This window comes from Diabrotica virgifera, chromosome 7 (assembly GCF_917563875.1).
Source record: "Diabrotica virgifera virgifera chromosome 7, PGI_DIABVI_V3a".
NCBI lineage: Eukaryota > Metazoa > Arthropoda > Insecta > Coleoptera > Chrysomelidae > Diabrotica > Diabrotica virgifera.
Genome location: NC_065449.1, coordinates 163,359,413 through 163,420,360, shown reverse-complemented (window position 1 = coordinate 163,420,360; position 60,948 = coordinate 163,359,413). Strand labels below are relative to the sequence as shown.

The following is a 60,948-nucleotide window of genomic DNA, read 5'->3' as shown; positions in this document are numbered from 1 at the left end:
CTACATTTTTGAAAGAACACCTGCGCGCTAAATAAATCGTCCCTCGTATAACAAATCGTTCACAAATCCAAACTGATTGGGCGAAATTTGTTCCTCGCATTTCCGGTAAATTCTTTTGTGGATGACTTTTAAAAACAGCTTTAGCAGATGGCTCATTAGGCTTATGGTTCTATAGTCTTCACAAACTTTTGCTCCTGGTTTTTTGGGCAATGGTACGAACTCAGATTTCAGCCACTCTGCTGGTATTTTTCCTGCCTTGTATATGTCATTAAATATTTCAGCTAGGACTAGACAACGAAAATCTAAAAATAGTAAAATAAAACACAGTTCGACTTTACTTTATATTATATCTATCGACATAGTGTAAATTATCACAGTTAGTTTATTGTTTTCGACTCTAATTGCTTAATATCCGAACGCCTATTCAAAAACTCTAATGTAATTGATAAAAACTCTGCTGGCTTTTCGCTATGTAACCAATGACCTGCGCCTTCAATATACTTAAGTTCAGCATTTGGAAATAACTTTAATATTTTCGGGAAGTCACTTTTCCTAAAACATACACATTATTATTAGATAGATATACAATTTTCTCTAAAATAAGGAGTACTGAAATCAAGATTGTTATGAAATTACGCACAATATGCATTTGAAGGGTACAGGAGGAGAACGGCAATAGTCCATTTGGATTTATGTATCTGAAATCTCTTGGAAATTCAAATTTAAAAAAATAGTTAGTCAAAATTAAAGAACTTGTGAAGCGGTAACGATTAATTTCATTTGGCACGCTAACTAGGGGATGATTTTCACGATTTTTTTTCACTAAAAAAAAAGCGTTTATTTTAAGCGTAACTTGCTTACTTTTGATGCTAGAAACTTTTTTAAAAAGCTTTTTTAACACTAAACAAGTTGTGATGAGTTTTCCCCTAAAAGTGATTTATATTTTGGTTACTTCACGTTGAAATATTCTATTTGGATTATGACGAATAAGAACATACTATTCATGAGCTACAACTCTGCTTCTACTAGTTATACAGACTTCAGACTTCTATATCTTTGCTAAGAATATTTTTTCGATAAAATACTTCTTTTTTGAGTTATTTGCGAAAGACAAAATTTTGTTGAAAAATTAACAAATTCACTCGCAAATAACTCGAAAAATATTGACTTAGTAAAAAAACTCTATAGAACAAAAGTTGCTTACAATTAGTCAGTTTATCCACTTTCTGGCTTATTTTGAACATATATTTTTCAGTCAAAGTTTTCAACGTAATAGAAATATTAAAAATATTGAAAAATATTAAAAATATGCCTAAAAGATATTGGAGGTAACACCTCCATGGCTTCTAAAAATTGCAAGCCAGATGGATGCTGAAGCGAAGAAGAGAAGAGGGAATTCAAAAACTTACAATTCACGACCCCGTCTGTTCAGCTGGTAAATTCCAACGGAAAATGGACCTAGTTACTCAAAGGAGTAAAACTAATATAAAATAAAATAAAAATGATTACCATTTTTATTCAGTTGCAATGCGAAGGCAAAACTGTCTTATTGTTCACTTAGAACAGAGAGCGCAAACCAGCACTATAAATCGACGATTTTCGACTCGAGTTGGAGTCATCATCAGAGAGGCGTAGTTTTGCTGCTCTCTGTCCCAAATGACGAAACTCCGAGAGCTTATCCCCGCAAACCTACGTCTCTCTGATGATGACTCCAACTAGAGTCGAAAATCGTCGATTTAGAGTGCTGGTTTGCGCTCTCTGTTCTAAGTGAAAAATAAGACAGTTTTGCCTTCGCATTGCAACTGAATAAAAATGGTATACATTTTTATTTTATTATATATTTTTCACCCTCGAGCAGGGGTGAGACCACCAAAGCAAAAGAACACATCTTCACAATATCACTTTTTTTCTTTGACGTATAGGGCTTTTCATCGACTCTCGTTTGTTTCGAGCTTCTGTCATATGTTGTATAATCTGTGTATAATATTCATATATACAGATTATACAACATATTATGACAGACGGTCGAAACAAATGAGAGTCGATGAAAAGTCCTATTAGCTAGTATGTGTATACCAAATTTCATGTCAATGTAAGCGGTGCTTTACAATAGAGCTTTTCATCGATTGTCATTTGTTTCGAGCTTCTGTCTTACGTTGTATAGTCTGTGTATAATATTAATATACACGAATTATACGACATACGACAAAAGCTCGAAACAAGTGACTGTGAATGAAAAGCCCTATTCGGAGCATAAACCGTGATTAAATGGACTATAATATTAATTACAGAAAATATTATCCTTAACAAATACATATTATGGTTCGTATAGTATAAATACCGTTGCACGTCATCCGCGTTATTGCAAGTGACGTCACATGATACCAACACAAAAAGTCGTAGATCTGTTCCTTCTTAGAATCATTTAGTCAAACACAAAATATTTAAGTCGTAAATCTGCTCCTTTTTAGAATCTTTTAGTCAAATAAATTACAGTCACTAGACATATTTTTTATAATTATACGCGTAGAGATAGTATTTGAAGATTTCTATTAATGTAAAATTAAAGAATTATACCACAACTTTTTTCATTTAATTTCTATAAATGGATTATAAAGCCTCTTTATGAAGCACATTTGTCCGCATCCGGATTTAATTGTGATCGAACGAATGTGACATTTTGGCATACATTGATAACACTTGTGACAGTCGCGGTGTTAACACTTCAGATTTATTTTTATCATTTACAATATTTTTATGACACTTCAAATTTGTTTTCATTTACTATATGGAATATTTCATATATTGTTTTATAGTTTATTGTTTTTATTTACATTCAATATTAATTTGTTTTGTCGTATGCACACTTCTGTGTGTATTTGATAAGTATTTGATTTAAAATGGATTCAGAAATTTTTTTGTAATTTGGCAACAATGTCAACTTAGATCTCTGACGTAGATAATGACGTGAAACTGTGTTTATACTGTACCAAACCTATATAAAAATGAACTAATCCAAAATAATTTAAACTTTACATAGATTAAATCACGTGAATCTAAATTGAGATGCATACCTAAATATAGTGAAAGTAAAAAATAATTTTGGTAAACTTACTGAATGTGATCCGAGTTTCCACCTCCTAGAAACATTGTACGTCCTTCAAAAGAAACGTTAAAAATATTTGGAAAACTTGTCATCTGCTCAAAATTTTCCAAAAGAGTTTTGGTATTAAATCTCCAACCGTAGCTAAATAGTATCAATGTAATTTTATTAACAACGAACTCTTATTTTTGTTTATTTATATTTGTATCAAAAATAAAAAAATAAACTAAGCGGTTCAATGGAAAGCAAATAAAATAACAAGCAGAGTAAAAAAATGTAAAATAAAAAAAAAACGTTCCCTAAAAAGGTTCCTTAAAACACAAGGACAGAAATGAACATAATTTATAACAAATATAAAAAAGAACAGGATCTAAAAAAGATCAAATAAATTCAAATCATGGTCAGTATACACTATGGGCCATTCCACGAACCTACGCCTGTTTTGGATTACTTCGACAACGAATATTTTACTGTGCAACATAAGAAGTACGAAAGTAAATGGCGCTAATAATTATTCCAATAAACAACAATGTAATTTGCAATTTACTTTCGTTCTTCTTATTTTGCACAGTAAAATATTTGTTGTCGAAGTAATCCAAGACAGGCGTATGTTCGTGGAATAGGGTATACAGGTAAATGCAATTAAATGGTCTTCGCAAGCAGTTAACTCCACGTGTCATATCCCAGTAACTGCAATATGGTACTGCAGTAACTCCCACGTGTGAATTTGAGGTTGCCCACGAGGGCAAGCAGATATGGACGAACTGGTAAGTAGTAGGGCACTCTTGTCCTGGTATTGTGGATCCGACTTCGAAGACGGATGAACAATATAAAAGGACAACAACATGAGGATTGACAAGGAAGTGGAAATCACAAATCACTGCATTAAAAGCTCGCAATGTGCATATATACCGACAATTTGAAAATAGGCACTTTAAATATACACATTAGGTTCCAAACAGGAAAAACAACCACTATTACCTAAGAAGTGAATCAATGAAAATATTGACCTCAGGGCGTGATCTTTGATTTCGCTGCGTGATTTCTCTTTCAAAAACAAGAATAGAATCAACGACCGATATTGCTCTCTTTTCATTTTTCTAAAATCCCCCCACACACTCGCTTCCTCATCATCATCCAGCCTCAAAAGTCCACTGCTGAACATAGGCCTCCTCCCCTCGTTTCCAACCCCATCTATCTTGCGCCGCTCTCATCCAGTTTTTATTTACCTTTCTTAAGTCGTCAGTCCATCTTGTAGGCGGTCGACCGACGCTTCTCTTGTCTTCTCTTGGCCTTCATTCCAATAACCTCTTCGTCCATCGCCCATCCGTCACTCTGGCTATGTGTCCTGCCCATCTCCACTTCAGCCTGGCTATCCTCTCGATGACGTCAGTCACCTTTGTTCTTCTTCTGATTTCTTCGTTTCTGATTTTGTCTCGCAGAGTTATTCCTAACACTGACCGCTCCATTCTTCTCTGCGTGACTCTTAGTTTGGTAGCCGAGGCTTTTGCCACTCGCTTCCAATCGCGGTCAAAACAAAACTATGAATCCGATTTGGCTAAGATTTTGACACAGGCTATTTATAAGAATGTATTATACGATAGTACATTTTTCTTGCGATAGTAGCGCTATCGGGAGGAGAGGTCTTATCGGAACCGCCCACGTACGATAATGAGAGACTAGCCAGAATTGCAAAAATTTAAGAACAGGCAGCAGACCACCAGGAAGACCATTTAAAAGATGGCGAGATGGGCAGTCAAAATCAGAAATTATACGACTGCATCTTTAAGATCGGATATGAACAGGCCTAAGGTCTAATATACGCATGAAGAATCTGGAGAGCACCAAATACAGGAATTTAGCTATACCATTGTCTTACTACAGACAAAAAGAAAGATCTTAAAAATACAAAATTATAACGAATTTAATAAAAGATTTGAACGAAAAGATCAAGAAAAGAAGAGGACAACATTAGAAAACTTGTGTCTTGAAATCCATAACCGCAGAGGGGAAATTTGTAAAGAAATAAAATTTGCAATCATAAATGGACTACTGTCTCGAAGACTATACAGTGAGCACGTAAAGGTTGGAATTAATTCATTTTCTCGAGAATGGACGATTTTGGAAAAAAATCCCGAATCAGGTCAATTTTTATTTTTAAATTACGACTTTTTGGCTTATATATCATACTAGTGACGTCATCAATCTGGGCGCGATGATTTTTTAAATGAGAATAGGGGTCGTGTGATAGCTCATTTGAAAGGTAATTCAATTCTCTATTTAGTAGTATAAACGTTAACATAATTATTTATACAGGGCGTCCAAAAAAATTTTTTTGAATTAAATTTATTGACATAAAAAGAAGAATGTATGTAATTTATTTAATCCAAAATACATTTTACTGCTCTCAGAAAACAGAAAAAAATATTTATTTGAAAAATAATCATCGCTTTTCGGTTAAATTTAATGTTCAAACTGTCAAGAGTCAAGAGGCAGGTGGGTGGCTGCATTTAATTGAATTTAAGCAAAAAACAATATTTATTTGTTAAATAAACATTTTTTCTTTTTTCTGAGAGCAGTATAATGTATTCTGAATTAAATAAATTACATACATTCTTCTTTTTATGCCAATAAATTTAATTCAAAAATTCAGCTATCACACGACCCCTATTCTCATTTAAAAAAATCATCGATGATGTCATCACGCCCAGATGGGTGACGTCACTAGTATGATAGATATGCCAAAAAGTCGTAATTTAAAAATAAAAGTTGACCTGTTTCGGTAATTCTCGAGAAAATGAATTTATTCCAACCTTTACGTGCTTACTGTATATGTAGAGCACTCCAACTGATAGCATTGGAAATACCGTATGAAACCAAATTGACTTCATCACCAATAAACGATTTATAAATTCAATGAAATTGATAAAGACTAATTTGAGTGCAGAAGTTTAAAATGTCGATTAGTCTCAAGAATTCCTAATAAAAAGTTATTTAGTGAAAAATTTTAGATGGATTATTGAATTTATACGAAAATAACATCATCAAAAATTAATAACGCATCATAATACAATACCTTCCATCATTCTTTTGTACTAGATTAGTAAGCAGATACGCAAACATTAATCTGTTCTTTATCAGAGAGTACAATCTTGGGCCGATAATTTTCTTGGCCTCATATAAGGATTTGTTTGGCGGAATTTGGATCTGCTTTAAACTATTCATTAATCCAGGAAGCATTTTAACAGAAGAACTTGACGAAATTGGGGAAACGTCCGTGATTATGAGTTTTTCCACTAGCTCTGGGTACTTTAGGGCAAAAAGCATTGCCGTTCGTCCACCCATCGAGTGTCCCAATAGACTAACTTTCTTGAAGTTCATATTCTCCAGAAAATTCTTCAAATCTGTAGCTAGACAATCGTATGTATGTTTCTTACAGTGTGGAGAATCGCCATGATTTCTTGCATCAACAGCAACGACTTTTGCCTTCGAATTTTTATGTAGATTCTTGCATATACTGTCCCAATTGTTTTTTGACTCTAAAAGCGTAATATTTAATAAGAACAAGGTTTGTACTCGAAATTGAAATATACTCAGTGACATTAGAAGCGTTACACCCCGAGGGAATAATTATTTGGCAATAGAATGACTTTTTTGTGAAGAGACCGATTTATGACGAACGGCCGGCACAGAAATTTGTAGGTATTATTCCTCAGTCTAATTGAATCGTTGAGATCAGAAAGGGCATGAGTCATTTGTTGGACATTTCGATAAAATTGACGAAAACTGTTCCGATCAAGCAAACCTTATTTATTTCAACTACAATATAGCATAAATATATTGTAGTTGCAATAAATAAGGTTTGCTTGATCGGAACAGTTTTCGTCAATTTTATCGAAAAGTCCAACAAATGACTCATTCCACTTCTAATCTCACTGATTCAATTATATTCAGTGTAAGAAAATGCCTCGAGTTCGAAGACACCAAAATCACCACCATTTAGCGATTTTGACAGGGGTAGAATTGGTGCCTTCGACAGGCACCACATGAAATTATCATGAAAAGACAGAGTCAGAAAGAAGAAAGTATTAAGGAGAGTAGGCCTTCAGGATAGGGAACTTTTTGATTTAAGGAACGATAAATTTTTTACTATATGGAGCTGTATTGCGAAAACACAATAAATACCCGAAATACCTTGGGGTTACTCTAGACAGAACGCTCACATTCAGAGCACACCTGACGAAAACAGCAGCAAAATTGAAAACACGCAACAATATAATACAGAAACTCTGCGGCACTACATGGGGGTCCACAGCATCAACTTTAAGATCCTCTGCTCTTGGCCTGATATATCCGGTGGCAGAATACTGTGCAAAAGTGTGGCTAAATAGCAGGCACACCCACCTGGTCGACACCCAACTAAACCGTGCTATGCGTATGATAACAGGCACAATTAAGCCCACCCCTACAATGTGGCTACCTACCCTTAGTAATATAGCACCACCCAACCTACGCCGCGAACATACATTGGTTAAAGAATATAACAAAATAATGGACAGTCGCCAGCTTCTAGTCGATAACGACATCCCCGATATTCTTGGAAACCGTCTCCGATCCAGGTTACCCCCTCTACAATCTACTCAAGCGCTGCAGCAATCCAACTTTGACTTAAATACCCGATGGAGAGAAGATTGGGAAAGTAAGACAGATCCGCATTACCATAGTCTACCGGACATCATAGGAAAACCTAGCGAATTTGAACTTCCCCGTAAGATTTGGGCAGCCCTTAATCGAATTCGAACAAACTGTGGAAGATACGCCGACTCCCTCTACAGATGGGATAAACTTCCCTCGCCTGCTTGTGTTTGCGGCGCTGCAAGACAGACGATCAGGCACATTGTTCAGGACTGCCCTCGCAGAGCATACATAGGCGACCCTATAGACTTTGTAATGGCAACCGAAGGGTCAATCGAATATATAAAAAAACTGGACATATGTTTGTGATGCATTGTATAATGATAATGCATAAATCTAAATATATTCTGTGATGTACTTAAGCCATACGCTAAATAAAATATTATAATATAATATTTGTGACCATCGAAGGCCGACATAAGCAACCAAAAAAGAACATGTATTTGGTGACTTTTCTTTCTGAACTTTCTTGGGTATGAATCTGTCTCTTTCTCTTAGTTTAAAAACAAACCATAATAATAAATAAGTATAATAAAAATTCGTTATTACAATTACTGTGTATCAATTTTACTATATTAACATTATTTCTTAAGTTGGCGCAAATGGCATTTTCAGTTATTTTTGTAAGATTATAGGTACCTTTTATATGTAGAGGAAATTCTTTCCTATCTATTTCTAAAGATTCTTTATATTATTATTGCAAAAACTGAAAAAGAACTTCAAAATAATTTGGAAAAATGGAAAGAGGTACTCACTGAAAATGGAATAAAGATAAATATTAATAAAAAAAGTTATGCAGATAGGACAAACAAGAGAAGAACTTAATATAGAAATTGAAAAAACATAAATAGAACAAGTTAAAACTTTTACATACAGTCGGAAAAATGAAAGAATACCCATGAACGAACATATATAAAACACGCTGTATTTTCCTGTCACCGTGTCACAAAGAAAATTGCCCAGCGCAAGTACATGTAATAATAATTATTATTACAGCAAAAAAATTCACATAAGCACGAAAACTAGCGGAATATAGACCGAGGAAGGCAACCCGCATATTGGTCAGAAGATGTTATTAAAGATTCTTCTATGAATTGGCAACATACACGGAAAACTAAATAGCCTAATAAAATAAAAAAAAGTCAAAATGTAAATTCGTACAGGTTAAAACAAATTTTATATCAAAGTTTAGGTGGGTACAAAATATATTTTCAAGAAAGTAGCCAAATCATACAAGGGGATCATTGTTTAAATAATTAAAAAGGGGTCATTTTTGCAAAAAAAATACTTTTTTAACTGCTGAGGTAATTCACTTACTAATGAAGGTCTATGGGATTCTTTTCTGCAAAGTTGAAGGGTAAATCTTTCACATAAGACTTACTATATTAAATTTGACCCCCTATTTATTTAAATAATTGTACATAAAACTTTAAAAACAAATTTGCAAAAAATTATTTTTAGCGTTTTAGATAAGCACTATAAAATATCTTGTTTTACATATTAAGTTGCACTATATTACCAGTATTAAGCAAAAAAAAGATTGGTCGGAAAATATTTAATATTTTTTAAGATATTAAATTTGTTTATTAAATGTTACTATATTTTCAATTGCAAAAACGCGGTTGTTGCCAAAGAAATATTCACCTGGTTAAGATCTCATTATTTTTATTTTTATGTATATTTTCGATAAATGTATTGATAAATTTAAATTTCAGTTAAACTCCCCCCTAAAATGGCATTTGAAAATTATTCAAATTTGTTTATAATTTGTTTTTTTAATAACGTCGCGGGGATTAAGTATTTTGAAATTCCGTTTTGATAATTGGGTTCCTGGGAATTTTTTACTAATTAACAAAATTTTTTTGTCGTTTTTTCTTCTTCTTTTTTTTCTTGTAGTTATATTATTACGGACCCTTTTAGGGCTAAATTTTATTAAGAATATCGAATCTCTAAGTTGTAGATTGTAGACCTAAAAATATTAAGATTTAACTAAAATCTCTTAAATAAAATGTGGCTACTTACTGAGTTACAGGGTGTTTTATTTAAAAATTTAAAAATTATTGTTGCCAAGTACTTTAAAACTATTTGACGTATCCTTATCATATTTGGCAGAAAGTGTGGCTATTATACACCCTACTAAATTGTAATTAATAAACGTTTCTAGCCAGTTCCAGAGGCGTACGACAGGGGATAGTGAATGATTGACCCTTCCCAAATTCTACGCCACTGAGTGAATTACTATTTTAGCGAAATTTTTCGATTCTCCAATACTTTGTATGTAAGTAGCTCTATTGGTATCGATAAAGTCATCAGTTTGAGAGATATTGGAAGTTTAAAATGAATGAATGAATGAATCAAAATAATTATGCCGTTTCATTTTTAACGTCCAATATCTCGAAAACTAATGACTTAAGCGTTACCAGTAAAGAGTATATTATTTACTTAGAAAGTATTGGAGAATCGAAAAATTTCGCTAAAATAGTAATTACCTCAGTGGCGTAGAACTTGGGAAGGGTTAACCGTTAACTATCCCATGTCGTACGCCTCTGGTAGTAGCTAGAAACTTTTATATATCACAATTTAGTAGACTCTATAGTACCCACACTCTCTGCCAAGTATGATAAGGATACGTCAAATAGTTTGAAAGTACTTGGTAAAAATAATTTTTAAATTTTTAAATAAAACACCCTGTAACTCAGTAAGTAGTCACATTTTATTTAAGAGATTTTAGTTAAATCTTAATATTTTTAGGTATAGAATCTACAACTTAGAGATTCGACATTTTTAATGAAACTTAACCCTAAAAGGGCCCATAGTAATATAACTCCAAGAAAGAAAAAAAGAAGAGGAAAAAAAGACAAAAATATTTGTTATTTAGTGAAAAATTACCAGGAATCCAATTATCGAAACGGCATTTCAAAATATTTAATACCCGTGACGTTATTAAAAAAACAAATTATAAACAAATTTGAATAATTTTCAAATGCCATTTTAGGGGGAAGTTTAATTAAAATGTGAATTTATCAATACATTTATCGAAATTATACATAAGAATAAAAATAATAAAATTTAATACAGGTAAATATTTCTTTGGCAACAACCGCGTTTTTGCGATTGAAAATAGAGTAACATTTGATAAACAAATTCCATATCTTAAAAAATATTAAATATTTTTGGACCAATTTTTTTTTGATTAATACTGGTATCATAGCGCAACTTTTCCTGTAAAATAAGATATTTTATAGTGCTTATTTAAAACGAGAAAAATATTTTTTTGCAAATTTGTTTTTAAAGTTTTATGTATAATTATTTAAATAAATAGGGGGTCAAATTTAATTTAGTAAGTCTTATGTGACAGATTTACCCCTTCAACTTTGCAGAAAATATTACTATAGACCTTCATTAGTAATTGAATGACCTCAGCAGTTAAAAAAGTAATTTTTTGCAAAAATGACCCCTTTTTAATTATTTAAACAATGATCCCCTTGTATGATTTGGATACTTTTTTGAAAATATCTTTTGTACCCACCTAAACTTTGATATAAAATTTGTTTCAACCTGTACGAATTTACATTTTGATTTACATGTAGTGTAATTTTATTTTACTAGACTAAAAATGAATGTAAACGATTGGGAACGATATATTTCAGCACTGGGCGTGAATGGGTTGGATTTGGATAATATTTATGATGAGTTTTTGTACTTTGGTATGGATGAGAGCGTATTCTTTACACTTTATACTGTAATTGTTGGATTATTTTAGGTGATATATACGTGAATTACTGATATACACGTGATATATATCTGGGTCAAATTATAAAACTTAACAAGGAAAACCAAACAGCACAGATCAAAAGACGAGTTAGACTGGCATGGGCGGCATTTGGCAAACTAAGCTACATCCTTAAAAACAAAAGATATCCACAACATTTAATACTAGGGTATACAATCAATGCGTATTCCCTGTTCTCACTTACAGTTCCCAAACGTGGACGTTTACAAAAGTAAACATGGACAAAGTCATAAAAACACAAAGTGTAATGGAAAGACAAATGTTGCACACAAGACTAATGGATAAAAAGAGAAATGAGTGGTTAAGAAAGAAACGGATGTTAGACAAGAAGTTGCAAAATTGAAATGGAGATTTGCCGGACACAATATACATAGGACAAAAAGAAGACCGATGGAACAAAATTCTTATAAACTGGAGACCGTGGGAATATAAACGAAGCAGAGGAAGGTCCGAAATGAGATGGACAGATGATATCAAGAAGCACGTGGGCTCTAAGTGGATAACTATAACGACATACAGAGAAGAATGGAAAAGGAATGGGGAGGCCTATGTCCAAAGATGGGCCGAAGAAGGCTAATTAGGTAGATAGATACATGAATTACTACGTGTTTATTCGAGATTTCTCAGAGAGTTTACAATCGAAATTGACTCTTATATTTTATATTATTCTCCCATTTGAGGATTAAAGAAAAGTTGGTAAGGAAAAACAAAATACCCAAAGTGTAAATACTGCAAGGCGATTGATGAAGTGGTTAACATTTTTAAAATGATCTTCCTTTAAAACTTGAACATAGTATGTATTAAGGGAAGCATATAGCAGCGAAAGAGTAAATATAAATGATAAAAATACCTAAAAATCCATGCAAAACAATTAAAGGAGTAGGTTCAGGAGCTTTTTTTGTGTAACTTAATGTCGACTCGTACGAACTATAGGCCAAATCCATACGTTTGTTAGATTCCGTGAAAGATTTTGGTTGAAAAGCACAATGTATAGATGAATATTTGATAGTTCTCTTTGCGGTGTTAAAAATACTATTTACATGATGGTGAAGATACATGGCTTATGAAAATGCACAAAAAATTTGACAGTAACTGACTAATTGTCTTATTTGACAAATACATAAAACATTTATTTTATACAGGCTGTCAAAGTACAACTAAAAATAAGCCGTTAGCTGTTTCGTGCATCAGCAAAGAAATTGCATTAAGTTCTGTCACAAAAAAGTAGAATAGACATGTCAAATATTTTATTAGGTATAACTTTAGTTTAGTTAACCTGTATTACCTTATATATAGACGAATTTCCTTGTATACAAATGGAATTGGATGTCTTTCTCAAAAATCGTATTTTATTAAAAGCGGTGAAGAAATATTACTGCATAGTGAAAAAAGACGTGCGTAGTTTATGGAAGACGGATTATAAATATTACTATTACATAGTAATAAGGATTGGGGTCATAAAGACCCTTAAGCCCATTTACAAGAAAAATGAAATAGTACATTCGAAAATAATTAGTTGCGCAAATAAGCTATACACTATTCGATTGTACACAATACTGTTCAATTGAAAACACATAACAGTCTAGTTGCTCTTTTAACAGCATTTATAGGTGGAGAGTTTATAATTTCCGTTAGCAGACTGTTCCATGTACTTACTAAAAATACGATTACACAGAAAATGTTGGCGCCTTATCAATGAAAAGGATTCCTTCTTTACTTTCAAACTGTGTCCACGTAGTCTGCTATCATAATCTGAAATAAAAAAGGGTTGCAAATTTCCATATCAACACTTCAAAATTCGGAAGGTGATAATTAAGTCACCACGAGTCGACGAGCTTCAAAAGTTGATAACTCTGCTAAAGATAATCTGTGTTGGTAATCTAGCCTTCTTCGATTGAAAGATAATCTGGTGACTTTATTTCGGATATTTTCGAGAAAAGTTCTATTGTGCATTAATTCTGGGCACCAAACTGTTCCACAGTACTCCAGTAGGGGTCGGAAATAACTTTTATACAAACGAATAGAACCCAAAAAGGATAGTTGTGTAGAAGCCTTATAGTAGGTATAATTTACTATCCGCTTTTTTTAGTGATGTTTGAAATATGCTCAGACCAACTCAAATTTTCAGTAATTCTTACACTATTTATGATCCCACAGTATCCAGCAAATGCCCGTCTATTGAATAAGACATGCGCGGGATATTTTTCCCAAATGTAAAACTACACACCTATTTAGAGGTAACATTCAATCCGAACACCACTTGAAGATCGAATCTAAGTCACTTTGTTAGTCTTGTCCATTCAAGAATGGATCAGAAAATATTTTTGTATACTCTGCGTAGAAAGATTTCTTTTAGACAATATTTATTTGTGGGAAATGTCCAGTAACTATCAATCACGAGCGCTATATTACTCAATTTCTCATTATGTTGTACATGACCTACTGATGATGTCTTCTAGAGGAAACTGTCTTCTAGGGGCAGGTAAAAGGTCTTAACTCTTAAACTAAATGAATTATATACGGGACAGTTGAAGGGATTTTCAAAAATAGTATCTAAATACAGCGTTCGTCTTTTTCACGTCTTGATGGACGCTGCTTGCTTCATACGCAAGATAGACTATGAAGCAATACATGGAGGACCAGGGTTTGGAACTAGAAATGAAGCTAGAGATCATGTGCTTGAATAAGCAACATCATTGGTGATTGTTAACACATTCTTTCAAAAGAGAGAAACCCAACTTCTATTGCCCTTCATTTGTCCAAAGTTGAACGTAGGCCTCCCCCTTATTTTTCCACTCTTCTCGGTTCAGTGCTGATCCTGTCCACCTGGTCCTTGCGTATCTTTTTAGGTCATCTGACCATCTCATCTGTGATCTGCCCTTTCCTCTTTTATGGCCCCAAGGTCTCCAGTGGGTTATCGCTGTAAAGCCATAACCCAACCCAACCCAACTTATTACGTATAAAAGTGGACAAAATCACTCACAAATAGATTATTTCAGGACAAGAAAATACGATATAAAAAAATGTAAAGACTGCAAGGTAATATTTAGTGAGACAGTAAGACAACATAAATAGCTTGTGGTGGATATCGAAGTAAAAAAGCGAAACTAAAACAAAATATCGGAGAGGGCCACAAAAAATCAAGTCGTGGATGTTAAATGATTAGAAATAAGGTATATTCAGGGTAAGAATAGGTACTAGAAAAAATGTGTTTGAACATGAAAGGAATTCCTAATAAGTATAATTAAGAGGAAAACGACCAGTATAATTTATTAGAGATACCGCTATTTAAATACTTTGAAAAACGTCAGGAAATAAGTTTAAGAATAAAAAGACTTGGTGATGGTCAAACGGAGTTCAAGAAAAACTAAAAGAGAAGAGAAAATTATACAAAACAGTGGCAAGAAAATAGGTCGGACACAGATCTTAAAAACTATACGATCGCCAAAAAGGAATCGAAAGTAGCAGTATCAAAAGCTAAAGCGTATACAGATCAATACTATCAACTTGCTACTAGGTAAGGAGGAAAAAAGATATATAAAATAGCCAAACATAGAGCACAGAAAGGGATCATCCATAAACTACGTCGTAAAATTTTTGGACTTTTTAATACCCTCCCCCCCCCCTTCCGTCGTAAATCATCGTTTAGAGTTGACCCCCCCCCCCCCCTCATAAAGACGTCGCAATTGCAACTCATGACCTCCCTTTTTAGTGATTTTTTTTTTTAAATTCCATGTTATTTCTGGATTTTTTAAAGTTAGCTATCAAAGTTACGAATTGTATCCGACAATTTACGAATGTATCCAAATTAGAATTACTATGTAGCTCATTAATATCCGCGTATTTAAGTATAAATACAATGTACTAACTAAATATTTTATTTCTATAGAATATTTTATTTCTATTCATTCTTGTACAATTGTTTCACACAGAGTATTCAGTAAATAAATGAACAGTTTAATATTTATTGCTTCCAGACGTTGTTCTGTATAGAAGCGTTTGTTTATATTCATAGAACAATGTTTTATTGTTTGGTATTCTGTACAAAACTGCTAGCAATATTATTAAAGCTGTGAGTGATAAAAACGAAATAAAAGTAATGCGATAAAAGTAATATACCTACTAATTCTTTTTAATTCTAAAATAGGGTATATTTTTTACATTTGTGAACATCAAACGACGTCGGATGTGCACTTATGGCCCCCTCCCCCCTGTCGTATACCGTCGTAATAAGCAAAGACCCCCTCCCCCTTTTCAACGACGTAGTTTATGGATGTCCCCAAAGCAAAAGATTTTAATCAGATGAGATGTATGAGGTAGTAAGAACTACTGTTAGGACACGTGTAGGAGAGACTGATAAATTTCCTGTGAAAGTACGATTGCACCAAGAATCGATGCTTAATCCTTATTTAAGAATTGCTGATCTTTGGGTTGGGAATTGATACTCACCATTTGTTTGTGGATTTTAGATGTGCCTATGACAGTGTAGACAGAAACGCATTATACAAAGCCATGGTAGAATTTAATATCCCAACACACTTACTGATACTGAGGTTGGTGAAAGCAACTCTCTCAACAGTCGAGTGTAAGGTTAGAGTGCAGAATTTAATATCAATAATTTTCCAGACACAAACAGGACTTCGACAGGGAGCTAGTCTATCGTGCCTTCTATTCAACATTGCCCTAGAGAAAGCTATTAGAGAATCTGGAAGAACAACAAGAGGGACCATTATTAATAGGAGTGTACAAATACTAGCGTATGTAGAGGACATTGATATCAAAGCAAGAAGAAAGGCGGACCTGGTTTAATCGTTCACAGCATTGGAAACAGCTGCAAAAAGAATGGGGATACACGTTAACACTAATAAATCTAAGTATATGAATGTCACAAATAATAATCAAGTAGTCAAACCTGAAGATCTAACGGTTGGAACATATACTTTCGAAGGAGTAAGAGAGTTCGTACATCTAGGCTCACAAATCAACTAGAGCAGCGGTTCTCAATATTTTTGTGTCATGTACCACCAAATACTTTTTATTATTTTTGGTACCACTTAACTGAAATACATATCTAACTAGGTGATCTAATTAACTATAATAGTGGTGCTAATTTTGGCTGTGTTTGCGTTTTGTGTACCACCTCAAAAAATGAAATGTACCACCAGTGGTACATGTACCACAGATTGAGAACCGCTGAACTAAAGTAATACAGTAATAGATCAATCAAGTTAGTAAAAAATAAGCCGTTTTTCGACGTAATTGAAAAGACGAGGTTTGACAGTTGAAATGTGTAGTATGAGATATTGCAAAAAGGCTACCATCTTGGGATTCATCAATTTTTTAGTGGAACAATTTTTAAATAAACAATCAAAACGTCAAACTTAGTTTTGTGTTCATAACTTAAAAACTTGTTTATTTAGAGATTTGACGTCTACAGGTAACTTTTTTAGAACAAAAAGATACATCGAATGAGATACGCTAATTGAAAATCGGTTAATAAACAAGAAAGTTATTGCAAAACGGACGACAAAATCACTGTTTTTGAATATTGTTAATAACAATTTTATTGTTTATTAAAATATGTTTAAATATACCCAAACTTGAGGGCATTATGGTGTTTGAATGGTGTGCAAAAAATGGTCCAGATCTGTTAAATAGTTTCCGCAAAATTGAATTTGTTTATAAAATTTTTTGAAAAACGAGCTAATTTCTGAGGCTGGCCAAGTTAATATGGCTGAATGTATCTCAATAATCCGGGGCTCATTTCCTTCGTTAAGATGTATACTAATAGCCTATGAAAAAAAAAAGTAAAAAAAATTACATGTACGTACACAAACTTATTTGTTAATAAATAGCAGTTTTTAAGCTTATAAACAATTACAATAATTTCGTAGAAATTAGATAAAATTAAATGGCAATAAAAAATACGGAAAGTTGGTTAAAATTCACAACTTCTAAAAAAGAATTTAGGTCCTACTACCCTTGGGGTCTGAGATAGCCCCTTTTTTGAAAAAATCACTGTTACGTTAATTAACAACACTAAGATCTGAAATTAACCAATCTTTTATAAGAAAAGTCAAAGTTTTTAACAAAGTTTTTAGCAAGAAAAAATGTTAAAAATTATTTAAACAGTAGTGTTATAAACAAAGAGTATTTTGCGTTGCGACTAAAGTAAAAAAAATAATGGGCGTAGCCGAATGAGAATAAATTCGCGGACTACCATTCGCTAGCGTTAGACCGTTGCAGCCCATTTTTAACATTGACAGTATACCGGATTTGAAGCTTAATATTATAATTATATATTTTGGAAGAAACTTGAATTTTATGAATATTATTATGTTGCACATTTATTTAGCAAAATTATATTTTAAATAAATAAATTTAAAAAATAACAATAAAAAGGCCACTTCAAAAAAGGTTTATAGATCCCATTAGCTGCTTTGTTTTGGATAATTTTGCAATGAAAATAAGATACCTAAATGTTATTATTTTAATGTGGTAGTAGGAATCCGTGTGTAGTCCAGGCTGTATCGTCGACCCCGTTAGGTAAATTATTCCGATTCGTATTTTTTGCACAAACTTACTCAAAAAAAAGTTCCTTATAACAATCCAGAGGGTAAAAAAAAAGTTATCGCGGCCGGAAAATTGTTTAAATAATTTTTTCATTAGTTTTATGTTTACTTATAAAAGTTGGGTGACAAACTGTTTAATTTATAATTCTAATCAACGCAGCATTAAAACATAGCTCCTGAAAAAGTTTTCTGGAAAATTTCAAGTCAAAATATGCAACAGAAAAAAAGTTACGGGACCTTATAGACGAGTGATACTCCCCCAAAAAAAAACGCTCATTTCTCGAGATATCAACCACGGTGTGGTGAATGGCTAATTTTGGTCTTACCTTGTTTTTGATGGTGCTGAAAACGAAAATGAGTTTTATTTTGAATTTAAGATAGGGAAACATTGTCAAATTCGCAATTTTACCCTAAAAATAAAAAAAAATGAAATCACGTTTTTCTTAAAATTAAAAGCTTCACCACTTTTTTCTATAAAACATTTTGTTCTCTGTACTCTAGATTTTAACATAAAATTAATTAAACAGCTAAATTTCAAATTTTGTCACTCAACTTTTGCGATTAAACTTTGCAATTCAAGAATCTGCACCTTTTACTTCACACACTTTATAACTTTCTTTATGGCAAGACAGAAATATTGTCTTCAGAAAGGTAAGAAATATATACTATAAAAATTTCAGATAAAAATATTACAATGGAACAGAGTTGTAGCAAGTTAAACGCAAAAAACGTGTTTTTTTTTTATTTTTAGGGTAAAATTGCCATTTTGATAATGTTCCCCCACGTAAAATTCAAAACAACCCTAATTTTCGTTTTCAGCACCATCAAAAATATAAAGTATGACTAAAATTAATATCAGTATCTCGAGAAATAATCTTTTTTTGGGGTCCGCCGCTCGTCTATAAAGTCACATAACATTTTTCCTATTGCATATTTTAAATTAAATTTTTTTGGAAAACTTCTTCATGAATTATATTTTATTTCTGTGTTAGTTAAAATTATAACCTAAAAAGTTTGTCACTCAACTTTTTTAAGTAAACATGAAACTAACGAAATCTGACGACAAAATGTTTAAAAATTAACAACTTTTCTTTTAATGTGTTTAATCATTTTGGACAAATCTCACTGTTATCTAAATGATCAAAAAAGATAACACAGTAAAATTTTTAAAAGGAAATATTTACAGCGACCAAAAATACAGTGAGTTAAAATTGAAAAATCATCAAAATTGATTTTTCGCATTTTTGCATAAAATTTGATTTTTGAACATGTTACACTAATTCTAGAAAGAAATAAACTCCATATTCGGATTCAGAGACCTCGAAAACATAAGGAATGACGAAAATTTGTCATTCACCTTAAAGTTGATTTTTGTGGTCGGTATAACGTAATTTTAGGAGTTGCTGCCGGTCGCCAACCGCGCCCACTATTCAGTCAGTCGACTACGCCCGCTATTTTTTACTTTAGTCGGAACGCAAAATACTCTTTGTTTATAACACTCTTGTTTAAACAAGTTTTAACATTTTTTCTTGCTACAAACTTTGTTAAAAACATTGACTTTTCTTATAAAAGATTGGTTAATTTCAGCTCTTAGTGCTGTTAATTAACGTAACAGTGATTTTTTCAAAAAAGGGGCCATCTCAGACCCCAATGGTCGTAGGACCTAAATTTTTTTTAGAAGTTGTGTATTTTAACCAGCTTTCCGTATTTTTTATTGCCATTTAATTTGATCTAATTTCTACGAAATTATTGTAATTGTTTATAAGCTTAAAAACTGCTATTTATTAACAAATAATTTTGTGGACGTATATGCATTTTTTTACTTTTTTTTCATAGGCTATTAGTATACATCTTAATGAAGGAAATGAGCCCCGGTTTATTGAGATACATTAAGCCATATTAACTGGACCAGCCTCAGAAATTGGCTCGTTTTTAAAAAAATTTTATAAATAAATTCAATTTTGCGAAAACTATTTAACCGATCTGGACCATTTTTTGCACACCATTCAAACACCATAATGTCCTCAATTTTAGGTATATTAAAACATATTTTAATAAACAATAAAATTGTTATTAACAATATTCAAAAAAGGTGATTTTGTCATCCGTTTTGCAATAACTTTTTTGTTTATTAACCGATTTTCATTTAGCGTATCTCATTCGATGTATCTTTTTTTTCTGAAAAAGTTACCTTTGGACGTCAAATTTCTAAATAAGCAAGTTTTTAAGTTATGAGCAAAAAACTAAGTTTGACGTTTTGATTGTTTATTTAAAAATTGTTCCACTAAAAAATTGATGAACCCCAAGATGGTAGTCTTTTTGTAATATCTCATACTACACATTTCAACTGTCAAACCTCGTCTTTTCCGTTATGTCTAGTAAAAAACCTAACTTGATTGGCCTATAACTGCAGAAATTAACAGACATATATGTCTAGCAAATAGAGCGTACTATGGATTAAAAAAACTTTTAACATCAAACATAGTCGAAAAAGGAACAAAAATATTGATATACAGAACTCTGATCTACGCGTCAGAAACGTGGACGATAACAAAAAGCGATTAAGAACAGTTAGGCTGTTTTGAACGTAAAATCCTCAGACACATATATAAAGGCGTGCAGGAAAACGAATTATGGCGTAGACTTGTAGACGCTATATTTTTGAGCTTTACCGCCTTTATAGTGAGCCTAGTATTGGTAGATCTATCAAAAAAACAGGCTGAGGTGGCTAGGACACTTAGACAGAATGAATGAGGTGGAGCCGTCGAAATACATTTATAGCCAGAGACCGGATGGAGTGAGGAGAAGAGGCAGGCCCAGGGCACGATTTAAGGACCAGGTGAAAGACGACTTGAGAGTGTTAGGAGTACGAAATTGGAAAACCAAGGCGAAGGATAGGAGGGAATGAAAGCTGATTCTGAAACAGGCCAAAACTCACCATGGGTTGTAGAGCCAATGATTATCTTTGGGTTCCTGGAGCTTGGAGGGAGTAGGAGAGGAAGACCAAAGAAGACCTGGGGGAGATGCTTAGTTCGTCTTTTTCACGTCTTAATCCTTGACTAAGTCACAAAGACTAAACTGGCTCGGTCACCTAGAAAGAATGTCCGATAATCGAGCTGTAAAAGTAATCCAGAAATAGAAGCCCCAAATAAATAGAACAAGAGGAAGGCTCCGTAAAAGATGGATAGACGACGTAGAGGGGGATCTTAAAACCATAAACATCAGGCAATGGAGAAGGAAAGTATCCGACAGGGCAGAATGGAAAAACATTGTTAAGCAGGCCAAGACTCACAAAGGGTTGTAGCGCCATTAGAAGAAGAAGAATCCTTGAATAAGAACGCTGCTTGCTTCATCCCCAAGACAGAATATAATTCTTATATTTTTGCTCTTGTTCAAAAAGTGATCATTATTGTTCCTATATTCCAAAATAAAAAATAAAATAGAATGAAATTACTAAGTAACAAGTATTTTCATAAAATAAAAAATATATTTAGCATTCGAATTCCAATTTTAAAAAATTCACAATTTTTAATCTATGTAAAGCTTTTATTGTGGTTCTGACTCTATTTCCTTGTGGCATTTTTATAATCAACTATTTTCAATGGGAAATAAGCCACAATTTTACCAAAAAAATGACTTTATTAACGTTTCGACGCCCAAGTCGGATGTCGTTGTCAAAATACAAAATAATACTGAGTAAATAAAGCTTTTATATTACCTGTTAAAGTAATAATTAGTAATAGTACTTACGGTACATAGTCAGATTTGCCTCCAGCTACAAATAACGTTGGACCATCATACTGTAAGTCATTAAGTTGGGGAAATTTCGTTACATGGTGGAAATTAGTTAATAAACTAGGTATATTTATTCTCCATCCAAAGCTAGAAAATAAATATTTGAATTTGTAAATGCATATTTAAAGTCGTATATAAATAATAAATGTCAATTTTTTTCATTGTACCGGGTGTCCCAATAAGAATGGCTCTCGGCCATATCTCAGGAACCGTTTATAGTAGAGCTTTGAAATAAAAAATTTTATAACAAAAGTTCCCTCATGAAAAGCCTGGAAATTATTTTCATAATTGTGGGTCCACCGCTAGAGGGCGTAATCGAATATCAAAAATAAAAAAATCTAAATTTTACAAAATTTTACTAATGAAGGGGCACTGGAAATCTGATTATTGTATTCTTCATCAAATTCTGCGCATATTTGATTTAACAAGTTTAACTCTACCTTTGCAAATAAGAGGTGGGGGTGAGTGGGAACCTTGTTATGAAAAAATGGCTGTAAGCCCGGTTCTGCTAAATCAAATTTTGAAAACTGGGTCTTGTTGAAGACAGATCTTTTTCTTCAATGTAAGCGTGATAATTTTGAACCATCCTAATAAGTAATAAGCCAGCTGGGAGGCGTTATTTATTTTTTTTTTCAGAAATCTAGTGTTCCTTGGAAAATATTAAATACAAACATGCATTTTAATACCATATTACAAAATTAGACAAAATTAGCAACAGAATAGCGAAAACCGCATGTCGATACCTTTTTTTTATCTCAAGATATCTCGAGAAACGTGTAAATTTTATACATAACTGTTACTATCACCGGTAAACTAAGTTAATGAAAAGTAGTGTGCTGTGGAAAAAAAACAAAATAACATTTTCCAGATGTCAACGTATAAAAATATAATTAATTAAAACAACAATATAAAGAGAAACAATACTATTAAAATTTAATATAACACAGAACAAAAAGAACTACTTAGTAACGACCTAAATATTCAAATTGTTGCCCATCGTACACTACTTTAGAATACATTATCCAGAGAATACTAAACGCCATTCAAAGCATATCGAGAGCAGAAATTGAGACTGCTGTTCAATCTACTCTTGAAAGAGTAAATGTTTGCAACGAAAATGATGGGCAAAAATTTGAACGTTTATGTCATCACTAAATAGTTGTTTTTATTTCTTTGTAATAGGGCTTTTCAACGCTTCTCATTTGTTTCGAGCCTCTGTCATATGCCGTATAATCCGTGTATAATATTAATATACGAGATATGAACGAGGCTCGAAACAAATGAGAAGCGTTGAAGAGACCTAATATACGTTGACAGCTGGAAAATGTTTCTTTGTTGTTTCCATAGCACACTACTTTTAATGAATTTCGTTTACCGGTGACAGTAACAGTTATGTTTTTAAATTTACACGTTTTGTAAGATATCTCGAGATAGAAAAAAGGTATTAACATGCGGTTTTCGCTACTCTGTTGCTAATTTTGTCTAATTTTGTAATATGGTATTAAAAATGCATGTTTGTATTTAATATTTTCCAAGGAACACTAGATTTCTGAAAAAAATTAAATAACGCCTTCTAGCTGGCATATTACTCAGTAAGTTGGTTCGAAATCATAACTTTTACATTGACGAAAAAGATCTGTCTTCAACAAGACCAAGTTTGCAAAATTTGATTAAGCAGAACCAGACTCACAGCCAGTTTTTCATAACAAGGTTCCCACTCACCCCCACCTCTTATTTCCAAAGGTAGACCTAAACTTGTCAAATCAAATATGCGTAAAATTTTATGAAGAATACGACGGTCGGATTTCCAGTGCCCATTCATTAGGAAAATTTTGTAAAATTTAGATTTTTTAATTTTTGATATTCAATTACGCCCTCTAGCGGTGGTCCCACAATTATGAAAATAATTTCCAGGCTTTTCCTGAGGCAAGTTTTGTTATAAAATTTTTTATTTCAAAGCTCTACTATAAACGGTTCCTGAGATATGACCGAGAGCCATTCTTATTGGGACACCCGGTACAACGTGTATTCGCTGTGAGTTTCGGCCGTAGCGCTCTCTCGCGGTTTGAAACTTGTACTTTTCTGGTAAAATTGGTGTATGTGGAATACATATTACAAAACGAAAAAAATATATAATTATCTAAAATGCGCGTCAGCGAAAATGGGCACCCCACGAAATGGGTCATTTTTTATGTCTCAAATTTCATAAATCTGTTGTCCCATTTAAGTGATTTTTTAATATCTTATAGCCTTATTCTTTAACAATATCGCTGTATAGCCCGATCAAGGAACACAAAACTTTACACAAACCTCAAAAAAATTAAAGGAAGGATGAAAATTTGGGAATATGTAGTTGAAATTTTCTATTATTATATAAGAAAAAGTTTACAATTCTAAACCGTCTCCATTTTACAAAAATAGGGAAATAAGGGTTGGTTTTTCATTAAAAGTGCTGTATTTTAAAAATAATGAAATAATAAAAAAAATGTAACAGTGAAAAATAAAATAGTCATCAGAGTGATTTAACCTTAAAGATTGGTCTTAAAATTTTTTTTTAGATCTTGATTATTTTATGAGATATAGCCTATTTTTAATAAGGGTTAAAAACCAAAAATTTTTAAAACTGTCTTATTCGCTTAGTTTTTTATCAATTAATCTGAAAATTGGTGAACACACTTTTTACAGATCTATTAAGGGCTTGAGGTTAAGATTTTCCAAAAATTTTCAAAAAAAATTTACGGCCAGTGGAAAAATTTTGGAAATTTTTTTGAATTTTTGGAAAAAGAACTGAAAACTTTGGTTTTTCCTGAAAGTATGTCTGTACTTACCTGAACGAATTACATGCGCGTGCACGTATCCTATATTATTTTCTTTTTGAATTAAGTTAATAATTTGAAAAACTATAATTTAAGTACATACTTGTATTTTTAAGTTAATTATTTCAATATAAACATATAAAATGAAAATATATCAAAATTTCTCAAAAAATATTTCTTTTACTAAATATTTATTAGGTTTTCTAAAGTTCATTTAAAAATTAAATGTACTTAATTAAAAATAAATGTACTCTATTAAGAGGCTACATCAGCGCGTCATCAATATTTTTTTTCGATAGTTCTCCGAACTTTCAACAGTGCGGCAACAGTGTGTCGGCAGTACTACAGTGCCAGTGATACTATACACTATACTATCAGAAACAAAGGCACAGTAATGTGATAACAATAATTATTATACTCATAGGCGCGCTAAATGTTGCCATGTCAGTCAAGTTCGATTTCTTGTTATAGATAATCGTTTTTTAGTAATTCCATTGTGACACAAAATCTAGACATGGGATAAAAAAGTTTATTTGAAGAAACTGTATTTTTTTGTTCTTCTTAAAGCGGCACAGACTCGTTTTTTATATTTAATTTAATTTTAGATTAATTTCTACATACTAACATGTTTCTTAAATTGGGCTATGTACCACAATTCTTTACTATATTGCGAATATGTGTGCCAGATATCTCGACAAAATATTCAAAATTAAAGTTGCAATCTTGGAACGCGTTTTTCGCGCGCTGATGTTGCCTCCTAAGTTATAAAGGATCAAATGAGCATGAAGTACTAAAATGATAAAAGGTGCAATGAAAAATCGTTTATTGTATATCGAACTGGATCGTCACTGTTTACATTTAATTAATTAATCTAAATTATTCAAAGTTCATTTTCATCTTCGTCTGATGTAAAATTTGTGTCTGAATCAACTTCATTTATAATAGAATCATCTGTAAAATCATAATTTTGGGTCTCTTGGCAGCTACCATCTAAACTATTATCATCTTAATCATCAGAAACTATAATGTCTTCCTTTTTATGATTTGTACAATTACCAGTTTGACAACTTCCCCATGCAGCATGAAAAAGTTTCTCCTCTTTTTAATACATATTTTTGTCTACATTCTAATTTCATCACAGTCCAAAAGCATTTTGTGTCTATCATCTTTTCTTTCTGAACTTACACTTTTTAGGGCCGGTACTTTATGTCCCGGTTAAACCTCGGTTAGCTAACCGGAGTTTAATCGTGACAGAAAAGTACCTCATAGGGCCTCTTGCGTTGTAATAAAAGCAATTATAATTATTATTATAATTATTTATGAATATAATAATAAGTATAATTGCGTTTATGTCTATGTTATGCATATATTTCTGTCCCGATTAAACCCCGGTTAACTAACCGGCTGTTAACGGAGACATAAAGTACCGGGCCTAAATGTTTCAATTCCACGTTTGACAATTACAATTTTTTCGTTATCACATTCTAAATGTTTTTCACAAATAAAACAAGAATTATTATTTTTTGTTTCACTGTTCGCACTCATTGTAAATATTTACACAATTATTTTATAACAAACAGATTACTTTTATAGATAATAAGTTATAAATTCAAAAACTTTGACAGCCGAAAACGATAACAAAACATTGCAGCGTGAACATTGCTCCAATTTTTTAGGTTATGTTCGTCTACTGTGTTTAGGAAGCGCGCCGTTTTCTCTTTTAAGCAACTTTTTCACCTGTGTTTACGTACCCCATATATTTTTACCTTTGCAATAGGCCTGTTGTATATATATGTAATATGTTATTCAAGCCTTTTTTAATATGTTCCCATATTTTCATTTAAAAAAAGACTTTCAAAAAAGAATGGCATCGATTTTATTAAAACATGACATTTTTTTGTAGTTGTTTATAATAAGTGAGCCTTATTTAAAAAGTATTATATGCATAAGAAAAATAGATACCGCTTTCGAAAAAGTACATTTTCAAGTACCTACAAGCATATTATTCTTAAAGTTTTTTATGAGTTTTCAACAAATATATTATTGATTTAAATCTTGAAAATTGACTTAAAATAAAAATCAAATAAATATCCATTTTTATCGCCATACAAATTTTTATCCTTTAAAGTAACATTGTGCAATTTTAAATCTAAATGTTAATTAGCCATCTTAAAACGTAATAGTATAAGAGCTGTGAGACATTTTTGAGTAGGTATTTTAGGCAACCTGAAAATTTTTCAGGTGACTCTTCCATGATAGCCTAATACAAAAATGCCGGTCTGGCTGGAGGGTAGCGGTTATTTTCCCCAAAAATCCCCCCCAAAGTTAAAAAAAGGGTAAAAATTGTTATTACAAAAAATATCATTGACGTGACTTTTAAGTAAATTTAAATATTCAAATATAAAGAAAATAAACAGGCCAGGCGATTTGAGGGAGATTTTAACTCTGCAAGATACTTGCATGGGCGCCCCAGGATTATTTTCAGGGGATGCATCTGAACTTCAGAAGATTTCATCTGAATCTGTACATACTATTAACGAGTATAAAATATACAACTATACATGCAAAGCTATGTACATTCCTTCAGGACAGGGAAGTACAATTATTATTTTGACAGGGTATTTTTTAATATTAAAAATAAATATTCTACAAAGACAGGTTTTTTTTGGTGAAATTTTCCAACTGCCATGTGATCGAACAAATTACGCGTGCATATAAATGAAAAGCGCTATAGGTAAACAGGAGTGTGAGAAAGAGCGTATACCGATAGCTGTTTGCGTCCTCTGTTGTACCTGAGCGAGTCCGTTCGCTCGAGAAAAATCACGTGACCTGGCGATCCCATGTTGTTGTGCCTCGAAACGTCAGAGTAATTATTATATATTATAGTTTTTTAAGTAACTTTTTCTTAATTAAAGGAAAATAATACGTACTATACAATAGATTTTGCAAATATAATAGAAAAAGACAGATTTATTATTATAAAGATATAGGTAGAAAAGTATAAAAGTATAAACTAAATTGATTCTGTGTCCGAATCTTGTACTTCTTCTTCAAACTCCTCATCTGAGCTTAAATATTCACTGTCTTCTTCTTCGTTAGACTCCCCTTGAGACTCAGATTCCTCTTCTACATGATCTGCAAATAGTCGTAATATGTATTTAGAATTAATTAAAAATTAATTAGTGATTAATTAATTGAGTTGCTACGTATTCTCTGTCCTTTTATACGGAGTCGAAGCCTGGAGAATCACGGGCTCATCTGAAGATAGACTTGCCATTGTTGAGATGTGGTGTTATCGAATAATGTAAAAAATATCATGGACGCAACACGTAACAAACACGGAAACATTAATAAAGATAAAAAGTCAAAAAAATACTCACCACTATGAAGGAAGGAAAAATGAGCTACTTTGGTCATATACTAAGAAATAAAAAACATGATGTAATTTATAATATAAGGAAAAGTATTAAGTATTAGTTATACATTAATTTTTAATTAATTCTAAATACATATTTACAACTATTTACAGATCAGGTAGAAGAGGAATCTGAGTCTCGAGGGGAGTCTGACGAAGAAGAAGAGAATGAATATTTATTTTGGCTCATCTTTCTTTCCTTTATAGTGTTGAGTATTTCTTTTGCCTTTTTCATCTTTCTTAATGTTTCCGTGTTTGTTACGTGCTGTGTTCATGATATTTTTTACATTATTCAATAACAGCACATCTCAACAATGGCAAGTCTTTCTTCAGATGCGCCCGTGATTGTCCAGGCTTCGACTCCGTATAAAAGGACAGAGAATACGTAGTAATTCAATTAAATTATCGCTAATTAATTTTTAATTAATTCTAAATACATATTACAACTATTTACAGATCATGTAGAAGAGGAATCTGAGTCTCGAGGGGAGTCTGACGAAGAAGAAGACAGTGAATATTTAAGCACAGATGAGGAATTTGAAGAACAAGTACAAGATTCGGACACAGAATTAATTTAGTTTATACTTTTATACTTTTCTACCTATATATTTATAATAATAAATCTGTCTTTTTCTATCATATTTGCAAAATCTATTGTATAGTACGTATTATTTTCCTTTAATTAAGAAAAAGTTACTTAAAAAACTATAATATATAATAATTACTCTAACGTTTCGAGACACAACAACATGGGATCGCCAGGTCACGTGATTTTTCTAGAGCGAACGGACTCGCTCAGGTACAACAGAGAACGCAAACACCTATCGGTATACGCTCTTTCTCACACTGCTGCTTACCTATAGCGCTTTTCATTTATATGTACGCGTAATTTGTTTGATCACATGGCAGTTGGAAAATTTCACCAAAAAAAATTCTGTCTTTTTTAGAATATTTATTTTTGATATTAAAAAAATACCCTGTCAAAATAATAATTGTACTTCCCTGTCCGGAAGGAATGTGCATAGCGTTGCATGTACAGTTGTATATTTTATACTCGTTAATAGTATGTACAGATTCAGATGAAATCTTCTGAAGTTCAGATGCATCCCCTGAAAATAATCCTGGGGCGCCCATGCAAGTATCTTGCAGAGTTAAAATCGCCCTCAAATCGCCTGGCCTGTTTATTTTCTTTATATTCGAATATTTAAATTTACTTTAAAGTCACGTCAATGATATTTTTTGTAATAACAATTTTTACCCTTTTTTTTAACTTTGGGGGGGATGTTTGGGGAAAATAACCGCTACCCTCCAGCCAGACCGGCATTTTTGTATTAGGCTATCATGGAAGAGTCACCTGAAAAATTTTCAGGTTGCCTAAAATACCTACTCAAAAATGTCTCACAGCTCTTGGACCATAAATCTAAAAGGAATTTTAATTTAAATGATTACGTAAATTTTTGTGACAAAAAATATGTGTTGCTCTCAAAACTTGTATTAGTATATTTTAAAACATATTTTTCTAAATTAAATAATTTGTAATTCACAATGAAAATATATTCACGTTAAAATTGATATTTTTCTAAAGGTATTGTGTTTTTTTCGTATATTTTAATGTTTGATAAATGCCCCAAATTATCGATTTAAAAGTTAGTTAATCTTAAAATGTGACATTTTTGTTGCGCGCGCAATTCAAATAAGCGCCCCTGTTAAGTGCTTTAAAAAGGGCTATAGGTTAGAAACGAATCAAGATGCAAACAAAGTTTTTAGTCAAAATGTTAGGATAAAAGTACCTTGATGATTTTTAAATAAAATTTTTTGTTATTATTGCCTTATTTTCCGAAATACAGCACTTTTAATGAAAAACCAACCCTTATTTCCCTATTTTTGTAAAATGGAGGGGGTGTAGAATTGTAAACTTTTTTTTATAAAATAATAGACAATTTCAACTACAGTGGAACCTCGATAATTCGGATTAATCGGGACCGCGGCCGATCCGGGTTATCGACAATCCGGGTTAGCCGGAGAATATGGTAAAAATTAATAAAATACGGTATACTTACAGATAAACTCCGTTAGAATTGAAATAACATGAAATATATATAAATATGCACAGTACCTACACATCTAAATTACTAAAAATACGCAATCACAAACCTAAGCAAACAGAAGCGAACAATACAATAATGTATTCATACAGTCACAATCGGAACGATCGATGTTTTGTTAGTATGTATTAAGAACAGTGAAAACTAAGACCATTGATTAAAAAAGAATTTTTTAAATAGTCTTTCTTAAGCAATGCTAACACAGTTTGAAATAAAAAATAAAGGAATACTACAGAGAGGTGCCTGTTGTTTCTGCCGGCTTGTGCCATGAGTCATTTTTACTATCGTATAGTTCAAATTACACAAATACACATTATCTCTCAAATATTATATTACATACATACATTTTTATTGTTGAAATGTTTATCTGATAATTAACTATTTTGATGGGAAATAAGCCACAATTAAATTGAAAAAATAATGTTATTAACATTTCGACGCCCAGAACGGGTGTCATTGTCAAAATACAAAATATGTACCGAAAATCAAAATGTTTATCTGATGAAAATCGGTCCGGGTTAGCCGGACTTCCGGGTTATCGGGGGCCGACTTATCGGGGTTTCACTGTATACCTGTTCCCAAATTTTCATCCTTCCTTTATTTTTTTTGAGGTCAGATTGTTCTTTGATCGGGCTAGTAATAATATTGTTGCTATTAGACAGGTAAATTGTCATTGTATACCGGGTGTACCAATCAAACTGTGTTTTTCTCTCAAAATTCACCACACCCTGTGGAATATTCTAGAATTTATAAAATACTGAAATTAAAACCCAACTATCGCCTCAGGTTTTCTTAACATTCTATTTTTTGATTCATTCGCTTAATACAGGGTGTTTCTAAATAAGTGCGACAAACTTTAAGGGGTAATTCTGCATGAAAAAATAATGACCGTTTACTTTATAAACATATGTCCGCAAATGCTTCGTTTTCGAGATACCTTGTTGAATTTTTTCTTACAAACTGATGATTTATTTATTGCTCTAAAACCGGTTGAGATATGCAAATGAAATTTGGTAGGTGCCGAGACCGCTTGTCGATCGTTGGCTCTCATGTTGCCCAGCATATTAACAATCACTGTCTTACTTACAGCCGCACGAAATTGTTCAGTGTTAGTTTTCCCAAACCATTGGCGTAGATTTTTAAGCCAAGAAGTTGTACGGCGGCCATACTTCTTTTTCCCATTGGCGTGCATATGGGTAATTTACCCGGTTGACGTTCCGTAAAATGCGAATCGGTCTTAACTATTCGTAACGATATAATTCGTAACGTAAAAATTGAATTATTCTGTTTATTTTGCTTAACGTGGAAACCAACTTTTATTAGGTACAGTTGCAATTCATATTACGTTTATCAATTTAACGAAACATCATCATCAGGATAAGCTTTTATAACACATTTCATATTTCGTGGATAAATATGTTTTGAAAAGTGTGTCTTAAATCAATATAATTATAGACCAGTGCTTACATCAGTGGCGGTTTCTCCATAAGTGCACATGTGCACGTGAACCTCCAAAATTATTTTCACATTTTCACAAACATTCATATATGTAATATTTATCATTCTATAAATAACATTTTAATCTAACTATACAGTAATTGAAATTCGAAATAACAGATCCAAGGAGTTTATAAGTATCTAATAGGTAACATTTAATTATTTTTATTCTATTTCAAAGGAGAAAGTTCACGGATGCGAGGCCTTAGACAGAACCCCGCGTTCACCGCTCTCACAGTGGTTCCTATACCAATGAGTTTTCATACGACGAAATACAACTCACCACCCACCCCGCTACCCGCTATAGCCCACAAGTTTAGATGGCCACAGGATCACAAGTTGGATGTGATCTTATGGCATGATCTTTGGTGTTTTAAACGTGCACGGCACACGTATGTTTAAATTTTGCTTTCATGAAGTTCGAATTTCGGAACTATATTAAGAATGGAAGGATTTGTGGACGTCGGACGTAAATGTTAGCGTGGAATATTTAAAATCAATTAAATTTTCTTCATTATATTTAGAAGAAAAATTAAAAATGCCGAAACCAAATTTGTTAATTAAGAATGTACCAAAGTGCAAACGTCGGGATTATAAATGATTATTTAAAATGGAGATTTGTGTAAAAACTTACAAATTGTGTAGGTGTGAAGCACATATTTGGAGAAGAGGAAGCATAATGAATAAAATAGAAGATACTATTTTAACTATCCAGTTGGAATTCCAGATTGGAATTCTCCAATTATGTACTTGTTACGATGCCAGTGACAACTGCAGAAACAGAACGATGTCTCTCTGCATTGAAACGTATGAAAACTTTCCTTAGAATAGCTATGGGCCAGGATCGATTAACTGCACTCGCAATGTTTTCAATAAAAAAAAATGATTCAAGAAATTCCAAATTTTACTGAATTTGTTTGTGAATAATTTATCTAAAAAATAACAGGCGACTGACTTTCGTTACAAAACTTGCTTGTAACATTTAAACACTAAATTATAATTTTAAGTCAATAAAATACATTATTTATTGTAATTTTTAATAAGGTCCTTTGATTTCTACAATTTGAAGACACTCAAAAACCTTTAAGTACGGAAATAGGGTCTCAAGGTCTTTTTATATGTTAACATTATGTGTGCACCCCCAATATTTTACACCAGGCGCCGCCACTGGCTTACATACGGCTGTGAATCATGGATACTAACTAGGAAACTAAAGAGTAAGATACCAGCCCTAGAAATGAAGTATTTACGAAGTGTAAGAGGAGTGACAATGAGAGACAGAATAAGAAACACATATATTCGGACAGATCTTAAGACGAAATCAGTACTTGAGTATATTGAAGAAAAACAACTAAGTTGGTGGGGACACATGAAAAGAATGAAAGACAACGTACCAGTGAAGAAAATATGGGAAGCTAGGATACAAAAGAAAAGAAATAGAGGAAGACCTAGAGAGGATTGGGATACAGTAGTCGCTAAAATCATTCAAAGGAAGGGGAAAACAATAGCAGAAGCAAGCAGATTAGCATACAACAAGAAACAATGGTCAACATTTGTACACACGTGAAAAGACGTGTCAGTCCCGACACTGAAAAGTAAAAGGGACTCAAAAGACTTTAGTGAACTGTGTAGATGCAAAATTCACATTCTCCAAATTTTCATATTTTCAGTTATGTATATCAATGAATTCGTCTTTTCAACGCGAATCGAACCGTGATAATATTTTTGAACTAAAACTCACATTTTAATATCGAAAAACCATACTGAAAATAAAGTTCTGAAACATAAGTCACATTATCCAACACATGATTTGCAGCAAAATTAACATTATCCAATTCGACCAATCAGAGTGAGTAGGACGCATCACGTGATTGTCGTCACTCTGGTGATGTTTTGTTAACGGTTTTTTGAACCCACCTCACTTGTTGCATTTACATGTGCTTGTTAAGGTTGATTAACGCTTTTATGATTGTGATTTAAATAATACGACTTTTAGTACTAGTTAATAAACTAAATTATTGGTGCATAATGGATGAACTAGTAGAGCCCTCGACTGGTCAAACAAGGAAAAATAAAATAAGTCCCGAGAAGTGGAAACGAAACAAATCTAAATTAGCAATGTTAGTTGTTAGTAGTCTAAAATATTAGTAGGTTAGTCTTACCAAAGTTGTTTTCACTACATCTAGAACCAAGAAAAGTATTGTTAGCTCATTAGCTGTGGAAGAATAAAAAGCTAATAATACTTTTCTTGTGTAGGTACTCTGCGAAAGGTATGCTGGATTTTCCTTCTTGTAACCATGATGGAAGACAATTTCAATGAGCTACCATTCCTTTCCAAGACATTAGACGTTTCCATCAAAACTTCTACTCTCAAAAAGATCAGGTTTACCAAGATAATTTTATTCTGAAGTTTACCTCATCAGTAGAAGTTAAAAGAAGAAGACCAATTTCTGGACGGTACAAAAGACAACCTATGAGGACCAAATATTTTAGAGGCTTGAAAGATAAATCCATGATGCCTGTATGCCTCAACACGTTTATAGGTGTACGTGTTCAATCCATGATGCCTGTTTCACGATTTCGGGTAAATGGTATTTTAAAGCGTTTCAGAGCAACCGGTCAGCTTAGTAAAGAAAACAGAGGAAGTGACAGGGTTTCTACTAAAAGTTTTCGTAAGAAAACGCATGAAATGAATTTTATAAATAGATTCAAATGTTCAAAGCCTCATTACTGTGCCAAACACACGGGCAGAAAATATATTTCTTCTGACTTTAATATTAGAAAAATGTGGAAAATTTATATCAGTTCACTCACAAAAGATCAGAGTGATTTAAAAGTAACACACTGGTACTTTAGGTCAATTTTCAACTCGGAAGTATAATCATGGCTTCGGATCCCCTAGGTTAGACATTTGCTCTACTTGTCTACAGTTAGATGAACGATTAAAACACGCACAGCAAGGTAACGAAAAACAAGAGCTCATGAAAAACGTATTCATAAGTTACGTGCTAAGGCTTTTTTGAATCACTAAAATGCACTGACCCAAAAATTTTGATTTCCAGTTTTGATTGTCAAAAAAAAACTACCCTTGCCAAAATTACGAGATCAAGCCACTTACTATAGTAGGCAAATCTACCTTTACAACTTCACTGTGGTCAAAGGGAATTCTAAAAGTAAACTGACTCCAGATAATGTGACATCCTACATTTGGACAGAAAACGAGTTTAAAAAAGGATCTAATGAAATTGCTTCGTTTGTTTTTGATAAACTCAAAACAACAGAAATGGAAAGCGCTATTACTACTGTGCGATTAGTGTGTGATAGATGTGGGGGCCAGAACAAAAATTCAATAGTCGTGGCTATGGCTTGTTTCTGGCTTTCTAAACATGTACCAAAAAATGTAAAAACGGTGGAGTTCTTTTTTCTATAACAGGCCATAGCTATCTTCCACTAGATCGAGTATTTGGAGTCTCAGAAAAGTTTATGAGAAAAAAAGAGGTGATTACAAACCATCAGAGTACATTGATATTATAGCCGAACATTCGAAAGTAGTAAAGGTTGGCCAAGACTGTGACGTCTTTGACTGGAAGAAAGAAAAGGATGTATTCATGAAAAAACCAGCACAATTTCATTTTCAACTGGGGACCTGCAAAAGGATTATTCTGACAAGAACTAAATATAAAAATGTTCTTGTTAGAGGTGAGTACACATACAAGTCAGACATGGGTGTAGCAAAGTCTTTAACCAAGCCAGGAAAACTGCTTTTGAACATGAACCCAAACTTGATTCCTTTGTCAAACTCGACGAAACCAGTGAAGAAAGTTGACGTCGACAACTTGTTGAAGAAGCATTATGGGGACCAGTGGACGGACAATGAGGATTTACTCTTCTACAAAAATGTCATCGGTGGGGGTGATGACAATGCAGAACCCGAGTCAGTTTGTGAAAACATCGAAGAAGTCAACATCCTTAATGTTTGAAAATAATAGTAATAAATAAAATTAAAATTAAAATAAAATAATTTATTTAATGTTTTTACTTCTGACCCACAAAAATCATAACAATATAAAGGCGCGTTTCCACGTATCCAGTAACTGGCGCCAGTCGCACTGACACGACAGCGCTGGCATGGCAGCGGCATCATGTAAACACTTTTTTGTGCCAGTCCAGCGCTGTCTGCCAGTGCTGTCTCGAATAGAAAGGTGCTCTAAGTAACGTTTACACGTATCCAGTAACTGGCGCCAATCTCACTGGCACTCTTATTAAAAATCCTAATACGGCCACTGAAACCACAGGTACGACAGCGCCAGCGACTGGAACGCTATGTTTGCACGTGTCTACAACCACTGGCACGGGATTAGAGGGGACGCGGACGAGTGCCTCTGGCACGAAAAATAGACCAGCCTTCTATTCGAGACAGCGCTGGCAGACAGCGCTGGACTGGAACAAAAAAGCGTTTACATGATGCCAGCACTGTCGTTCCAGTGCGACTGGCGCCAGTTACTGGATACATGTAAACGCGCCTCTATTTTCCATGCCACTGGCATTCCAGTGAAACTGGCGCCAGTTACTGGATACGTGTAAACGTTACTTTAATCACCTTATTTTTCTTGGTTCTAGTTTTTAATTTAAGGTTAAAATATAAATAAAGCAAAGTTCAAATATTTTGCATCATAACTAACATTATCCATGAGATTTTTGTGCAAAACTCACAGTTAACCACATTTTGGTACGAAACTCACATTGTCTGAATTTTAAATTAAATTTACAATTAAATTCTATTACAGCAAAGCTGTTACACAAAAAAAATTGAAGGATTATACCATGGCCTTCAATAGTAAACAGTTTTTCTCATTATTATTACAAGATTGTATGCTAAAATATGTGTGAACTAATTTGAAAAAAATTGGTCTTTAAAAAGTACTACTACTTTTAATGTAGGAAGGTATGCAAAATTCATTCATTGTATACATTGAGAAGGTAATACTAAATTTGCTAAAAAAACTAAATGTTGACGTTACGAATAGTTATAGTTACGAACTGTCGATGTTACGAACTGTCACATTACGAGATGTCATGGAACCACAAGTATGAAACCATGTTACAACAGGTCGATTAATTCTACCAATCATCATTCTTTAATTTCATATAACTACCTATATTTCTAAACCCAAAAAATATGTGGAGTGTTGAGTGTGAGAACATTGGAATGTATAAAAATCCACAAGGAAAAAGTTTTCCTGTAGTTGGCTGTATACCATATAAAACAAAAAACGACTAAAAATATATATATTTTTTAAAAATCCCTAAAAAGGGCTACATCACAGAACTAGTTTTCGATTTAATGACCAATCACCATCAGTGCTTACGTGATCTAACATGCTAACCACCAAAATATAATATTATAAAAATATATGGGTAAAAACCCCTTAAAAGTGATCCCTGAAGGAAACATAGCTGAAATATGTGAATTTAAACATGGATGTTCAAAATATTCCATGTAATATGTTCTAGGTACCATCTGAGCTCTAAATCGACTTGTTCACATATTGACTGTCTGGTGGCAAGTGTATTCCACGTAATATGCTCTAGGTACCATCTGAGCTCTAAATCGACTTTTTCACTATTGACTGGCTGGTGGCAAGTGACACCAGACAGTCAATATGTGAAAGTCAAAGTCGATTTAGAGCTCAGATGGTACCTAGAACATATTACATGGAATATTTTGAACATCCATGTTTAAATTCACATATTTCATCTATGTTTCCTTGACGGATCACTTAAAGGATTTTTACCCATATATTTTTATAATAGGTATTATATTTTGGTGGTTAGCATGTTAGATCACCTAAGCACTGATGATGATTGGTCATCCAATCGGAGACTAGTTCTGTGATGTAGCCCTTTTTAGGGATTTTTAAATATATACCTTTTATAAAGGATTTTAGTCGTTGTTCTTTTTTATTGGAATGTATAATATGTGTACAGTTCATCCCAAACCCTTTTTTCAGTGCGTCATAAATTATCGAATTCTCTCTAATGCATTACACTTGCAAGTGACAGAAAAAAACGTACCTCCGTGATTTATTTACATTGAACTTAGAAAATTATGTATTCGGTTACGGGTATTTGCATATGAAAACGACTTATACTTATAGATGTATAATTGGTTGGCGATTACAATACTCTAAATAGATAACCAATCAATGATGCGAATAAAGATAATTTGACACAAAAGTAATCGATCGTGACAGTATTTTCACAATATCATCGGGTAAAATGACAATTGTAATTTCTAGGTTAGTATTTTTCAGCCACGTAAATATAAATATTTTATGTCATTGGTATATTCGGGTATTGTATAGGTAGTGAAATTGATTTTATATTTATTTATTTTTACATTAAAATATTTTAAATATTCATATTCTGGCAAATATTTGTATAAATATTGATGATTATATAAATAAAAATATTCTGACTATTTATATTTATACAGGGTGTAACAAAAATGCAGGTCATAAATTAAATCACATATTCTGGCACCAAAAATAGTTCGATTCAACCTAACTTACCTTAGTACAAATGTGCATATAAAAAAATTATAGCTTTTTGAAGTTACAAAATGAAAATCAATTTTTTCCAATATAATATCGAAAACTATTATAGATTTTTTATTGAAAATTGACCTTTGTCATCCTTATAGCAGGAGCATCTTAAAAAAATTATTGTACACCCCATAAAAATTTTATTGGGTTTTGTTCCTTTAAACCCTCCCAAACTTTTGTGTATGTACCAATTAAATTATGATTGTGGTACCATTAGTTACACAAAATGTTTTTAAAACTTTTTTGCCTCCTAGTACTTTTTCGATAAGCCAGTATTTAATGAGATATTTTGAATATTTGTCGAATCTACCACATAGTTGTATATGGTTAAGAGTAAACAGTAGCGCGTCATCAATATTTTTGTTTTTCGAAAGTTCTGCGAACTTTCAACAGTGAGGCAACAGTGCGTCGGTAATTCGACACTGACAGTGACATTTTCTACTATCAAAACAATAATTTTTATACTCATAGGCGCGAAATGTTGCCGAGTCAGTCACGTTCGATTTCTTGTTATAGAAAATCGATTTTTAGTAGAGCCAATATGACACAAAATCTAGGCATGGGATAAAAAAGTTTATTTGCAGAAAGTGCATTTTTTTGTTTTTCTTAATGGCGGTACAGGCTCTTTTTTACAAAATTTTATTTAGTTATAGAGTAGTTTCCACATAATATGTACTAACATATTTCTCAAATTGGGCTCTGTACCGCCATTCTTTATTATATTACGAATATGTGTGCCAAATATCTCCACAAAATATTCAAAATTACAACTGCAATCTTGGACCGCGTTTGTTGCTACCTGTTGAACGCTACTGTATGCTCTTAAGTACGATTATAAAGACCTGTTTTGCGAAAGTTTTCGATATATTGACAAAAATCAATTTTCATTTTGTAACTTCAAAGGGCTGTAACTTTTTTTATGAGCATATTTGTACTGAGGTAAGTTTGGTTCAATCGAACTATTTTTGGTCCTAGAATATGTGATTTAATTTATGACGTGCATTTTTGTTACACCCTGTACAAATATAAATTTCTGTCAGATTTAACCAACATGTCATGCAATGACTTGCGACATTCTTAACCCGGCATTGTACATTTTAATCTAAAAATGTAGAAATAATATCTACTGATTTTAATATTTCGATATAAATTCCAAATTTGTACTAAGTAGTTCCATTCTCTTAGATAGGCAGCGAATGGGTTAACAATCGGGTCATATTAAGTCACCTGAGCCACCATCTGAGCAGACGAATCTATTTGAGGGTAGAGGAAGGATAATTAATAGACTAGCAGGAACTACAACATGTGTAATCTACCAGGGAAACAGTCGTGTGCAATATTCTGAGACCATGAGAGAAAATCTCATATAGCGACCAATGCCAGGTTAAAATCCTATATGACGTCAAAATTAATGACGCACTGAAAATGGGTTTGAGATGAACTGTGTGTATAAACCTACCTGCCATTGCTTTTTTGAATCAAGTTCGTTAAAAGGAATGCCCTCAAAGCCTTGTCATCTATAGATTTCGCTAATTCGTTATCTACAATAGTCCTACATTGTGACATAGGAATGTTGGAAGGTAGTTTAATCGTTTCAACAACTTTAAAAATAATCGGTAAAGTATCCAGATTTGGACTACTAGTTACTGGAGAAATATCTGCCACTATCAGTCTTTCTACAAGCTCAGGCTAAAAGAGAAACTTTGTTTAGCCTCAAAATATCTTAAACTGAAAACAATACGAAAACCAAATAAGAGGACGATATCTCGAAGAAATAAAAATTGATATTGATTTATTTTCTTAACATTGTATGCTTATAAACCAATCAACTGGCTAGACTAATACAAAAACCAACTAATATAAACTTTAAAAACGAGCTCTCGATAGAGTAGAAATTGAGTATATGTACATAATTAATGGCTTCGGAACCGTAGAAGCTCTGTATATAGGGATTGCAATCCAGAAGCATTTTCAATCCAGCTCGATTTTTGCAAGATTGGCCTGAATCCACCTGGATCCAGCAAAATGTGGAATCAAAATAAAAACACGATTTTAATGATTTTTTTTTGTCTGTACGCTAAATTTCTAAACAACAGATACATGAATTATTTAGTTTTCTGAAAGTGATACCTTAAAAACATAGGCCTTACCTACTTCGCACAGAACTGCACATATAGCCGGTTGCGGAGAAAGCCCTTCCGGCCTCTGTGCTGGTCGGTTTTAAGGTCATGAAATAGTCATAGACCATTGACAAACGATCGCCTTTCACTCCTTCGGGCTCATAAACCGGCATATCCTTTTTCAAAATCTTTTCGTAACCTTTTTGAGAATCAGTTTTTTGGCTATAAATTTTTTCTCTTTCTCGTTTCAATTCAATCTCAAGTTCTTGTTCCAAAGTAAAATTCACGGGCTCCGGATTAGCTGGCCCATCTTCTTTCATTTTGTCCTCTTACATTGGTTTCACAGTTACTTGTTTATTTATACGAATCAACAAATTTTTCACCTCTTGTCGCATTCCATTCTTTTTCGGCATGGGGAAGCAACCAGGATTGTTTAGTCCTTCGTCATACTTTTTTTGATTTTGTAAACACACTAATGTACCTGTAATCTCATAGAGACGCCATTCCGTGATTCTGTTGCGTAGTGCTTCCGATAGATCGGTATTAAGGCTAAAGTCCTGACTATTTAGTTTGTCTAAAGCCTTGGTTTCCTCGAAAGCGGCACCGACAAACTATGACCGTAACACTGCGATGAATGACGTCATAAAAAACTGTATGACGCAAAATAATAGCAGTGGTTTCCAAGAATGCGTTGGAAGCCACCGCTTGCTGAGTTTACACATTTCATTGCCGCAGTGAAGAACCTTGACTTTTTCACCGTAATCTGACGTCATTCATCGCAGTGTTACGGTCGCAGCTTGTCGGTGCCGCTTTCGAGGAAACCCAGGCTTAAGACAAATTTTATGGTTGTGTCGGCCGTTATCAAAGTGGACTCTATTCTGTAAAGAGCTTCTACAGCCGGTTAAAAGTGGCGACTAACTCATTGATTATTGACCACTCGCCATCAGAGAATTTTATGACATAATCAATGTATATCAACGCTTTATCGATGCAAACTTTTAAGCTATAGAAACTTTTCAGCATACTAAGCTAGTGCCAGCGCGATAGAATGGCAAGTTGCCGACTCACGGCTTTGAATAAAGAGGCTAATGAAGACATTAAGTAATTTATTTCGAATTTTACACGTTTGCGGATCCGCGCTGCTGGATCCAGCATGTGAGAAAAAGCCTGGATCCAGCAATTGCAATCTCTATCTGTATAGTTTCAAAACTCTTGCCAAAAAATGTCGAGACCAACAAGATCTTTTTGTTGCATTTATAAACTATGAGAAAGCTTTCGAAAAAGTTAAATACAACATTCACATGGAATGTCTAAAGCGAAAAGGACTCAACAAAAAAGCATTAAAATAGTGGTAACATTAGATGGAAATAGCACGGATGTGCAACAGATAAGTAGAGGAGTGAGTCAAGGCTATGTACTTTCACCATTACTATTTAATACATACAATGGTTAAAATACAAATAGCATTCGTTATGCCGACGATACAGTCATTATCGCTGAAAGTGAAAAAGAACTGCAGAAGCTACTAAACACAATTTGTGATACTGGGGAACAGTGTGGTTAAACATCAAGAAAACAAAATCCATAGTTATCAGTAAGAGGAATAAAGTCATATCACGGATCCAGATAAGAAATGAAGATATTGAACAAGTGCACAAAATAAAATACTTGGGTCTCTGGATTACTGAAGATCTACATCCAAAATCAGAAATTCGATCAAGAATAGAACAATCAAGAGCAGACTTTTTGAAGATAAGGAAATTTCTAAATAACCAAAGAGTCGATCTGCAAATCCGATATAGAGTGGTAAAATATTGTATCTACTCTATTCTTCTTTATATTGCTGAAGCTTGGACTGTTAATGACTTAATGAGAAAGCTGACAATTTTTGTGATGTGGCGTTTTAGGAGAATTTTGAAAATATCATGGACTGATCAAATTATGAACGAAATGGTGTTGCACAGAATGGGACGAGAGAGAACTTTTGACCACCATTAAAAAGAGAAAAGACAGCATATTTGGGGCACATCCTTAGAAATGGTAAGTATGAGTTGTCGCAGCTGGCTATGAACAGTAAAATCAAAGGAAAAAGGGGTACTAGTAGACAAAAAATATCCTGGCTGAAAAACATTTGCAACTGGATTGGGTTAAATACAGAGACGTTTTTAATAAATCCAGAAAATAGAGACAAATTTACAATGGTTATAGCCAATCTTCATTAGTGGAGTCGGCACTAGAAGAAGAAGTACATAATTAATACAAACAAATTAACCAAATTTGTATTGATCATCACACAGCCTGTAATATCCACTGCTGAATGTAAGCCTCCCTCAATTCTGCCGTGCTTAGCAAAAACGCCGTATATCTGCAGAGACATCACATTCGAGTAAAATCGATTTTAGTTTAAGAATTCGTATACATTTACACAGGATACGGTGTGTTTAATGTGTTTTGGCTTAACTTACGTCATTTTTAGTAGGCAAATAAGATAGATGTGTACATTTGGGTTAGAAAAAAGTAAAAATTTGATTTTTTCAGATTTTTGCAGAAACAGCGTTTTTGCTAAGCACGGCAGAATTGTCTCCAGTCCTGCCGAGCTTTTACTGTCTAAATCCAGTTTGCTGTAACTCTTTTTATATCATCAGTCTACTGTGTTAGAAGTCTACTCATACCTCTATATACATGAAATGTAGGACGCCAGTTCATTAAGTGTTTTGTTTAAAATACCAAATATTGAACGAAAACTTACCCCAAACGGAAAATATTAATAAATATTATAAGAAGAAAAATATAAGATATTTTAGAGGAATCGCAAGTTCAGAAAGAAAACGAACAAATGCCAGGAACAAAAGGAAAAAACCAAAATGTTACGAATCTATTAGATGAAATTGAAAGAAATTGTGTGAACAATAAATCAAAAACTATCAAGAGATTTACAGTCTATTGTCAGATAGATCATATTCAATAGTATCATACTATAGAGATAGACACACTAATGTGTAAGCAAACTAAATAATTAGATAACAATTTATAAAAACTGTTGTAGTTCGTACAAAACTAAGTAAAAACAGAAATCATGTTTAATTCAACTTGTAATAAAACACCACTTTTAGTTCGTAACAAGTGTACAGACATGCAGCTAATACAATTCTGGCTGGTAGCAGATCTGTCTCAAACTTCATGCAATCGTTATGTTGCCCAGGATCGAAAGAGATGTGGGTTTCTCAACAATAAAGAACAGAAAACAAACTTATACAGAAATTTTATTTGACTTTTAATAAAATTTATGATATTCAGGGAATGCCCCCAGTATCCTGGTGAAACATCAGTACCAGCGTCTTGAAACTGCCAACTGTTAATAATTTCACATATCGTAATGGACCAACTTCCACCACCAAAAGTCTATTTCTCAGCAATTGCATGATAATTTTAACCAATAGGAAAACAAAGTATTCAAAGAATTATTTGAGAAGATATTGCTAGTACGAATACAACCTATACTTGACCACAAAGAAATTATTCCGTCCCACAAATTTGGATTCTGCAATAAGCACTCAACAATAGACCAAATACATCGCATAACAGATATTATAGAGAGATCTCTATTGTTTGTTTTTAACCAAGAGGAGTGATTCAAATTTACCACGCCGTAATGCTTGTTTCTAATTGGTCCAACCGCAGGCAAGTTTTTTTCTTTTTTTTTTTTTTTTTTTTTTTTTTTTTTTTTTTTTTTTTTTCTCTGATTTTGGCCTTGGTTTAGAACTAGAACCGTTAGCCACGTAATTGTATAACTTATCACTAAGTCAGGGGACTAATGTGTAGTGTGTGTGTTGAGTGTCTTGTTACTTTGCAAAGTCGACGTCATTGTCTTTGCAAAGAGACGCTAATTGTATCCAAACGTCTGTGGTCCCTCCAGTGAGTACCGATCCCACAAGGACAGAAACCATATTCATTTATTAATTTATAATAAATGAAAAATTTCTGACCCTGGTGAGATTCGAACCCACAACCTTTCGGATTTTTTGATCCAAAGGCAGGCGCTCTTACCACTGAGCCACGGAGGGGGTTCGCAGGCAAGTTTACTCCACTGTTATTAAATTTTGACACTAATGACATTTACGAAATTTTGGCATTTCTGTCATTTTATAGGTAAATTAAGTATATTGGCGATTTTTTGTGTTCTCTGCATTATTCCTCTAATTTTTAGATTTTTAGTCTACTTTTATATAAAAACAGATGTTTTTAGAACTCTTTAGCGATGTGTTAGTATAATATAATATGTAAGGATTATCATCGAAAGCTGATATGATCAACGAAAAAAGAAGATGAATTTGGTGACTTTTCTAGTAACTTTCTTGGGTGTGAATCTGTCTTTTTAGTTTACTCCTCTTGGTTAAAAAATCAACTATAGGAGATAATGAATTATTACCAATTTAGTTCAAAGCAAAAACATCTTAGTTGCAGACAGGGACATCGAGCCTGTTGACTCCTAGAAGTATTTGAGTCATGCGATCAGAATAAGTCAAGACAACCAAACAATCGAACTGAAGAGAAGAATAAACCTAGCTTGGGCTATATTTGGAAATATGAAGGGTATTTCAAGTCAAAGATTCAGCTATTTAAAATGTATCTACAATGAAAACTACTACAGAAGACTAGAATGGAAACTCTATAAGTTGTGATCACACAACTTTTTAGAGGTTTACTCAATATTCTAACTAGGTATTCTGTAAAGAAAATAATAGGTACATAACAATGTTTGCAGAAAAATTGAGGGCGGAAAAGCAGGAACTCATAAGTGGCAAGATGACGATTTTAGAGGAGACCAAAAAAACCTAATCATTTTTCATGTAGGGCGTATCTTATTATGTTTGGTAGTACTTTTTCTGTAATTTAAAGCCTTTCCGAAGCTGGAAATTCTCCCAGCTTTAACCGCTGCTTAATAGGTGCTGCTACACTTATTCTGAAGCGAAAACCGACATAACTCATTTTATGCAAATTTGTCAGTTACGAGGTCATGCCTTTCCACCATCAATATGTTCTATTAGCAATAAACCACATTCTAGCAACTTACATATTTCAGAGCAAATAACATGGAAGCTCGACCACCCATAGAATGGCCCATTATTGTAGCTTTTTTAATATTCAACTGTCCATACAGTGCTTTTATGTCTGCTGCCAGGTGAGCATAGGTATGTTGATCACTATGAGGGCTATCACCATGATTTCTAGTATCAACAGCTATAATTTTTCTGGATGGATTGAATCTTTGGTTATAATACTTACAGATACTGTTCCAGTTTGACTTCGAACCAAATAAGCCATGTATAATTATAAAGGGATGACTTTGGTTTTCACTATTAGTGCTTTCATATGTCGCATACGACATATCTACAGGTTGCAATGTTCCTGTATTGCTCACACATCTTATTAACTTTAAATTTGTGTTTTTATGTAAGGTAAACGCAAGAGATAACTGATTTTTTAATCTAGTAAAAGACATGATTATTACGTAACTAGGTTTCTTATTTAATAGATAATTTAAGTAGACTAGATTTTAAAGCAGTGCACTAAGCGTTAAGAGACTGTCTTATCTATAGAAAAATTCAATCATATCATTTTTATGTTATTTTAAAAGGTTATTTACAAATTTGACGTTTAAAATATAGAGAGGTTAGAATTCTTCTTCTTCTTCTCTTCATTTGAATGGCCTTAGCTGCCAGGGCTATCCGGCCAGGATCCGTGAATATAGACTTGAATATTCAAGAGCCGTACCTGAGGTACATCTGGGCTTAAGCTCATAGCTCCTGAATCTGAAATATTAAGAGATAAAAAAAAAAAAACTTTGTAATTGTTTATAAGTTCCATAACTAAAGTTCTACTATTAATGGTCTAGTTCTAGTACTACCACGCAAAACCGCACTAAGCACAAAGCACATGCATTGCAAGCAAGCATAAAGTCATAAAGTTTTTAAGCAAGCTACACACGAGTCATTGTTGATGTTAAAAACTTTTGCACTGCGATTAATGTCTTTGAGTTTAAATTTTTAAACAACACATCAGTTAATGTCGGATCACCTTCTAGTTCCCTGTCGGATCTAAGCAACTGGGACTCTCTTTGGAACCTAGTACATTCCAATAAAACATGTTGTAAAGTTCCTACACTGCCACATAAACACTGGTTTGAATTCACTACCTTCAATCTAAATAAATGTACAGGAACACTACAATGTCCACTTCTCATACGACACATTTGTGTGATTATACCTCTCCCCAGGTTGGGAAATTTTGTAAACCATGCCTTTTTATATGGAACTGTAACTTGTGAGCAATAAGTAATTCCTTTTGCCTGTCCTATTTGTTGGAATCGATTTTCCCAACCGATCCATAGGTTTTCTTTATATTTAATTTGAAAATCTTTAAAGGAGGCCTTTGGTTCTTCACTAATGGGCAGCTTTCTTCCAAGATTCGCAAGATGGTCAGCTCTATCATTCCCAGAGGTTAGAATTGAGTTGTCACGGTTGTCACTTGTCACCAATGTTCATGTTGTTATAATCTTACTAAACAATGTTGGCTGCACTGACGAGTTCGTTATGTTTCTTTTTTTTTTTTTTTTTTTTTTTTTTTTCTCTGATTCTGGCTTTGGTTTAGAACTAGAATCTTTAGCCACGTAATTGTATAACTTATCACTAAGTCAGGGGAGTAATGTGTAGTGTGTGTGTTGAGTAAGTGTCTTGTTACTTTGCAAAGTCGACGTCATTGTCTTTGCAAAGAGACGCTAATTGTTTCCGAACGTCTGCGGTCCCTCCGGTGAGTACCGATCCCACAAGGACAGAAACTATTTTTCATTTATTAATTTATAATAAATGAAAAATTTCTGCCCCTGGTAGGATTCGAACTCCCCGACCTTTCGTTTCAAAGGTAGGCGCTCTTACCACTGCGCCACAGAGGGGGTTAGGATGTTTCTAGTGAATCTTTTTACTGGTACCTATATCTAAAGGCGCGTCCAAACCAAATTTGCGGTTCGCGAACAGCTCGCGAGCTGTTCGCGAACTATTGCGAGCTGCTCGCTAACTGTAACCGAACAAGACGTCTACATCAAAAATGAGAGTGGTTCGCGAACAGTTCTATAGAACAGTACGCTGCGGTTCGCATTGGTTGCATTGCTTTGCTGTCCTCACCCATTTTAAAGCAAGGCTATAAAACAAACTAAGGATACTATAATTATTTTCTTTTTGTATTCTGCATTTCTGAGGTCCCATAAATTGGAATGTTTACGGTATTCCTCTATTAATGTAATAATTTCGTCTTCGGACCATTCCATTTTCGATAAACAGCAATTAACTATATTATTTATTATACTACTTACTATTAATTCATTATTTACCATTAATTAACTATTTACTATTAATTAACTATATTAATTATTAAACTTAACTATATTAACTTATTAATTAACTATAGTAGTAAACAACGATAAAAAAGCAGCAAGCCACGTTGAAATATTTTAACATCAAACTAAAGTAAATACGAACATAACCCCTTTTTCGTTTAAGCGAACTTCAATACGTCCAGACCGTTTTGTTTACTAACTGGTTGTTCGCGAACAAACCCTTTGATGTTACCGCTATCCAAGCGAACTTTGAGCGAACAGCGAACTGTTCGCGAACCCATCACGAACTGTCGTCCACACAGCTGTTCGCGAACAGCTCGCGAACTTGGTTTGTACGCGGCTTAAAACCGGGGTCCGGACAAATAATCCCCAAAAAATCCCCACAAATTTTTTTGGACAAAATACTCACAAAAAATTCCGGACAAAAAATCCCCAAGAAATAATTTTCTTAAACGTTTTCCGGTGAATGCAAACGACCAGTGGCGGCTCTAGCCCGGGACAGCCGCCCCCCAGTTTTTACAGGACTTTTGTACTATAATCTTCGTTAAAAAGGCACGTTATCGTGTTTATTCACCGGTTGTGTTCAATTTTCATTTAAAAAAAGAGGGAATTTTAAAAATAAAAATAAAGGAAATTTTATAGAATCAGTTGACTTAATGCTTCCAACGAATTAAATCTGATTTTTGACAATCTACAAAAAAATTCTACATACATGTCCGAAAATTCACAAAACGAGTTTTTGGAAATTTCTGCCGGAATAGTGCTGAAAAAAATTATTGATGAAGTAAATAAAACTATATGGTGGGTTTTCTCTTTAATTATAGATGAAGCTAGAGATGTGAGCACTAAAGAGCAAATGTCTGTGTGTATCAGATATACCAGTGAAACGAAATTATGTGAACGATATTTGGGATTTGTTGAGATACAAGAACTTTCTGCAAATGGTATTTTCTCAAAAATTGAAGAGTTTCTGAGCAAGAATAATTTGGATATAAAGAAATGTATTGGCCAGGCGTATGATGGTGCTTCAGTTATGACGTGACATATAAATGGCGTTAATGTTTTAGTCAGAAGTCAGAAGAGCTTCTGAAAACCCGTGTTGAAGCGATGACGACAAACTACCCCACCTAACCGAAATATAATTCGAACAAAAATTCAATAATCCAAGATAGCTATCGTTCACCTTGGCTTAGCTCAGTCTCCCAAGGTGTGTGTTCGCCTTGTCCTAATCTTAAATATCAACTATGCAAATTCAGAATGGAAGCAAACAAAACAATATTTTAACTAATCATGTTTATTGTTCAATAAAGATATAATAATATGATTTATTAAATGCATTAACAAATATATTCAAATTCTTGCCAAAAATTAACAATCTGTAAATTATACTTATGGCGTTTGGTATTGGTTCGATGGTAACTTATTGATGTCGAATGGTACTGCTGTAGACTTCTTGTAGACCTGGGCAGATGTTTGGCCTCAGAACCCTGCAGCTGAAGATGTTCGTCGTTGCAGTCTAGCTGTAGTGTAGTATAATGGAAATGCATCCATTGTGTCCTGCCTTGTCTTAGCATCACCGGTGATGACGGCTTAGGTTCCCGAAGAGGTAAAGGCTTGATTTCTTTCCAAAAACTAGAAGATAAAACACATATCAAACATCAAGAAGTAGAACCAAAAACGACCCAGATAGCACAAGTACGTTTTATGGACATACAATGGACGTACATCTGTGTACATTGGAACGTCCAATGGACGTCCCGCTAAGGTACAATGGACATCCGATGGAGGTCCAACGAACGTCCAGAGTTCTTAAAATTGGACGTCCATAGAACGTCCGCTACAAACGTACAGTGTACGTTGTTGAAGCTTTCAATGTACATTTTATGTACATTCAATGTACGTTTTATGGACATTTTTGTAGGGCACTTTTCAGAAAGCAATCTAGTGTCCATCATTTTTTGAATACATACATAGCAAAAAGCCTTAGGTATAGGAAATAGTTCCTATAATACTAAACTTATACTTTAAAATATTACACAAAATACCTTTTTTATTTCTCTTTATTATAACTTTATTATGTATACTTTATTATAAGAACTTCATTAATGCCCCAGCAAACAGACTTGAGCCCAATTACGTGATAATTACGTTAAATTTACGGCAAATTTCAACGAATACGTAACTCGGTGATTTATGACGGGAAAAAAACGTATTTCAGTGCCAAATCATTCACCTACATATTTGTGCTTTCTTTATACATGTTTGACATTAGAATAATATAAAATCATAATGACGAATATAGTACATGTTTTTTATAATATTTGTGAATTTTGGTTACATCGCAAAGGTACGTTTATTTCACGTAATAATCACGAAACAGAAATAACTTCCTTTGGTTAAATTTTGAGAAATATTTTGGAAACAATAATTTTACAACGCTGTTGGTTAAATACGTATCGCTTGAATTTTACTCATTGTATTTTATGGACGTCGAAAAATTAGATGTATTTCACGTAAAAGTAATGTAAATAATACCAATATTTAAACAAAAAGTTTATGATTTCGCTTTTAAGATCATTTCGCATAACTATTTCAATCCAACCTTGATTTGTAGCTATTTTTTTCTTTAAAAATATCCCAGGAGCTAAAATGATGTTGAGTCTTATTTTCAAATCGCGCGCGGTGATGAAGTACTACCAAACCTTTCTCCTCCTTTAAATACCATCACGTGACTAACATAGTTGGTTCGAAAACTAAATTAATCGATTTATCGAATAATAGATACGTTTCGATAGGATTATTTTTTTATATTATTGTGGTATTGAAATAGATTTTTAGTAAGACCAATTAGTTAATAGTAGAAGAAATTTAAAAACAAAAAGAAAATTCGTAATGCTAATTTACGGTAAGTAGAATAGTTTAACTATAATTTAAAAATAATCGATTTTTATAATCGATGATCATTACCTCTAACCTCTAACATCAGCTTCTCTGGACTTGCGGTTAGCGAAAACCAAGTACTTTGGCTTCGGAGCTTCTAGACAATTGACAGTTATAATTATTGGGGACCTAAAAATTTTACACCCGTATTTTGAATTTCTCTAATAGATGGTTTGTTTAAACCCTAAATTTTCCTTTAAGGTTTTTTTCTTATTAATTGAAAACAATCATTTTTGTTTAAGAATATTTTTATTATGTGAAATATTTATGTTTTTCTTTGGTAGTGGGTACCTACTGTTTTTGATTTGGTAATAATATAACATTTATAATATGGTTAATTATTTGACTGTAATGTATAACTTTCCTATGGTTAATTATTTTATAGAGAAATTCAAAATACTGGTAAAATTGCTAAGTCCCCAAGAGGTACCGAACTATAAGTAACATATTCTATTCGCTCCGAGCGTTAACAAAGTGTCAAAGCATAATCGACCGACCTGCTCATGGTGGCGGTTTTTTGAAATTTTATAAGGACGCTTTGTGTATGTTTAAATGAGATATTTAAAAAAAATGCCGTGTCACGCTAGTGATACTATGTATTAACATAAACAGAAAATAAAAACGCACTTAATCTGATATAAATTCTTCACTTTCCAATATTGATTATCAGTTTGATTTTGTATACATAACCTCACTATCGCAGTTTATGTCAATAAATCTTTATTAACGAAAAAGAAAATATTTTTGTTGCACTATAAATTACAGTATAAATTAATAACTAATGAATTCTAACAATTGTATTCGGTTATTATCACTACAAAATAAAATATTCAAGTTTAACAAAATAATCCCATAAGACTCAATGTTAAAACGTCCTTACAAAATCTGACAGCGTGTCACGTGACTGTAAGTAGAGGGGAGACGCACGGAGCCAATACATAGGTACATATTATTATAAGGTACCTACATGACAAAGTTTTTTATTTAAAATATTGCTAATATGTAATATATAATTAGGTTAATTAGGGCCGGTCTTTTCACCTCCGAGTAACTATTTATTGGGAAGTTTATCCGGCAGATTACATGTAAATCTGTCAAATAAACCTCCATAACTTTTATTCGGAGGTGAAAAGACCGGGCCTAGGTATATTTTGAATTTCATTTACATTTATATAGATAATCTACCAAGCGAAGTGAGGTTTTTCATTTACTGTCTTAAACTCAATGATGTATAAGTTGTATAATATGATGTATAAGTAGTATAGGTACAATATATATACTTTTCAAATTGCCCGCCAAATGCAGAGAACTGTCAATTGTCTAGAAGCTCCGAAGCAAAGTATTTGGTTTTCTCTAGACGCAAGTCTTCTCTGGCTTCTCACATTTCTCACAACAAAAAGTGAAACGTGAAGAGCTTTATTTCCGGTTATGAGATGTTAGCACCTCATTGATCGAATTTCGTAAAAATAATTATACCATCCTTTTGCTCACGGTTTGTACAGCAATGATCACTAGGTTTCAGATTTTGATCACCTGTAGTTTATTTTTTATTAAGGGTTTAAAATTCAAGGACGAAAAAAAAGATGTTGGCACCTCATTGATCGAAATCTTTAAAACAAATGACTGTATTCGATAGGAAATAAAGCGCTGAGGAATGATCACCTATTTTGAACATTGATCAGGCTTTTTTTTGCACTGAAAATAATTATTAAAGTTGCAATAACATTACCACGCACGCGCAGTCCATTAAAAATTTTATATCTAACAGGAGCTCTGTTCTTTATTTGAAAAATTTTCAAGGACAGTCACTCTTCGGTCCGACTAAAATTATTCTGTCTAAATCTTGACCCGAGGGGTAGCGGCGTGTAATTTGGGTTGCCTATATATTATATAAACATCGACGAAATTTGAGTTATTTAAAACGCTGAAAAGACTAGTTAGTGAATAAAAACCGATATTTACTGCGGTTACATGATATTTAATATTAAAATATTATTGGATGTGGTAGAATGTAGACTCTTTGTATAATTACCAATTGAACAGTGAAGCTGTTAGATCAATTTTCCGATTCAATCATTTCTACTGTTTACAGTTCTGTGTTTGTGTTTGCTTTTGAGTATGTATTTCATTTTCTTGACATCGAAAATGTTAGGTGTGGAAAGAATTAATAAGTGCGTGAAATGCGAAAAAGTGTATAAACATAAACATGATTTAAAAAGACATATAAAAAGTTCGCATCCCGACAAATTGGATGCAATTGCCCCTTTAAAAGTGCTTAAAGGCAACGTCTATAAGTGCACACATTGTGATAAACAATTTAGATATGTCAAGTTTAAACTTTCATGTCAAAAAAGTGCACACAAATGTATCAGTTTCTGCAGAAACTAAAACATTTCATCATAAATGTTCTCTGTGTAATTATCATGCAACTTTTAAAAAGGACTTTATTAAACATTATGAAACTTCTCATAGCATTCCTATGCAATGCGATACAATAGAGTTTTCCAACCATGATGACTTTATTTCTTGGAAGAATAAAATAGAGCTTGAAACAAATGCTAGTGTAGTTTTATTGCTGAAAAAGTGAACTACATAATTGCCACCGATAATAAACAGGCCATTTCGCGATTTAAGGTTATCAACACAAATTACATGCCGCTAATATTCGGGTCAGGATCTAGAATCGAGTATCAAAATTGTTGCAAGCTTTTTACTCATCGAACGAACCGTTTTCTTACAGTGTTGCGCGATTTTGAATAAGTAATAAATTATAAGTTCTGACCCAGAAAACTCAGAATTGATTTTTACATTATAATCAAACGAAGCGGTTATAGTTAAATTTGTTGCTATCTAGAGAATGTAAAGATTATTCGTGATAATAAGAATTGTAATAGATTTCTTTGTTGTGGATATTAGGACTATTTTATTCCAAGGAGATAGTCAGATCACACTATTGGCAACTGAGCATCTTAAAACATGTCTTATTATATGCATTGTTGTCAGGTCTAAAAGTTACTTTTTCTCTTAAAGTTTTTTATACCTACCTAATAATATTAGTATAATTATTATATTATATTATATTATATTAGATTATATTATATTATATTATATTATATAATTATATTATATTATAATAATTATACTATCATTTTTTAAAAAGGAATTTCTTTTTTAAGGAATGATAATATTATATAAAACTGGTGATTTTTTCCTTCGCCATGCGACGGGGGATACAATCAATTGCCATGTACAGTCGCTGTACTCAATTTTTTCTGGCATCCTCTAATTTTATTTGACAACCTCAACTATAAGAAAGACTGGATTGATTTCGCTAATTTTGATTTTGAAATATTTTTAGAAGTCATGTTCTCACCATAGGTATAATAACACAATAGATTAGGCCAGGTCCGAAAAATAGCGTAACGCGGAGCAGTTCGGGTCGGTGGTCTATCTATCTCTCTTTACCGGCGCTTAGCTTTCTCTCTCTAGCATATGATGGCTGCCGCCTCTGTGTCACTCAAGGTTCATAGATAGTAGGGAGTTTTTGTGCACACAAATACGTAAACGTAACGCATCTTTTTGACATATACGCTTGCGCATTAATGGTTGAACTCCCGTATCGCGCTACGTATTACCTAAGGTTACGGGCTGGTACGTTAGGTTCATACGCATCCCTATCGAGCCGAAAGTCACCGAATGCACACAGGATCTTGCCCGATTACCTACCAAATGAACATTTCATCAGCGTACTACTCGTTTCTAAACATTTTAAGGTTATATTGGTTATTGGTTTAGTCTATTTGAGTAAAATTATTCTGTGTTTGTAATTGGAAATTGGAACTTCATAATAGATTTAAAATTTTATTGTTTTTAAGTTGTCTATTAATAAAGCAAAACAAACAAATCTTGTATTAATTTAAGAAATACAGTGATCACCACAATTAATAACTAGATAAACAAATGACCTAGTTTCAGTAAAATTTTCAAATAAATATTACCACACTATTTACATTATACCTACTGGAATTCTGATGTAGGTATACAATAATTTACAACTAAAAAGTAGGTATAAACAAAAATAAAAAATTTTAACCTAAGGAAAAATAATATTTTTATATTTAAATAGAAGCAATTAAAACCATACAATTTCATCATTCATTTATCTTTTTTTACATTTGTATATTAATTGTATATTGTGTGAACATTGTTTTATTTTTTTTTAATGTCAACGGAATTTAAAAATGACTTTACGATTTGCTTTACGTTACGTTAAGGCAGTTACAAAAACTACCTATTTTAACATTCATCCTCTACGACACGTTAGTTGCTTTACGTATACGGAGATGCGTACGTTACGTAGCAACAAAAACTCCCTAGTATGCAATAATCTACCTTGTGTGTCACTATCGTTCCATTACTCCCACCTCTTGGTAGATACGCTCACACTGGCACGACAGACAAAGATAGCTAGACCACTGTACTTAACCCGCGAGTAGTCACGCCGTTAGATAGAATCTCACATTTTATCCTTTTTCGCGATAACTTGATGAAAAATTTTGAAATTTTGAAAAAATTTCGTAAGTGCCTCGAGGAAGGGTGTAGTAATACGTAGGATTTTTTTATTTATTTATTTATTCTTCTTCTTCTTCTTTTTGTGGAATTTATGGCTATGGGGACAGCCAATTAGCTTTAATAATTGTTAGAAATAATATAAAATAAAAATTTGTTGTAAATCCGTATTTAAATTCCAATTTTGAGATAGAATCTAACACGCGACTATTCACGTTACAGAAGTGAGCGCGACTACTTCCGGGTTAATATTGGCGTTACACCCAGAGATATGTCAAGAATAGATCCGGCTAGGGATATGCTAAATAATGCATCGGGGTGTAACGTCAATATCAAGTACGGTGGTCTAGCTATCTTTGTCTGTCGTGCGAGTGTGAGCGTATCTACCAAGAGGTGGGAGTAATGGAACGACAGTTAAGGCCGCGTCCCACCATCAAATAATTTGATCAAACTGGTTTGAGCAAACTGAAAGTGACAATTAGTGACGTCACATCCTGAGTGTTCATTGTGGATAATGAAAAATTTTAATTTTAAATAAAGTACAAACAAGTTAGACAACTCAATACACAAAATTTGATTAAACTAGACTGATAGTGAGAGCACAGATTTTTAGAATTTCAAAAAAACTGCAATTGTGACGTCACTTTGACGTACTTCCGGAGTTTGCTCAAACTGTTTGATCAAATTATTTGATGGTGAGACGCGGCCTTTACACAGAGGCGGCAGCCATCATATGCTAGAGAGAGAAAGCTAAGCGCCAGTAGATAGAGATAGATAGACCACCGACCCGAACTGCTCCGCGTTACGCTATTTTTCGGAGTTGACCAAATCTATGTGTATAATATCTTTGGTTACCCCCCGATGCCACAGTATAGGAGGCCGATGCATTGAGTAGCATATCCCTAGCCAGATCTATTGTTGACATATCTCTGGTTCTCACTATCAAATAATGAACCGTGATAGTGCGACGTCAAAAGGTCCAAAAAGTTTCCAAACAAAGCAAAGGTTTGACGTCTGTGAATTGTTTATACACGTGATTTGTGTAATCCATTTTAATTTTATTTTATTTTAACAATAATCTGCACATTTTTTCTTAAGACACAATCCTTGTTAGTCATATCAATCATATTGCTTTTAATTTTATAAATGTCCTTACACAAAATCAAGGATTTACACACTACATAGTACTTACTGCTCTTCAGGTTCTTAACCAGTCCTATATGGAAATATGGTGGGAAATATACTATGAGCATTGATTACAATCACGGGTACCCACCACCCAACACATTACCATTTTGTAAAAATTAAACATCTTACAATAAGCAATATATTCCAATTATAAAAACCAAAACAAACACCACGTGTGAATTTTTGCTTTGTTTGGAAACTTTTCAGAGTAGCCAACATTGATTTGACGTCACGACTATCAAGGCCGCGTCTCACCATCAAATAATTTGATCAAACAGTTTGAGCAAACTTGACGTACTTGAGGAAGTACGTCAAAGTGACGTCACAATTGCAGTTTTTTTGAAATTCTAAAAATCTGTGCTCTCACTATCAGTCTAGTTTGATCAAATTTTTTGTATTGAGTTGTCTAACTTGTTTGTACTTTATTTAAAATTAAAATTTTTCATTATTATCCACAATGAACACTCAGGATGTGACGTCACTAACTGTCACTTTCAGTTTGCTCAAACCAGTTTGATCAAATTATTTGATGGTGGGACGCGGTCTTTACGGTCCACTTGAAGGCCCCGTCTCACCATCAAATAATTGACAGTTATTTGATCAAACTTGACAGTTAGTGACACAAAGTGACAGTTAGTATGTATAGTTTGTGTCACTAGTCAAGTTTGACTGTCAAGTTTGATCAAATAACTGTCAATTATTTGATGGTGAGACGGGGCCTTGATCAAACTGGTTTGAGCAAACTGAAAGTTAGTGACGTCACATTCTGAGTTTTAATTGTGGATAATAAGGATAATAATGAAAAATTTTAATTTTAAGTAAAGTACAAACAAGTTAGACAACTCAATAAAAAAAATTTGATCAAACTAGACTGATAGTGAAAACACAGATTTTAAAATTTTAACAAACTGCAATTGTGACGCCACTTTGACGTACTTCCGGAGTTTGCTCAAACTGTTTAATCAAATTATTTAATAGTGAGAACACGACTTAACGCTCGGTTTCATAATCAGATAAAGTGAACTTTAAATTTTAAGTTGGTACCTTTATCAATAGCTAAGGCCATGATACTATAAATAAAGGCTAAGGCTAATAAATAAATGGCTAAGGCTACGCCGAGGCCGGCGTAGCTAAGCGGTAGTGTGCTTGGCTCGCGTGCCGGTGGTCCGGAGTTCAAATCCTACCGCCGGCAAGAACAACTAGACATTTTTAAAATTTTTATAGGCCCCAGGTCGACTCAGCCTGAATAAAATGAGTACCTTGGGTAAAACCAGGGGTAATAATAGGCGGTTGAAGCGTGGCACGCTGTTGAAGGTGGTTGAAGGTGTTACCTTCCTTGTATACCGTAGGCCCTAGATATTCGCTCTGAGCGTTAACAAAGTGTCAAAACAAAATCGACCGACCTGCTCATGGTGGCGGTTTTTTGAAATTTTATCAGGACGCTTTGTGTATGTTTAAATGAGACATTTAAAAAAAATTCCTTGTCACGCTAGTGATATTATGTATTAATATAAACAGAAAATAAAAACGCACTTAATCTGATATAAATTCTTCTATTTCCAATATTGATTATCAGTTTGATTTTGTATACATAACCTCACTATCGCAGTTTATGTCAATAAATCTTTGTTAACGAAAAAGAAAATATTTTTGTTGCACTATAAATTACAGTATAAATTAATAACTAATGAATTCTAACAATTGTATTCGGTTATTATCACTACAAAATAAAATATTCAAGTTTAACAAAATAATCCCATAAGACTCAATGTTAAAACGTCCTGACAAAATCTGACAGTGTGTCACGTGACTGTAAGTAGAGGGGAGACGCACGGAGCCAATAGCAGACTACCCTGCTATACTCCCAAAGCCACGTGAGCGGTATAAAACGGGAGACTATTCATATTACCTTTATCAATGCAATAATTCATATGGGTAAATGTCAACGTTAAAGTGAACTTTAGTTGATGTTTAACACTTTAAAATTGACATTTACCCACAGGGCTTTTCATCGATTGGCATTTGTTTCGAGCTTCTGTCAGATGTTGTATAATCTGTGTACAATATTAATATACACGGATTATACAACATAAGACAGAAGCTCGAAACAAATGACTGTGAATGAAAAGCCCCATATGATAAGGTTACCAACTTAAAATTTAAAGTCCACTTTAACTGATTATGAAACCGCACGTAAGGAGGAAGATCTCTATACCTACTCTATACATTGAATCTCATCAGATATCAAATGCGTTATTAGTTGTATAGAAAGTGTCTAAATAATGTGCTCCTTGTTCAAGAATATCTCTATTTTTGACAATATCGAAAATTAATATACGGAAAATATGTTTATAAATAAAAATAAGTTTAAAATATTGTTTATTTATTAGGTATAATAAAAAGTGTTTTTCAACATTTACTCTGCGATAAAGTTTAAAATTCAAAACCTTCCAATGATTGACAGACGCCTAAAAAGACTTTGGCCAGAAGCAGAAGACCAAGCTGCTAGGTCAATTCCAGAGAGTCGTCAATGGACGACACCTGCCACAAGCCAAGAATTTATAAAATATTCAGTGATGAGCGCGCTAATAACGGGCAAAATAACGTAAAAGAGAGAAAAGATAACACGTTGTGAAATAAAAAGAGATGGCACTAGTAGAGATGTAAAATTATCAATAGGAAGCTATACTTAAATTTATATTACATAGTTTCTCACCTTTAGACGTCTGTGACAGGAGAATTTTATAAAATTGTGTAACAGTGGCACTTGTCATACTCCTTTCATACTAAAATTGTCTAAAGATGGTGAAGTATGTAATGTAATGTAAATTTATAGGTTCCTATCGATAGTTTAACACCTCTGCTAGTTTCAACTCTTTTTATTACACAACGTGTTATGTTTTCAATCTTTTGCGTTATCATGCGTAAGCAAGGTTTGATAATTGAATTGAGTTGAAGCTAGTTTCTATAATAAGAACATTCTTGCTGAATAGGTATACAGTATGATGAGTGCACTAAGAACAGGCAAAATAACGCAAAAGACGGAAAACATAATACGTTGAGAGGTAAAAAGAGATGAAACTAGTAGAGGTGGGAAATTATCAATAGACATCTATAAATTTACATTATATTCATAGTTTCTCACCTTAAGACGTATCGGATGAGTTTGGCGACGTATAGGAGTCAAACTGTGGCAGGAAAATTTTATAAATTCTGTCATAATTTGACTCCGATACGTAGCCAAACTATCAATATAAGGTAAATTTCTAGGTTTTTATATATAATTTCCCACCTCTACTGGTTTCATATCTATTTATTTCACAACGTAATAGTTATTAATAAATAACTATGCTCAATTTGCATTTTATTTTTAAAAATAAAAAAATATACCTATATATAGGTGCATATTTGCCTTTAATCGGTTTAATAAATACATATATTATATGTTCGATAGTTAATTTGCAAGTAAGGGGCTTATTGTTAAAATGTTAATAAATGGTGAACTTATATCTAATATGGAAAAAACATTAATCGAAGCCATCGAGATAAACTTCTAAATATTTACATTTATATGTAATATTTCAACCAAGTTCGTTGATTTAAATAAATATTGAAACTCAGGCAACACTGCTGATGGTAACAACAATTTGCATTAGAAGTAATTTTTTTCTCTCTCTGTTAATAGTTCTATCCCTTCTACTGGAGTATTATGAATGTACAAGTTGGCTAACTTGATAGACAGCTGATTATACAGTGTTGCCTTGTTGCCTAAGTTTCAGTATATATCGTTAAACCAATTATAATTTACTATTTTATTTGGCTATCAGCCACAATTTAAGTGTGAAATTAAATTTATTTGGCGTTTTATCCTAAGTTGCCATAAGAAAATAGCTTCAGAACAATACAGTATAAAATTGTTTGAAATAAGTTACGTTTTTAAGTAAATATTTATAAATAATATGTAATAATTCATCTCGATGGCTTCCATTAACGTTTTATTCACTTAGTAGGTATAACTTTCAGCATTTATTAACATTGTAATAATAAGCAGCTTACTTTGAAATTAACTATTGAACTTGTTATTTGAAAATTATCAATACAATTCTGATTGAAAACAAACATATTCTGTAACAAGTTGCTTATTTTGGAAGCTAGCTTATTTTCTGGGTTGCAAATTGCAATGCAATTATCAAACCTCGCTACCGTATCAGCGATTTAAAGGACGAATCCTGCTTTGTTTTATTTCTTATATTCAATCTTTTATATTTTGAAACAAGGTGGATAACAGAAAACAAACGTAATTTTTAAAATGTGGTTGCATTAAAAAACAACGTGTACTACT

General features: G+C 33.0%; 1 protein-coding gene across 3 annotated transcripts; it reads right to left on the bottom strand.

Annotated features, from left to right (window-relative positions):
• Positions 1-327: 327 nt before the first annotated feature.
• Positions 328-46,206, bottom strand: LOC126888841 (protein ABHD11-like). 3 transcript variants are annotated; one of them, XM_050657266.1, is made up of 5 exons: positions 45,591-46,206; positions 39,856-40,085; positions 21,914-22,045; positions 3,116-3,247; positions 328-552 (listed from the first exon to the last, which is right to left on the bottom strand). In XM_050657266.1, exons 1-5 carry the CDS (start codon positions 46,017-46,019, stop codon positions 378-380), a joined length of 1,098 nt encoding a protein of 365 aa, XP_050513223.1. In that variant the 5' UTR covers positions 46,020-46,206; the 3' UTR covers positions 328-377. The 3 variants fall into 3 exon arrangements, with proteins under 3 accessions (XP_050513223.1, XP_050513225.1, XP_050513224.1); XM_050657268.1 differs by lacking the exon at positions 3,116-3,247 and having other exon boundaries at positions 45,591-46,200; XM_050657267.1 differs by lacking the exons at positions 21,914-22,045; positions 39,856-40,085; positions 45,591-46,206 and adding exons at positions 6,180-6,642; positions 12,442-12,715.
• Positions 46,207-60,948: the final 14,742 nt, after the last annotated feature.

Bases quoted from the DNA above. Each gene is read 5' to 3' on its own strand.
- LOC126888841 (XM_050657266.1), bottom strand. From the start codon at position 46,019: ATGTCTTTTACTAGATTAAAAAATCAGTTATCTCTTGCGTTTACCTTA. The intron at 22,046-39,855 runs GTAGGTTTATAC...TTTATTTTCTAG, and splicing joins ATTCAAAAAAGCAATGGCAG to CTTTGGATGGAGAATAAATA. The intron at 3,248-21,913 runs GTAAGTACTATT...GATACTATTTAG, and splicing joins GGCAAATCTGACTATGTACC to CTACGGTTGGAGATTTAATA.